At 45.3% G+C, this 56,852-nt stretch overlaps 3 protein-coding genes across 7 annotated transcripts; 2 read left to right on the plus strand and 1 right to left on the minus strand.

Moving 5' to 3' along the window:
* Positions 1-19,914: 19,914 nt before the first annotated feature.
* SRPK1 (SRSF protein kinase 1) lies at positions 19,915-46,886 on the plus strand. 3 transcript variants are annotated; one of them, XM_074893495.1, is made up of 16 exons: positions 19,915-19,992; positions 20,102-20,162; positions 31,658-31,776; positions 33,513-33,621; positions 34,044-34,131; positions 34,351-34,438; positions 35,917-36,023; positions 36,686-36,851; positions 37,548-37,573; positions 38,058-38,271; positions 38,548-38,976; positions 40,385-40,485; positions 41,374-41,481; positions 42,870-42,939; positions 43,396-43,488; positions 44,381-46,886. In XM_074893495.1, exons 1-16 carry the CDS (start codon positions 19,980-19,982, stop codon positions 44,563-44,565), a joined length of 1,977 nt encoding a protein of 658 aa, XP_074749596.1. In that variant the 5' UTR covers positions 19,915-19,979; the 3' UTR covers positions 44,566-46,886. The 3 variants fall into 3 exon arrangements, with proteins under 3 accessions (XP_074749596.1, XP_074749595.1, XP_074749597.1); XM_074893494.1 differs by lacking the exon at positions 19,915-19,992 and adding an exon at positions 28,036-28,311 and having other exon boundaries at positions 31,643-31,776; XM_074893496.1 differs by lacking the exons at positions 19,915-19,992; positions 20,102-20,162 and adding an exon at positions 28,054-28,311.
* Positions 46,887-47,716: 830 nt separating this feature from the next.
* On the minus strand, positions 47,717-51,641 carry LHFPL5 (LHFPL tetraspan subfamily member 5). The gene is made up of 3 exons (XM_074893522.1): positions 51,207-51,641; positions 48,533-48,769; positions 47,717-48,318 (listed from the first exon to the last, which is right to left on the minus strand). Exons 1-3 carry the CDS (start codon positions 51,616-51,618, stop codon positions 48,302-48,304), a joined length of 666 nt encoding a protein of 221 aa, XP_074749623.1. The 5' UTR covers positions 51,619-51,641; the 3' UTR covers positions 47,717-48,301.
* CLPS (colipase) lies at positions 50,734-54,794 on the plus strand. 3 transcript variants are annotated; one of them, XM_074893526.1, is made up of 3 exons: positions 50,734-50,926; positions 54,314-54,436; positions 54,520-54,794. In XM_074893526.1, the coding sequence occupies exons 1-3, from the start codon at positions 50,882-50,884 to the stop codon at positions 54,655-54,657; spliced, it is 306 nt and encodes a 101-aa protein (XP_074749627.1). In that variant the 5' UTR covers positions 50,734-50,881; the 3' UTR covers positions 54,658-54,794. The 3 variants fall into 3 exon arrangements, with proteins under 3 accessions (XP_074749627.1, XP_074749626.1, XP_074749624.1); XM_074893525.1 differs by lacking the exon at positions 50,734-50,926 and adding an exon at positions 51,858-53,744; XM_074893523.1 differs by lacking the exon at positions 50,734-50,926 and having other exon boundaries at positions 53,875-54,436.
* Positions 54,795-56,852: the final 2,058 nt, after the last annotated feature.

Genomic DNA, 56,852 nt, shown 5'->3' on the forward strand with positions numbered 1-56,852 from the left:
TTTCCCCCCCCCCCAGATGTAGTGTGTGTTTGTTTTTCTTCTAGATCAGAATAGGAGGAATCAAAATACCATCTCCTATTTGTCTGCGGTGTTAATGAGGTCAAGTAATTGATGCATTCAGCGCTCTGGGCTCGGGCGCTGACAGGCTATCATGTGAATGGCACACAGAGTATTTGTGATTCATCTGAATGGAATGCAAAGGCACGGGGGGGTGCCTGTGTAGGATTCATGTTATGTGCCAGCTGGATCTGCAGCAGGCTAACCATCGCCTGTGCGTGGTACGTGGTGCCTGCAGAGAGCTGACCGGAGCAGTGTGGCTTCGCTGCCTGCAGAGCATGAGGCTGTGCAAAAGCGCTGCAGAGATGCAGACTGTAAAAGGCATTGCGTATAGCTCAGCTATCTGATTCTTTTCAGCTTCTCCTGGGGAGGTTTGGAAAGATCATAATCAAGATGTTCCCTGTCCTGAACTGGCTGTTTTCATATCAGTTCAGAGAATGGATCTTGAGGGATCTACATGCAGGCCTAAGTGTTGGGATGTTTCAGATTCCTCAAGGTAGGCAGAGAGAAAAAAACACTCCAGCTTCCTTTTGTATATCATGGTTTTCATCATCTTTCTCCTGTGTGTGTTTCTGTTCTTTCTAATGTCATCAGGTTATGCGAGATCTTTAACCTTGGAAGTTCCTTAAATCATTAACCTATTTATTTGCATATTTGCAGGAGAACTTCTTTTCTATAATAAGATGTTACATGGTATAATTTCAAGGACAGGACACTACTCAAAATGTAAACTAATATCAGCATTTTCCTATATTGCAAACAAAATAACAGGGGCTTTAAAATCCACCTTGCAAAATCAGGTCTGTTAGATACTCACATGCATAGCCACCCTGCTAATAGGTTGCCTAAATGAAGAGTAGTTCTGGTTTGTTGTCTAATTTCCAGTTAGCAAGGGCCTGTTGTTGTAAAAGAGCATTGGCTTTTGGCCTGGCTTTATCAGGTCCTGAACGGGGATTTTCATAAAGGTTGTCAGGTTTTCATCAGCAAAATTTTACTTAAAAATAGTAATCAAAGATAGAGAGCCTTCCCAGTCTGCTTGATTTTAGGAACATTTTTGCTTTCCAGGGCTTTTAGGAGTTTGGCTGACCAGGTTACCTCTGCCAAATATCAATGGCTTCCTTTCTGCGTTCTGCTGCTCGATAACATATGTTATATTTGGGACTTCACATCATATCTCAATTGGTGAGGTTTATTTTGTACTGTGAAATGTTTCTGCAGGATTTAGAGATTATTCAGTGCTGCTTCAAAAAACTGGCAAGATGTCCTACCTATTTCATCTAATAGGCAGATATTACTTAGGTGAGAATCCAGACCCCCAGGTTCTCAGTTCATTGTTGTTCCACTTCTGCTGCTGATCCATGGTGAGAATTTCACCAAGTCAGTCAAGTTTCAGGTGCTTTGAACCCCCCGAGGATGGGAGCCAGCACGGCTCCTGTGTGACAGACACCAGTGCAAAGGAGAGGCTGGAGTGTCATGGAGGCGTCTCCTACGTAAAGGACCAGTGCAAGCTGCTTCACATTCACCTCCAGGATCTTACTGTGAATTATGATTTGGCTCCTGGTCTTCTCCATGGTCTTCTCCATGCAGTTTCCATGACTGAACTGGTGATGGGTTTATGTTCTTAATGTGTTCAGCAGCTGCCTTATTAAAATGCTGTTTACGTGTGAGAAGGCCCTTCACATTATCATAATGAGTGGGTATGTGGAGCTCTGGCCTCTTAGGTAAATTGGCAGTTCTTTCCCTGACTGTGTTTTTCAGCCTTTCTGGCAGCTCATTGCAATGCATCCATTTTTTGTGCTTTACATTAAAATCTTTTTGTTGTGCATCTGCTGAACTGAAGACTTCACTCGTAAAATAGTAGGAATATGAAATTTTCAGACAAGACTTTGAAAACTTTAGGTACTTACTCAGAAACAGTGAAAATGAATTATATATGTGGATTGTTAATATGAATGAAAATAGACTGTCTCATACTGCACAGACTGATGGTGGGGGGAAGAGATGGATGTGTGGTTTTAAGATACGACTTTGTTGCAACATCTCATGCAGTTTCATTTTCTGTTCTCTGTTCTGTTGGTTCCAGGCTCATTCAGCATCCTAAATATGGTGGTGATAGACATTCTGAAGACTCTTACTTTGAACCAAACATTTTCCACTAATGGTTCACTGGACAGTTTCTCAGACCCTACACTTAGGAAAGGGTACACAGGGGCCTTGACGCTTACCGCCTCAATAACATTTTTGACTGGCATCATTCAGGTAGAAGATGAATCTATTTTACATTCTTAATGATGTATCCTGACATGCATTCTTCATACAAGTGTAAGAATTGGTACTGCTTACATACTCTTACCGCAAATACTAAGCTCAGCACATTTGAATACGTGTTGTGCAAAGTGGGACATGAAGGTCTGTCTCTTCCTCTCATACTGTCTGAAAAAGATATGACAGGTGAAGATTCATGTGTCTATGATTAATATGTGTAAAGTAAATTATTTACACTGACCAGTTCTGCAATATGTTGACCCTTAGGTGGTCCTGCATAACTGCACACACTTGATGTAAAGTGCTCCTGTTTTGGTTTGGCAGTGTCTTACTTAATTGTGCATAATGAAAATAGCATGTTCCAATAACTATCCATCATGTATGGCAGTGAAGAATCATGCTCTTCAAATATGGAAACAAAAAGGACAGGGTTAGACATGGATAATTTTATCACATCTCACTTCTTGTTTGTTCCATACAGTTGCTGCTGAGGTTGCTTTTGCCTGGGGTTTGTAACAACATACATGCCGAAGGCTCCTCAGTGCTCACCTCACCGCAGCAGCATTGCATGTCGTTGGATCACAGTTTAGCTTTATCTTTGACGTCATGCTTGACTTCCATAAGGGACCCCTGGGCATTTTCTATGTGAGTAAATTCATTGTTAGTCAAAGAAATGCATGCTTTTTGGAGGGGAAAGAAAAGAGCAGCTTCAGAAATTGAAGGCAATTTCAATCTAAGTCAGTTGCTAAGGGATATTTGTGCAAGTCTCAGCTGTGGTTTACTTCACCTTCCTGTTGTCTTGAACAATGTATGGAGCTTATTGTCTGACATTCAAGAAGAAAAGTCTGTGTGCATATTTTTAATTACTTATGTAGTGCTATACTATATTTTCAGCATGCCTACAATTGTAGCGGAGCAAAGGTTAAAGGAAAAGGTACTTTTCTCCTCAATAGATCATCGTGGGCAAGCTGTTGGGTACACAGGATCTTTATCATACCTGACAAAGAAGCAGCAGACTCCAAGCTAAAGACAAGTTAAAGCTAATTCATCCTAATTTACTTTAGTAATGTCAATCAGACAACTTGAGGAAAAGGTAGTGTAGAAGAGAGAAGAATGACAGCACTAGATCTGAGCTATTCGTGGCAGTGATTTCTCTGCAGATACCAATAGACGAGAGAGATTTTTCAAATACTGTTTTTCTCTTAGCATCCCTCTTCTTCTAACTGAAGATACCACCATAGCAGAAAGGTTGAGTTCAAGTGTCAGGGCAACCTATGTCAGTCTCCTGGAATACAGAAATAGTTGTAGTATCTGACTCTGATCCTTTCTGATGATTTTTTTTTTTTTTTTTTTCCAGAATCTATTTCGTTTCCTCCTGGTTCTCCCAGAGGCTAATGCCACCAGCATATTGCAATTTTTGCTTGGCATGGCCGTACTACGAGTCAATACATCTATCATGATAACTTATAAACATAGTCCTAATGCATTTCCTATGGAACTTCTCTTGGTAAGTGATCTCCAAAATGCCATCGCGATAATTGAGCTAACAGAGAGTATAATATACTTTATTTCAAAAAACATGTAACGTATTACTTCAAGATGCTGTTATATTTACACACTGAATCTGTGGTTAAGTCCTTTAAATATTCCTGCAAGATTAACTGTCTTCAGATGTATTGTATACAGTTTCAGGAACAAATGCTGTATAATCTCTGGTATTGCTTCTTGTTTTCTTTCCCAGATTATCACAGTCATCATTATTTCTAATTACATTCATCATCATGCTGAATCAGTAGTGCTGTGGTCAGTAAGATTCCTCAGAGGTTAGTTTTCTATGCTGTTTTTGAGGTTGTACTTTTGAGATACGAAAGAGATGTTTCAGCCTGTTCTTGGAATCTGGCATGGGCTGACTTTTACTGGGAAGTACAGCTAGAAGAATAACTCTTCAAGAATTTTAATTACATCACCATTTCTGAGAATATACAGAATTCAAACTGCAGTTTTCTGTGTTAGATTCAGGTTTTATTAGCACACAGAGGAAGGAATTTGGATTTTTTTTGTGAGGTGGATTGAGAGCATCTCCAGTGGGGTGCTGGATGCCTCTGATGATGATCCTGGGTTCAGAGTTACTGTGGACAGAGCTCAGAACAGGCCTAAACTTATCTGCTCTCTCCTGTAGATTTGTGCCTCCTACACTGCCAGATTTATCAAACCTGAGCAAGATCATACTGTATGCCTTCTCCCTTGCTATTGTAAGCTATTCTTGGTTTTGCTGGGGAGAGATATGCTTCACTTCACAACTACAGTATTGCCAGCAATCAGGTGAGAACAAAACTACAATACTTCCTAGGCCAAGAAGCAAGCTAAACTCAACTTGCAAAGCCACTACCTACCTGCCAGTGGTAGAAACGCAAGGACAGAGTGAATATGCCACGTGATGGTTTTGTAGCAACTTGTTACCCTTTCCTATTGCAAGTGTATGTTATAAGGCAATAACGTGAAGGCCAAAACACGGCCTTCTTTGACCAGGAGGCCTTTGTATATTCCCAGTGATTGGGATGAACCGCACACACACAGCGTGCTGCAACTGATCGCTGAGGACCATTGCTGTCATGAATCCATGAGACTATAAAAGCATGATAAATGAAGAGCTGAATTTGTAAATGGCCAGAGCAGCTGTAGTTCTTTTCTGTATGTGGCTACTATCCCAGTGTATGGATTCTCTGCCCAGAGCGATTGCTCTGAGAGGCTTTTAAGCTAAAACTGTGTTAGTAAGTAAAACTGTGCTAGAGTTAGTAAGCATTAGGTGTTTTGTACTACCCCATGTTTAGCTTGTTGTGATGGCTTTGGATCTTTACTGGAATGGAACTGAGCCAGTAAGGAAGCTGCCTCTGGGGATACAGTATAAAGTGAATGTCTTTTCCACTCAGCTTTTGTCGAGGTGTACTCTGGCTGTGTACTCAGATTTGCCACGTGTTAGCTTGAAAGTTAGTGCTTCTTAGCTTTGAGGTTCTAAGTGGATTTCTTTGAAGGAAGGTTCATGAGATCCTCAGATGTGAAAACTGTATGCCTTTTAAGAGAGCTCATTTAACCACCAGAGACCTTGCTTTCCAGGAGGTTTCCTGACCTTAGCAATACAGATGAGCAACCAGCAAGTGTGAGCAAAAGGAAAGGAATCCCTGCTACGCTACTTCTATGAAGGTAAGTCATTCGTTTGGGGTTTGCTTCCTCCTGTTTCTGTTTTACAGGAGCCAGTAACTGTGGGGCTATGCAATACTGGCAGCTCATTTTTCAAAAGCTTTGTTGTCAGCTGTGCTATTTCTGGAACTGTCATTCAAGAGAAGACAGGTGGAAGAACACAGGTGAGCTGGGCTGGATTTTTTTTAAGCTTCCAAACTCTCATCTAAAATCACTGTATACTGAGTATAGGCTGACATCTAATCTGAACAATTTGTGAAATATAAAGTTACATACCCAGGCAACATGAATTCAGATCCCCTCTCTGTGGATGTTATACTACGTACTACACTTACAGCACGTGATATGCCACGAAGGAAGCCAGGATCCTGTGGGGAGAATAGGATATGTTGTTCATGCAGTTTAAAATTATTTTAGTGAATATACTGAAAAGCCAAATGGAAAATTGTTCATGCGCCCTTAATTCTGCCACTTCTTCCTAACTCTTGAGTACTTGACATCATGATCTTTTTTTTTTTCCAGGGGGCAAAGAGGGTGTAATATGTAATAATAGTATGTAAGAATGTTTTTATAATACCTCTTGACTGAATGTCTGTATATGCTTTACTGCAGTGTAGAAATAATTTTGTTTAATAAAGAGTGTATTTCGAAGTCTGACTTGCAAGAGAAGTATCTTATTACTCAGGTGAAATTATCAAACCCAAATCATTTGTTGCATTGTTCTGTTGTGCCTAAGAATAGTCCATTTAGGCCAAATTTATATCTACAGAAAACTCTTCCATCTTGAGTATACTAGAATTTGTACCATGAGTTGCAGCATACCTGTGGCCTTTGTTAATTGTCCCCTGGTTATTTTTCCCAGTCAGTGGTGTTACATGGGCCACAGCTACTTGTTTAGAGAGGACGAGGGAGTAGATGATTCTCTCGGGCCTCTCTAATAAAGTGTTTCTGTTCAGTTAGCAGCAGCGATTGGAGCTGGTGATTGCACTGAAACTAGGATGCTTTTTCCAGATGATACCTAATGTAAGTGAACTTGAAGTAGTTATGGCAGCAGCCTACTTACTTCCTAAGCATAAAATGAAGATTTTTTTCTCAGCATAATATCTGGATTTTTCTGGGACAGTTAGGGATTATATCATGCTCTAGAGTTAATTGTTTTCAGGCATGGACCAAACCAAAACAATGACTTTAAGCTCTCCTAAATTCAGCAGGCTAACAGGTAATGAATATTGCATCTCTCTCCCATGTCTCACTGAGCAGTACAAGCTAAAATTCATTGGCTAAAACTGGATTGAAATTTCACTGACAGCCTCTATAATTTAAACAGCTTGGTCTTTGAGGTTTATTTTAAAACCATATGGACCCCTAAACTGCCTTCTGTGGATTTTGCATTGCCAGTGCAATAAACATAAACATTTTGTTATCATAGATTATTCAGAGTACTCAGTTTTCCACTTTTCCCTTAATTTTTTATCTAGACTTTTTTTTTTTTTCTGTAAGTTTTCTTAGGGAACCACTGACAGAGCATTACTTCCTGATTTTTTTCCTGGCCTCTTTGTAAGATGGGAGAATTAATCCCTTTCCCAAAACTAGCTGACAAAACAGAATTTAACCATCTACTTCCTTTCAGTCTCCTTTTCTTTGCTAAGAGGCTATTTCAACAAATGGTGTCAAAGAACTTCCTAAATCTGGCAACGAACTACCCATGCTAATTGAAACCATTCTTTGAAACAGCAGCTCTTAATTCTGTAGATGGTGTTGGCCTTTCTCCTAGTGCTGCAGGAGGCACAGGCATTCACTGAAGAACACTGTAATGGAAACTACACATAACAGTTCGAGAGGAAGTCCAGTTGTATTGGCAGAAGTGATTGTGAAATCAAACAAGAAGCGACATGCTAGTTTCATGTTGGTTTGCAGATCAGAGGAGAACCGTTATACGTAGCTATAAAAATTATGGAAATAAAGGTATTATAAGATTTTCATTTCAAGCAGTTTGTCTGTGATGGATATCTGTTCCTTAGCATGTTTGTGGTTGCAAACAAAAAATAACAAAATAATAGATGCTGGTTTTCTGATTTGCACAGGGTATACTGGCTGCTATTGTGGTATTTAACATGATCCCTTTTCTTGAAAAATTTCTGGACATCCTCATCCTGTGGAGACGGGGTAAGTATCATTTTGTAAGTGACAAAAAAAAAAACATCTAGGATTTGGAATGTTTCTTAAAGGGAGAAATGTTTTGAGAGGGCAAGGCAAAGCAGTGGCCATTCCCTAGGAAAGTGATCCTTTGAAATAGCCGCTGAAACAAGTGTATTGAAATCTCTTTAAATCAATTTTCAATTAGTTCTAATTATTGCTGTTGCTTCCCACATCCCTTAAGAAGGAAATTGTCTAGCTGCCAGCTAGGGCCACATTCTCATGTCAACTCTTGTGCAGGATTTCTCATAAAGACCCCCAATATGATATGGTTTCTCTTGATAATTGAAGGCCTGTTAAAAAGTCTGGAGATTTGAACTGTGATTTGTGATCCTTGTTTGTGGCTACGTCCAGGACTGGGTTGGTCTAGATGTGCCAGGAAAGCTTTTCACGTATTACCATTTCTAGCCTTTTATATTGTCTGCAGTTTACAAATGCTGGGGCTGAGTTGGAGGTCATTTTGCATCTTTTTATGGCTCATGTTCTCTCTGTCTCTCGTTCAAAGGTTATTTGGCTTGCAGCTTTTGCTGCAGTGAATTGTTGGTTTAGTGATCGCCATGGGATTTACGTTCTTCATAATCACCATTAGGTCACACAGGTACTTGTAAATTTTAAAACAAAATACAAGTTTTTCTTAGAGTTGATGCTTTAGAGATAGTTATATGTACAACAATTAAATAGGTGTTTCATGTGTGTAAGCACTTCAGTCAGGTCATTCTGGAGTCTCTCTAATGCTATCCCAAACCAGTAATCCCTTCGAGTTTATGGGCTCTGCATTGGTCCCTTCTGCAGGTGTACCATGCTACTGAAGACGGCTTATTATGGAGTAGGCATCAGCCAGGAGAGGTGATCTGTGTACACACACTTCCATAGGGATGAAATGAGATATTGTGCCTTTATTTCAAATACATTCCTCAGTCTTCACTGCCATTTACCAAGTTGCTTTATCTTCTCCGTAAACTCCGTTCGTGATAGGGGAGGGAGGTTACGTCAGGCACACATTACTCAGTTTATTAGCAGCTAATCCAAACAGGAAAATCATTCATAAATACAAGCCATACCTCATGAGATTTACCATAATAGGGAGGTGCTTGTCTGAGTAGACTGTAGCCTGGAAAGAGGTAGGAAATAACTCAGTTGCTGTAAATATCGAACCACTTGTGATCTGATCCAGAGTGGCTCTGAAAGAATGAATACCTTCAGGAAGAATTTCAGTTGCTGTCCAAAACTCACAGCATTACTTCTGCTCAGAGTTAAGTTCTTGGGTTTGCCTTGGGACTTCATGAGCATTGTGAAAGGGCATTTCTGCAGCCACTTCTCCATTAAGTATCCCTGTTGTCCGTACTACCTTCAGGATATATAACTGCTTATCAGTTTCCTACCAGTGAGAGCATTATGCTGACAACATTCAAAAAAGCATGGGAAGTTATCTGCAAAGAGATTGCTTTGAATAGAGTGTCTTGACAAAAATTTTCCATACACCAGGGCCCACTGCCTTCCAGTTCTCCAGCAACAAGCCAGCCAGTCCCATGTTTATTCCACCCATGCCCTGAACTGACCAGAACCTGTCCCAAAACCATCCAGCACCATTAGCAAAGCCCAGTACCCAAACCAAGATATTCTCTTTCAAGGCAAAACCCTGCATTAATGGTGCTACACGAGCTCTGGATCAGACCTCACCTCTGAGCAGCCAGCTTTAAGCACAAGTCACCGCTGCCTCCGCCAGACTGTGTAGATGTATCTTTGAGGAGGGCTGTGGGGAGACAGAGAGGGAACGTGCTTTCCAGCATAATAACAATCATCCAAGTGTTCCAGAGCTAGAAATGGGACATTATCCATTCTTGAGGACACCACTGTAGCTGAAGGTTGTGCTTGTGTACTGCTCCCCTACTCAAAGAACCCTAATTATGAGTGAATAGCTTTTTGTACTCGCACCCTGTAAGTTACAGTTGGTGTATCCAGTGAAGAGGAGAGAAATGGAGATCAAGCTTTTGGGAACAAATGGTTTTTCTCTGTTCTCTGTGAAAACCTAATAAACATCTTGTTTCAGAATGAAGATGGTGGTGCTGGGACAGATTCCAAACATGAATATTTATAGAAGTTTATCCGTCTACAGAGCCCTAAGAGGAAACAAAAAACAAATGTTCCATCTCTTTCTGTAATCCAGCTCCTTCCCTTAAATGCCTGGGGGGACCATTCAGACTCAGTTCATTTGATTCAAAACTTTGAAAACTGAAGAATGCTAAAGTATCTGTGGTGAGGCGATTCGGATACCTGGCTCAGCCTGCCCGGGCCCTGTGGAGCTCCTTGTGTCAATCTGTGCGATTGTGTCGAACGGTGGAAGCTGCACTGCTGGCACTTCCAGAGCTGTTTGGCGTTTTTTGCTGACCTGCTTTTCTCAGTCTGGTTTTGTCCACTCTACCTATGTTTTCACAATAACAACTGTGCATGTGCTAGACTGACTCATAGGTTCTCCCAATGATGGGAAAATAGGTAGGGCACGGGCCTTTTTAACACATTATTTTCAAGTCCTGCACCAGTTAGTGCAGTAGCAGAAAGCTTTACCTTTGCCACATGGGTACCTTCCCAGTGCTACGCTGATGGATTGGAAAAAAATGGAATAATATAAGGACAAGGTTAGTAAGACAAAGGTATAGTGTATGTTTCCTGTAATAAGCATCGAAAATAATTTCCCTTACTTTACATTAGAGCAGCCAGCTGCCATCTGTGATAGATGTGCTGGAGGTATGTTTTTAATTGCAAGAGAAGCAGATTAGATTATGGTAATTAGGTCCATGCTGCCAATGCCCCTACCAGTATGCAGTGTAGTCAACAATGTGACCAGAGAAACTCTGTCCTTAGGGTAAGACCTTGCAGACTAAATATAGACAGTCAGGAGGGGAAAAATAGCTCCTGCTAGGTACAGCCCTCACAGATACAACTTTTGTTTTACAGGCAAGGGAGATTGAAAGTATCAAAATCTTCCAGTGCTGTTCTTCCATCTCTTCCGCAAACATGAATCACTTCAAAACCTATTTGCTATGCAAGGTAAATGCCACTTTCTCAGTCAGCCGAAGTTTCTAAGAGCCCTGCATTGGGGAGATAAAACCCTTAATAAAACTGCCTTTCTGTTTCAGATGGGCATGAAAGCAGTGCCTCTAGATGAAAGTGAAATGAAGGCTTTAATTTCACTTAGTCTGTCTGACACTGCAGTGGAAGGAAAAGATCTTAAACGCCCTTGTGTCTGTGATCCACCTCCACCGCCACCACCTAGGGTCAGCTTTAAAAGTATATTTATCTAGGCTGTTTGTTTGAGGTGCCTGGTTTTATGTTACTGAGGACAATGTTCTTAACTTGCCACACTGAAAAGGCTGTAAATGTTTATATAAAGGATATATATATATATATATTTGCTGTTTGAAAATAGGCAAACATTGCCACTGTATTTCTTTACGCATGCTTTATGTGATAGAGCAACAGTAGCTCAGCTTACTGGGTGAATTAACCAGCAGTTGAAGTATTCAACATACTCTCTCCTCAGTTGAAAGAATGATTTTTGTCAGGTTCTTTGGTAGGGATTTTCTTCTTTTTCCCCACTGAAGTGAGAGAATTCCCTTGCTTATGAGGAATTTGTTCCTGCCAATACTGCCAAATGCAAGTACAAAATACCTCAAAGGCAACTACGATTATCATGATTAGAGAGTTTCTCTTCTTCACTATAATTGGCCGCTGTGCATCTTCTAGAATCATTCTTGTTCCTTTTTATCTGAATTTTCTGAATTGTCTTAGACAATGTATGAAGGGAACTTCAGGGAATGGACTGTCTTCAGAAGTGTTTTGTAAAAGCCCTTGTATGAGAAACAGGTTGACAGTGGTTTGGAAAACGTATGTGGCACCGAGGTGCTTAGGGAGTTGAAGTGATAGACAATGCAACGTTATCTTCTAAAGTACAAAAATGCAGAGAGTGACTTTACCTTTCTTGTGTTATAAAAATTAAAGAACACATTGGGAACTATTGTGAAAGAAAAATTGATTAAATTGGTCCTTTCTGTGACCAGCTGCCATACAAGAATGTAGATGAATCAAAGTTCTGCAGAACTCAGCCAGTAAGGGTCAGCTTAGTGCTGCTGAGAGAGGCAATGGCCATAGACAATTTTTTTTTTTTCTTCTTTTCTTTCCTGAAAGGTAGAAGTAACAAATCGGATTCCAGTATCACAGGCCATGTCCAGGTGTGGAAGAGTGAGGTACCACTGTACTATCTGGTGGCTGAAGGCACTCTGCTAACCACATCTGAGACTTGCCTAAGTCACTTGCTGCTTTGCATGCTCTTGTGGGTTCGTGCTATATTTAGTGTTATTTCACATATGTTTTTTACGACGAGAGAAAAAATATCATCTGATTTACAGTACTGTCTTACTTGCAGCAAAAATATTTTCCACCTCCTGGGCCCAATTCTTCCATCCGCTGATGCATTCTCCATTTTCCATCTTAGATACCATCTACAGAGGAGAGCAGAACATCACACAGACAGCGATTCCTCGTCATCTTCAGTTAATTTGGTACATTGGTCAAAGCGTGGAGACAAGCTCAGCTCTGGGATGCTCTGGGCGGGAGCAGCCGATGCACAGTGTGCATCCCCAGGCTTTAACACGGGACTTACGACTGAGAAGAACAAGGACAAAGGGAAAAGAGCTTGCCTTTCACCAGGCTCTGCAACAGATAATTCCTCGGTACAGATAGATCAGGAGGAACAGCTGATGCATTTGCCATCTCCAGTTCACACCGTTATTTTAGTCTTCAGCATGGTGCAATTAGGGGATTTGGTAGGTTCAGTGTAACTGCAACAGGTAAGTAACCTAACTGCACATAAATGTGAAACCTGAAGTTTACCCAATGGCTTATGTTTCTTGTTAGCCAAAAATGCCTTGCTACGTAACAACACTCACATCTTTCCGTTGACTAAGGGAGCTATCGAGTTTCAGAAATTAATAAATTCCGATAAAACCACTTTTTTTAAAAAACAAAAGCCCCACTATCCACACAAAAGACATGCAAAAACCTGCCATCCATTGTCACCAGTTCTAGAGTCATGTAAACTAAAAGCACATTTATAAAAGATCTATTTTTTTTCCATTTTGGCTGGTTTTTTTTTTTCTTCTAGCTGGACACTTTAAAAAAATGCTCTTCTTTAAAAGTGTCGGATGTAAAACTCCCCGCAGTCTTCTAGAGTGATTTTGCTGTTATTGCTGACTGCCTAATTAGCCTTTCCTTTGAAGTATGCCTTGAACTTTTAAATCTCCAAGTGGGGATCCTAGCCAATGGAGACATAAATTTAGCAAAAATAAATTTCATGTAGCTGTGCTGCTTGGAAAGATACAGTTCCAGATGGATTCTTAGTCAGCTCCCACAAACTCTATAGCTCAACTTCAAAAGATTTTTGTTTAATAACAGGTTAGACTAACACCTATTGGGAGTAATTGTGGACTGAGCTGTTGTCCCTGAAATCCTTGAAGATTTATTCGCCACCCACTGAATGACCTTCCCATTGGGAAAGGGGGATAAAGTCAAAGTTTCTCCACATTCTTTCCAACCCCGTATTCTGAAATTCTGTGATTCTCTGAAATAATGAGTTTCGTTGCCTTTTTAAAAAAAAAATTAACTACTTTGAGATATTTTTGTTACAAAGGGTTAGGCATTGAGAAAATGGTGAGAATCTATCACCTTTAAAATCTGATTCCTTTAACACTAAGTTGATATTCTGAAAATGTTGGGCATGAAAATTGAGACAACCAGAATTACAGGTCACGCTTGAAAATAGGGGTTCCTATTCTCGTTTACACGTGGGCATGGCATCTGCATATGGAGAGATGTTTCAAGTTAGTCTGTTCCTGTGAGAACTTTTTGTTTTAAGTGAAGAGATAGCACTGTGTGCTGCGTCGTGAACTGCAGGAGGGCCAGCACGGGGTCTGGCCGTGACCTGCCCTGGCTCTGGAGTCAGCATTCATTAACATCCCGGACATCTTGGCTGTTCAGTGCTGAACTAGAAAACAGGATCAGAGATAGTGGAATAAGGGTTTTCTTCAGAGATAAAACCCTGCAAGGGAGGGTTTGTTTCCCTATTTATGTTTTACCTCCTAGTTCACTTGTTTAATGCAGAATTGCTCTAATTCCTGCATGGAATTAATTCTTTGCACAGATCATTCATGTTTCCCAATCCTGGCATTACAGCCCTCACAGCTGGCTGTCACTGTGAGTATAGTATTTGTTTACTAATATTGACTTATCTCCAAGGATAAGTTTTAAACTTAGAGTGTTTTAGCAGTAGTACTTGGTGTGATTTTGCTGCTTTATTTATTTTCCCCCATTTTTTTATAGCCGCTGTGATAGCAGACTTTGAGAAGAATGATTTCTTTGACAGCTGGGTCACCAAAGAAAGGTTCTTTCTAACTCTTCATGATGCTGTGCTGGCTGCTTTGGGCAAACATCAAAGCCCAGATGAGCTAGAACCTGCTGCGCAAGGGTCTGAAGAATCACTAGCTGAACAGCACAAGGTAGAACATTTAGCTTTAGAACATTTAAGCCCTCACGTTGTTAAATTATCCTGTCGGTAACTTAAACCTTGTCATGTGGCTGAGGAAATAGGGCAGAGCAGATGCTCTTTTGAATTCTCCAGTTTTTCACAGGTACTTGCCTTTTTTGCAATGGATCCATAATCCAATTTGTTTCTTTGAGTCCTGTGTTCCTGTTTGGGGAAAGGCATCTTTGTGTGCAGGCTGGAAAGGCATCCAGCTGAGTTTTGCGGCAGGGAATGACTTAGTTGCATTTTAAATTGTTTCCATTTCTCCGACAGAGCAAGGACCCTGCCAGGGCAGAGCAAAAGCTCCAAGTTTTTTATTTCCAGAGGTCACTGCACCAGGTCTCTTGGGGCTGATGGGGGAAATGAAGGACAGTGCTAGCTTGATTGCCTGAAGTTTATGCACATGCTCTTTCTGTCAGTACTCTGCAATAATTTTTAAGCTCACTGGCTGTCGCAGCCAAGTTTGAATAGGGCAGACGGTTGCAAGTTCCAGGAAAAGCCCTTGTTCTGAGTAGAAGATTCCAGTACTTGCCCCACCTAGGGAAAGAGCCCAGCCTTGACTAATCATCCTGTGCATATCGCTGGGCTGGGGTCCTATAGCTGAAGGAGGTGAGAATGAAGGCAAAAACCTATGCAAATCTGTAGGTAAACAGGGTTCTGCTGCTCATGGAACAACTTGTTTAACTCTCTTATCTTGACATTGTACAGAATAGTCTGATGCAAGGGTATTGACCTTCTGGACTCTCTCCTCCCCATAGAAAAAAACTTCAAAGAATGAAGGTCACAGTTTATATTCACCAATCTCCCTTTAATGGACGTGGCGGGGAGGGTTGGGAGCAGCTGCTGGGCAGGAGGTGATGATGATTCCCCACTTCGAGATGAGTGTGCAGGGCTGGGTGTGCAGACGGGACCCACGGCAGCTCGGTGACGTCGGCTTTGGCGGTCCCTGCTAGCTCCTTTCCTCGGGGATTTGGACTGTCCCGTGCTCCCACGCCAGCATGGCCCTCTCGCTGCTCACATGGTGTTGCCTTGGCACGGGAACTGCTCTTGACCGGCTCAACAGATCGGCCACCCTCGGCTTACAGTAATTTTGTGTACATTTCAGGAAAGAAGTTTGCTCTTGAAGAAGAAGAAAGATTTTTTTTCTCTGCAAAGAACTCTGACAACGAGCTTCTGCATGAAGAGCCAATATCAGATATCTCATGCTCAGCCCAGAATAAAGCAGAGCCAAGCTCTCTCCAGCAGTACGATACTCCACCCCTTCAATCGGATATTCAGGACCCAGGCTGGGGGAAGAGATGGAAGTATACCAGCAATCCCTGAATTACAACTGTTGGGGAACTGGGATTTCAGTAGAGAGGAGAAAGGTACAGTTAAGAACAGTTCTGGTGATTTTTATCAGCCTTCGATCCTCTTTTTATGTTTTCTGTTCCTGAGTTGTAAAATAGACAGCCTGCCTAATGCTTCCAGTAATTCTGTTGTTCTAAACAAAAAGCAATATTTATGTTACTGCTTTCAAGCATTTTCAAATAGATATGATACCCAGCAATGCCAAAAGCACAGAAATGTCAATGTATAAGATAATTCCTAGTTTTGTAGATAATTCTAGCAAATTATTTGTGCTTGTTTTCCGAAATTCTGTAGAAGTTTAATGTCCTGATTTAGCGTTTCTTATATATTTATTGCTTGCTAGTAAGTAAAATTAATCTGCCATATTTCAACAGATTACATGCAGGCAGTTTCATTATTTTCAGATGTATTTAGAATGATGTGAAGCTTTAAATAAAACATTTTGTTATTACTCTTCAACACTTTGATGAAGTTGATATTGTCTGCACTAATATAACATGGTCTATTATTTCTTCCTCAGTCCCCTTCTAATCCACCAGAACTAAATCCCAGTAAACAATATAATATTTTTTTCAGGTTTTTATAGTCCTTTACTGAAATAGTGAAGAATGGAGGAATGTATTCACTGTGTTCTGAAAAGCCAGGAAAATTGTAGACTTAGATACAGTTAGCACTTGAGAAAACAATCAACTTAGTTATATTTTCTTTAGATCAGCCGTAGAGTTTGATGCGATAACATCAGTACAGAGGTGTGAGCTGGGATTCCACTGAAAGGAGAAACATTTAACTACACCAGCAATACACATCACAAGGCTTCACCATGCCGTCGTCTGGAGGATTATCCCATGGCACAAACTGCCGAGTGTGCAGAGCTGCAGGTGAATTAATTTCCGATGGGTGGCCAGCACTGTGTATATACACCATTCAGACCCCATTTTAGGGCGAAGCTTGGATTTAAATGATGGATCCTTTGTGTATAGATCCTGTGCTCTGGGCTAAATTTGTTAACATGTGAACAGCTCTAACTTTTGCTGCTGGGCATCGTGTGGTTTCTGGATGTGCAGTAACAGCAAAGTGGCTCCTCTGAATTCTGCTGCTCCTGGCTGCTAAATTTTAGCAATAATATGATGGCTAATAGAAATATTAATATTAAACTATCTGTAATGTATTCCAGTGATTTCTTCTACTCTTTTTTTCATTTCTTCCCTTTACATTTTTACTGATTCCAAGCAGTTTCTAGAGGGAAGTCACAGTACTGCATTCGTAAACTGCAGTGGTAAAGGATTTTAGTGAGCATTACTGCATAGAGTTGCTTACTGTAGAGGAAACTGAGTCCTGGAACCCTCATACCTTTTGGATTGAAGGACAGGAAAAACTGAAAGCTCAAATGGTATTGAGTAATTCTCAAACCACATATGCTTCCCTGCATTGTTTTGGACAGTGGCTTCATGCCAAGCTCCTCTCAGCTCTGTTCAAAACAGAGTAACACAAAACCCATGAAAAGCATAGCTCTAATTTCCAGATTCTGTTGGCTCTCCTACGGCAGCCTTGATTTAAGATGAAATGGCATTCCTAGCTGTTGGCACCATCAGAAGTCTCCATTGCAAACTTAGGGTTTTTTTTGGCTTGTTCAGCAAAGTTCCAAATCTTTCCTTCCTACCCCCATGACTTGCAGAGTTGAGCACCAGGGGACAACTCAGACGTCAGTATGTTAGCGTTCAAATTATGGGTATTCGTGTTGCAAAACAAATATCTTGCTGAGAGGAAGTCCAGACAATCCTGATCTTTTTCCCTTATAGCTGTGCAGTGCCATAACTCTGCTCCCGTGTACGTACACAAGGCTTCTGTGTTCAGCCAAGCACAGAGCCCTGGACCTGGGCTGTGAAGTGACAAAGCACGTACTTTATGGCCAAGGACTCCACCTATACCTCTAAAAAGCCACAGAAGTCAGAGTTCAAAGGCCTGTCTGTAATCATGTGTTTGCAGGCAGCTTGACGTTCTCACCTGACCTAGTTGTAACAACTACAGTTGTTTTGTGCACACAGCAACTTTTTCATGTCCTTCCCAGCTAGTGTGATGCCACAATGTTTTCCTAGCAGGGCATGCTGCAGAAACCCAGCCAGCCCTCCCTCTGCACTGAATTAGAGGATACAGATCCCCCGACATGCACATTATCATCGCAGATGTTGCAAAGTGTATATAACCACCTCTAACCCTGTTGTCAGTTTATTAACTCTGGTGCATAAATGGCTGTAGAAGACATAAAGCAGCTGAGGAACCTCGGGAGTCGTGCAGAGCTTGGCAGAAGCAGTTCTTGGGGCAGTGCACTGCGGTGTGTCACGCCGCGCAGGAAGCTATGAGGAAGGACCAGATAAACCAGTTACATGTGGGCATAGTTCGGGGGCATTTATTCTGCTTTAAAAATTAGTGCCAGCCTGGTTGTGGAAAAATTAATGTATCTTGGCTTAGGCCTGGCTCAGCAACCTTTTGAGGGTGCTACCCCAGACTGTGTTTTTCTATCCTAAATTTGGAGAGGCGTGGAAGAAACTTGGCAAGAGTGAGGCTGCTCAGTAATATCTTGCTTCTGTAGGAACCTCTGCATGAGGCTCCTCGTTCAGACTGTGGTGGCAGCTACTGTTCGAGGGAACGTGACACCCGACTCCACACTTGCTTTGCTGTGTGGCTTTCCAAATCCGGCCACGTGTCATCTTTGATGTCCTCACGTGAAGAAACCCAGCCTAGGCCAGTGGAAGTGTGAAACAGAGCGGTGGTCACGGCAGGTGTGAGCACACACCTTGCTAGAGCCAACTGTTAGACTAGATATTAGGAAGTATTTATCTCCAGAAGGGGCTGTTGGGCGTTGGAATGGGCTGCCCAGGGCAGGGGGGGAGTCCCCATCCCTGGAGGGGTTGAAGAGTCGGGTTGACCCAGCGCTGAGGGATCTGGTGGAGTTGGGAACGGTCAGGGTGAGGTTCATGGTTGGACTGGAGGATCTTCAAGGTCCTTTCCAACCTGGATGATTCTGGGATTCTGATTCCGTGATTTTGTAACTGCACGAGTCATTTTTTTGCAAACACAGCACAACAGATCCTGCTGAAGGAACAGGCTGCCTGTAAATTGAGATGGTAGTAGCTTCTGTGTTCTGTTTGTATTGTGACTTCTTTGAGGTGGGAGGTTGCTGTGCAACGCTAGCGGGGGGACTCCATCGTGCTTGAGATCTTTCAGCTCAACGTTACCTTGAACGCAGTTGTGCAAAGGCTGAAATCTGCCCCTCTCTGTTGCATTATCATCACAAAATCTTGTGCTGGTTTCTCAGAACTCTTTGCAGAACAGACAGATGTACTAAACATCTCATGCTTGTAGTGAGTAATAGAGCAACAACTACAAATTATGAAAAGGGTTCTTCCGCCTTCCGAAATTGCACAAACGCGTACCTGCCTTTCCATGAAAATATAATCTGCTCCCAAAGCGTGCTCTCGGCCACGCTTTAAAATGCCATGTCCTAGAAATGAAAAGCAGAGCAGACAGGGCTCGAGCTCCGGTCGCAGCTGAGGGCCGTGACTCCCTCTGCCGGCTTCCCGGCAGGAGCAGGGGGGGTGACGATCCCCCGTAAAAACCTGACAGAATATTTAATGTGCTTGGAACAGCGCTCCGAGAAGTTTTGAGGAATCAAACAGCATTAAGCAAAGCTGCAGATAGAACTGGTGACAGTTCTGAGTATACAGCCACCTCAAAACACAGGTACTGTTCGGTGCTCACAGTGAAATGCCACAATGGCCCAGCAGCTGAAAAGTTTTTTTTTTTTCATGGCAATTATTAAATAATTTAAGAATCTCTAACAGGCACTTCACTCCGCTCAAGGCGTGCGATTTACGAATCTTTTCCGTGCAAAGCTTGACACACTGAGGAGAAGCGGCGTGTTCCGGCCTGCCGACACCCCGAGCCTTCCCCCGGTGGCGGCCGGCCGGCGGCAGCGTTTCGAGCCACGGAACTCGTGAGGTGAAAAATCTGCGGCGTCACCTCACCTCTATTATTCTCCGGGCCTGAGGGACAGCGCGGGGGGGGGGGGATACACACGCGTCCCCGAGCGGCCCTCACGACGCCGCTCCCGCCGCCCGCCATTCCGCGGCGGGCGGGCGGGGGGCGTGGCCAGGCGCGCGGGGGGGCGTGGCTTCCCCCCTCCCAGCTCGAGCGGCTCCTCCCGCCAGAGCGAGGCCGGGGCCGCGCGGTGGCGCGCGAAGGCGCCGGCCCTGCGCATGCGCGGCCCGGCGTGGCGCAGGGGGAGGGCGCAGCGCGCAGGCGCGCGGGGGACGCGGGGCTACCGGCTCTGGCGGCCATGGAGCGGAAAGGTGAGCGCCGCGCGGCCCCCGCACCCCCCGGGGCGGTGCCCCCCCCCTCCCCTTCTCTCCTCCCCCGGGCCCGCCGCCCCTCACGCCTCTCTCCCCTTCTCCCTCTCAGTGCTGGCGCTGCAGGCCCGAAAGAAGCGGACTAAAGCCAAGAAGGACAAGGCCCAGAGGAAGTAAGTGCGGCCCCCGGCTCCCCTCAGGCGGCAGCTCCCGCCGCCCCGCCGCTGCCTCCCGCCGGTACCGCCGCCTCTTTGTTACCCGCGGCCTTCCCCGCGGGGAAGCGGCGGCCGGGCGCTCCCGGGGCGGTGGAGCGCGCAGAGCCCTCGGGCTAGACGGGTTTTTAACGCGAGGTTAATTGAAGGCACGTTTCGCGGCATATAGGCAGACAGCCGGCGCGGCTGGTGGCCCGGGGCGGCGGGTTTTGCCTCCCTGCATTCCGCCGGGGCTGGGTTTCCCCCCGGGCTTCACGGTTCCTCGCCGTCCCCTGCCGTGGTTCCAGGGACGGGCTGTGGACGGGGGAGCGGAGCCGCCTCGGTGTGGACGGAGCCTCCGTTCCCTGCGTCCGCCCCGAAACCGGGTGATGGAGTCGGTCGCGCTCTGTCCTTGCAGGCTTCTTCCCTCGGCCCCGGGCTGGGGGATGCTGGCGTCCCCTCGCCTCTCTGGAACCTCCAGAGCTGGCTTTAGGAGCCAGCTTAACTCTCTTACCACCCCCCCGGTTATTTTTATTGTTTTTTAAATCTTGCCCTAAGAACGCTGTGATGTGTTGTTTACTTCTTTCTCTAACTTTGATGCTCTCGTGTGGCTTCTCTCCTACCACAGGAATTTCACAAGTCTTTATATGTGGTGAACTTTTGGATGCAGATATAAAAATTAAAAGATCTCGAGTAAATACTAAACAATGGCTCCCACCAGACTGCGTTAAGTACTGCATTCAGTGCTGCTCGTGGATTCCTTTCTAGTGAAAGGTGATGCAAATCCTAGAGGCGGTTCTGTGTGCTCAGTAAAATGCTGCTTATTTGTGTAAAGTCTGTAGTACCTCAGGAGGTTTTATACTCACTGGTGCCTAGGAACCAAAGGTATTTAGTAAGTAAGACTTGGAGGGGGGAGGGGGGAGTTGGAGTGGCTTTTCTTCAGACCTAGAGTAATGCTTTCTTAGTCACTTCCTCACGCAAATCATAGGGCCTTGAAAATAATTTTCGGGTTGTCTCCAGCAAAGATTCAGTTGTTTTGAAATGGGGCTTCTGAGGGGCGAGAAGCGTTAACTAAACTCTTTGGGAGATGTGCATTATGTTTCTGCGCCGTTTTGTACATGTTCCTGGTATTTCTTCGAAGCATTAGGACAGTTTTTGAAGAGCTCTCCTCTTTCTATAGTATTACCAACTAATTTCTCAATGAATAATCTGTTGTTTAATTCTATACCTGTTATATTCTTTTTTTTCTTGTTCACCTGCAGACAAACAATGCTGACTCTGCCAATAGAGTCCACAGTTGCAGTTGGAAAGACTGATTGCTGTGTAAATTCTGAGGTTGCTGAATGGTAACTTTCAGTGCTGGCATGTTGTTTTTTAAAAATCCTTTTTAACCATGTAGCCAGAAGAGGTTAACTACACTGCTGGTTAGCTGTTGATTTTGCTACTAACCTGGATTTGAGTGGAGAACCATACTATTGGTAAAAGGCTGCGTTTATCGTCTTAAACTACACACTTCAACTGTGTTTTCTGGTACCATAGGTTTATTAGATCCTGCCTCAGAAATTAAAGAAACTTGCATGTCCTTTATGCTTTACATTGTACGACAAGAAGAATGCAGTGTCAGCCTCTAACTTTAGGGGCAGTTCCATGACATTTATGCTATTTAAATACAAAGCTTCTTTAGTTAAATCTTCTAAAATAAGCTTAACTGAGTTGTTGCAAGACTTTTGCCATAAAATCTAAACTCGAAACCACATGGAAAGTCCTTTTAACATCTGATGTTCCATGGTAGTTGGTTAGATCACACACATGTAATTTTTTCTACATGAAGGGCAGTAAAAAGCATGAAACAACTGATTTTAAAAGGTTAAGGTTGGTAAGTATTAGGAATTATCTTATTATGGGTAAGTATAAAAATGCAGAGAATGTTCTGAAGGGATTTAAAGCAATTCAAAGTATCTTTAACTTTAGATATGAACTACACCTGCTTTAAGTTTCCCTATCAACCCAATCTGGTTAAAAACAGGTAAAAAAAACACTTGAAAAGGTTAAAATACTGAAAATGGACTGTGTGTAGTACAAAACTAGAAAGTTACCACTTTTTTTCATCATTCAGTAGTTAAAATTGCTGCTATTTAGGTTTAGACAAGACAACCTAAACTGGTTATTTACAGAAAACCCTTGTAAATACTAATTATGGTTCCCTAGATAAGATTTGTTTTTATGGGAAGGTCAACCAAATTATTCATTTTCTGCAAATTCAGGATGTTTGTTTTGCTTCTCATCCTTCCTGTCTTAAAAGCTTTGTTTGATACCAATGAAGGAGTGAGTGTGTTTATCCTAACATACTCTTCTGCAGAAAGAGAGCAGGCAGAGTTTCTTGGTAATACAAAGGGGAGGTACCTGTGTCTTCCCACTCCAGCAAAACTACCCTAAATTCTTTGGTAATCTGGAAGAGTCATTAAACCAGCTGCCTCAAATCTTTACTTAGGAAGCTTTTACTTGCCCAGCCTGCTCACTGGTCCCTTGTCTGTCATTGTGGAGTTGGAAGAATATCATGGCTGGGTACCTTTGCCCAGCTCCCGCTTGTGTGAGAATTGAGGAGGAGGAGGAGGACAGGGAGAGTGACAGCTGAATGCCTTGGAGGGACAAAAAGCAAGCCCAGATACAGGAGATCCTGAGCTCTAATGTTGACTGTCATTGCGTTGCTTTGTGGCCTTGAGTGAAGCATTGATTTCAGTTTCTTATCTCGGTCTTTTCCATAAAAAAAGGCAAGGAATTTAGAATTAACAATGCTTTAATCTAAATTATTTTTAGGAAACGAGAGGCAAGCTTCTACTTGGCCTTTTCCTTAATATTAAGAATGTCAGGAAATACGCATGTCAAAGCTTTAGTTGCTAATAAAACATAGAGAGTTTGGTACGTAGGCTACTGCAGTGTGTGTTGCTGCCAAAAGATAGCTTTGCTGAAAGCTATCTGGGAAGTACGTGATGTATTAATTTTATCATTTCACGAGGTGTGAAAATCTCAGGCACTAACAGTCGGTTGATTCCCAAAGGCACTCAAAAAAGCCTGTCTTTAAAAAAGGAGCTTGTAGACTTACAGGCTTTTTTCTTACTAAAACTTTAATAACTTACAGCTGTCTGAAGAGTTTACAGTCTATCTGCTGAGGTGTATTCAGGTAGTTATTTTTGCCCAATTGTCAAAAATGCAGATTTTGGCAGTTGTTTGAAGCAGTTACTAATATCTTTGGAGTTCAGCACCAGTACACAGATGCGTTAGGCACAATGTTTGCCCCGGTCCTTAGGAAGGTGGGGGAGCTGTGCTTTCCTGGGAACAGCTCTTGTGCTCGTTTTCCTCGTGTGACTTCTAGGGAACTGAAAACAGAATTCCTGTGTTCTAGTGTTTGATGAGCTGCGTTGGACGGGGATGTCCATGAATGCAGCAGGAGGAAGGAGCGATGGGTGTCCCAACAGTTCAGCTGTTCATCTGCCACAAGGTGGCTGCTTCTTGCTTTGCAGGTCCCACGTGTGCACTTGTAATGCCTCGGTGCAGTAAGGCAGTGTCTGGTCAGGAAGCAGTGTGGGCTGACAGGAGATCACCAGCTTATGTAAAGACCCCAAGTGCTGGTTGGAGGGGAATGTTGCTTTGAGTTAGCTCTTTTGTGGACGGAGCACCCGTTCCTGGCTGCAGCGGTGCTGGAGCATGCCATCTGCGTGCTCTCATTTGAAAGAGATTAATCTCCTGTGCTGTAAGACTGTTCTACTATGCGAATGAAAGCCCCATACCTGAGGAAGATCTGGTATTTACTTCAGAACTATGCTTCTATCTGGAAATACAAGCTTCTATTTGAACTAAAATACAAGCATAGATGTACTTTCCCGATGGCTCTGTAATTTGTAATGGAATCAGGCACTTGTGACTGTTAGACCATAACTGCTAGTAAAATACTGTGGCTTTTTTCTATGTTGTATGTTGCAAACCCTTAGAAGCTCAGACTGTTCTCTTTGTCCTAGGAGAAGAATACTCTTTAGGTTACTACTGAGATTAAGACCTGGAGTTTAAAAACTAGTCTAAAAAACCCGTCCAGATTCAAAGCAGTTAGATAAGAAACTGAACAACTAGTTCTCTGTTATAGCTCATTTTCTGTGAAATGAAGAAAATAAGTGTGTTACTAGAACTGGGCTACAGGTCTGTATGATTTGTAGATGATGAGTATCTCCTTGGCAGGCCTGGATGATAATACTGTTTCACCAAGTCCTTCAGCAGTGTGTTTTATGTTTCAGGAAAAGTTGGCCTATGCGTGCACGAAACCAGCAGTTCTGTGTAAGGGGTGTTGAACCGATTGTGCCTCAAAGCAGAACATTTTATTACCGTAAGCATGAATAACTACAGAGGTAGTGGCAGCCATACAGTTACAGTATGCAGCTTGTTCTGAAAAATGTACATGATCTGAAGTACTTTCTTCTAATTCTGCATGCACCGGTGAATTTATTTAATCCTTTCTTACAGGCTTTACTGAAAGAGATTTTTTCACAGGATTTTTCAATAGTTCCTCTGGCTCCCTCTATTCCTGGAGGGAGGGCAGTGGCAGAGTTGGTACAGTACCGCTGTTTTGATTCCTCTCCCTCTTCCCAAATGCATACAATATTCAGTATTTTGAAGAAACTGGTTTACAGTTATCTGTAATTTTTCTGGCCAGACTCTTGTCATGCAGTGAAGCCTCACTTCTTTCTTCCTCCGCAATAGAATTGCTATGAAGAGAGACAAGGAAGTTGGTAATTTTTCCATCTGTGCAGTCTGCAGAGCAGAAAATTCTTAGTAGAGTCTCATACTTTCCAGTTTGTTACTGCGTGTCTTGCTTGTGTCACTTTCCTGCTGTCTTTGAGGAGCCCTGGAGTTCCAACAGCCCTCTTAGGTTCTTCCTTCCTTATTCAGAATTTTGCCTGAGATCAGGATCTTGGATTATGTTTTCCTCACTTGTTTTACATAATTAATACCAGGGCTACATTTTTCCTAAGTATTTTGAACATAAGTTTAAGGTAGATTCAGAATGCCTCACCCACAGGATTTTTTCATTCAAATACAGAAGTGATTATCAGACTGTGACAGGACACAACTGAAGATCCTGCTGGTTTCCATGGAAGCTCCTTGGTTTGGAATAGCTGGAATAGCAGACGGTTCTACAAACAGCTTGTGAAGTGCTTGTGTGGGGGAGTGGGTATGGGGAGCAAGAAACTTGATTGCCTCTTATTTGTGCATTAGTATCATTCTCGTGTGAAACTCATTATTGCTTATCTTCAAACCAAACTCCCACAGATCCACTAAACAAAAGTATGTCTTGCTGCCTCTGAGTGCCGTTCTTTCAAAACTAAATGTTAGACCATCTGCAGTCCTCTTAAGCTGTTGATGATGGTACTCCTGGGATGGCTGCCCCACTGACAGAAAATACCGGTTCTTTATTCAGAAAAACAGGAATGCGAGAGTGAATGAATTGCAATTATAACGAAATAATGTGGATTATAGATTTGTAGGTCCCCCACAATCTATGATTTATAATTCCCCCAAATACTTAAAAATTTCTTGAGCAGAAGGGTAAAGTGCATACAAGCAGGAAAATACTTTTATCATTTTAGACCTGAATTCATACTGAAAGTTTGAGCCTAAACAGTTACAATATTTATCGAACACTGGCTTTGCCAGCAGATCTGCATGTAAGCATGTTGGAGGCTGGCACCTCCGACTAGATGTGCCTTAACATGATCTTGAAATTACAGGCACACTCCAGCATAGTAATGAGATGCAGTCTGGCAGGCATACTTCCCTTAAAGAGACATTGTCTTGGTGCACGGATGTGAAAATGGGAGAGAAACTTTTAAAACCTGGCTTTTCAACATGCCATATAGAGCTTTTTGGGTTTTTTTTTCCTCTTCCCCAAATGAAAACAAGGAATCCGTAACAGCACTTGAAGCGAGATGTTGCTGCAGTGGGTGTACTGCCCTGGAAATCGTTGGCTGGCTGGTGAAGGTGGAAGGTAATGCTTCCTTCAGCAAGAGTCCCAGGGTGTGTTATAGCACTCTTACCTGTCTCCTGCAGTATGAGCTGGATTCATCATTAGTCTTATGTTCACTGAATTGAATTCTATTTGGGGATGTTTCATGTGTGTCATTTGAGCTTACAAATAAGGAATGACAGTGTTTATAAAGATTGTGCTGCAGGCGGCTTAAAAATCATTTAGCAAAGTAATTGTCTTTGGTTTCCTACAGACAGGCATCATCTCTGCAGATGGCAAGGGAATGGCAAGCTGAGGTGAGGAGTAAGGAGAGTGTCTTTTGTTAGTGCATATATAAGGTGTGACAAAAGTGATTTGGATTAAATGTATGCTGCCTTCCTTGCTTGAAGGTGGAAGGGGTCTGCTTTTGATCTGAGGAGGTGGATAGGTAGCATGAACGGTATTTCTGCTGGTTTGGGGACAAAGAAAAATACTGATTTCCTGTACAAAACAGAGTTTTGAAGAAGTCGCTCTTAATACTCCCAAATAGGTGAACCAAACACCTCTCCCAGCGTTTTATGTAAGTTATCAGGGTGGAGAGAACAAGTTCTGAGTTTTGACTGTGAAGTTGCATGTGGAGACTTGGCTGGTGTGATGGCTTGACTGGTAATTTATAGGGAACAGTGAAGGAGCCCGTGCTGGTGCCACTCCGCAGCACCAAGAACGCTGCCTTTTTCGTTGGGCTGTCTGTGCTAACAGGCATGACTCTGCTCTCCCATCTTCTCGTCCTCCTGAGGCTGTTGGATCTACCTCACTGCAAATCTGTAAGAACACACATTGTGCGATCGAGGCTTCTTAATCATTTTTTACCTTATTTTTAATGTGCGGACCAGAGAAGTGAGATTCTATGGGAAACTGGCAAGAGAACACAAGTGTTTTTTCCAAACCCTTTGAACACCTTTTGTAAGGAGTGAGTGACTGAAATGTTAGTTCCTAGGAATAACTCTTACTGTCCCTGCTAAGCCTTGCAGAGGTGTGCAGAGTTGTCAGGTGATACATTCAGTGAACATGGAGCAAAATCTTGTCTACAGTGGAAAAATTTGCATGTTGTTAGCACGTCTTCAAATACAAAGAGGTTTGGCAATGCTGAACTGTTAAAGGATGTTCAAACTTCAGTGAGCTTTTAAGGTGAAAATATTTTAGGTATACACTCAGATGAATCCAATTCTTCTTTAAACCTCTTCATTGAAAACTGCAGAGCCAGCTTCAGAGTGTCTGTCGCTAATAAACACTCCTCTGTAGCAGAGAAAATCTCTTAAATTATTACTGGTATGTCACGTTGTTGCTGACTTGTTTCCCCTATCGCTTACATAAACCAGCAGGATAAACAGGCACAGGAAATGGCTGGTAATTCTACATCGTTGGAGGGCGATGTTAAGTGCCTGCTGCTGTGAAAAATACTCAGTTCACCTTTTTAAAGAAGATTTGACTCCTTCTCCTACTTTTTTTTGCTACTTTTAAGCATAAAGGATAAGTTTTTCTTGTAACTCTGGATGGGGAGGTTTGGAATTACTTCAGAAAATTCATTTTTACTTTGAACACCCTTTCTCTCCTGTGTGATTGTGCTGGCGTTTCTGTATCAAAAGGGTTGGCCTGTTGGCAATTACCATGATCCTTGTCTTCATCCGAGCTTTGAATCCAGTGGACTATTGAATAGGCAAATAAAACCGGCTTGTTCAGGAAGATGAAACAGAGTATCTGACTGAATTTCTAATTTCATTAGAGGGAAGACTGAGGCAGGTAAACATCAAGAGAGGAGATGAATCTCTTTATGCTCAACCCCTAACATGACTGAATTTGCAGGAAGATCAGCTGAGAGCAACCCCCAGCCTTGCTGCAAGGCCCTTTACCTGCAATGCAGTGCTGTGCAGCTGCAGCTAGGTGGTGGAGGCAAATCCCTCTTCTCCCTCACTCTTGCACAAAGCTTTGCTGCGTTCGAGAACAACCAGCCCCTCCGCCTGCTGTTGATGTCCCCCTGCTTCCTGAACAGTGTGGCATCTGATTTTTAATGGCTCTTTCGAAAACCATTGGGCTGTCTTCAGGAATATCTTTATCAATGGGAGGCCGTGCTTCATGCAGGTAGGTTACCCTCTTTTTCTTTTAGTCTCATGAATTCGCAGTTCTTCAGGCATTCCTGAGAGAATAAGGACTTTGGGGAGGGTCTCTACATATGGATTCACACGAATTCCATAAAAGATCTAACATTTTGCCTTAGCATTGCTGTTCCATATTGTTTTCCTGAAGTAAAATATTGCTATCTTGTTGTAGAGAAACCCTGCAAATCCAGTTAATTCTGATGATTAATTAGCACATTGAGAGAGCAAAAGTAAAAGGTGATCAAGGTGTTCTTAAGTAGAACAGAGATAGCTGCAAAAAAGAAGTAACCTAGAACACTTGATTTTTAACATGTGAGCCATTAACCATTTTTTTAAGAGCTCTTTATACATTTTATCTGCTTTTGCAATATTGCAGACAGCTGTTTCGGCTGTCATCTTTAAATACTGAGTATGGATTTTTCTGCTGTCTTTAGCAGCCTTTTGTGCCTTTTAGAGTACTGTCTGAGTGAAGCAGACAGATGAGGGTTGTGGTTTTGTGTATCGGGGTTTTTTTGGTATTAATACATATTCTGCACTGATTAAGTCTCTCTTAATCCATATCTGCAGTTGACATGGTCACTTCAGGGTAAGAAGGTGGTGGGATGTAATAGCATCTGATGAATTTTCTCAGGAAGGCAAAGGAATGAGATGTGTTTTGGAGGTGATTTCATAAAGGAAATAGCACTGTAGAAATGTATATCACCTGAATATGGCTCACTATAACATTAGTTGGTATAATAGAGTCTAATATAGATGTGAAATGCTTTTGGATCCCCAGGACAGACTCAGATGCAGACTCCAGGGTGTGTCGTGTACGAGGCTGTCAGCATGATTCGTCAGCCCCTTAGGAGGGGCGCAGAAAGCTTCCAAGAGAATGGGGTTTAGTGCTTCCAGTAACTTCTTCCTTGATGCATGAAATTACTATTATTGAAAAGCATTGGGACTGCAGAATGGCACGATGTTTCTGTCTGCATCAGTGGTTCTTAAGATGAGTTTTCTTTTGAATTGGTCTAATCCCCTACATCTTGCGCAGTTATAAAAGTGGGAATCTTGAAACAGCATTGGGGAGAATTAGTCTGTACTACTTAGGCCATGGGTGTGGCCACTGGATTTAAATTCTCCTTTCTATCCCATTCTGTGTTCTGGTTCCTCTGTAGGATTTGTTATATATGAGCATCCAGACTCCCTTTCAACCATTCTGTCCACGGCCCTTTCTTGCCTTTGCTACCTGCTCCTAATTTGGGGATAGTCTGTGACTTTATTCATAGCTCTGTTGTCCCCAAAGGAATGCAGCAGTTTTAAAGTAGCTTTTGGACCTTCAAGACTTCACCCCCCACAGTTTCCTTCTTCCTACGCTGGACTTGTAATTCTGTGGCTCGTGGAGCAAAGTCTAAATAAAATATCTTGGGGCTGGATCAAGCTATGGGGTTGTTAATAAATGTCTCATTAGCCTGGCAGCAGTGGAATGGACTGTCTGGCAGTCTTGTTTTATGGTTGAGGACCACAAATCTGTCTTGCTTATCTGTTCCTGAATTAAAAAATCAGCAGGACTTACTAGCTCTGACAACAGACTGGAAAGTAAATGTTGAGTGGTTTGGTTGTGCCTGGGATGACCTTTGTAGCTCCTCTTTGCTTTAATGAACTTCAGTTCCGGATTGTAAATGGCTACAAGTTTAGTCATGATCAAATTGGAACAGGTGACTTCTTCCTTTTCCTGCTCCATAGATTATTTAAGATGGCCATAATTTTAATATATTCAACGTATGAAGTCTCAGCAGAGTGCATGCGGAGTAGGTAAATGCTGAACATTCTTTCTGCTGTGTAACTACTCAAAATTGAAATATTAAACTTGTCCCATGGATTAAGATTAGTCAGTACAGCCATGATATGATGCACAGGACTCCAACTCGGTTATAAGCTATAAAAACTGCCCCCGTGTATTAGCATAGCCACTGGCATAACCAGTGACTGTCTCAGCAGTTACTCCTTCTTTGAGCAAAATGGGTTGAATTTGAACTAGGGTGGTGGAAGGGGTCAGTTATATCTGCTGCTTCACTGGAACAATAGTTTCAGTCCAAGAAACTTCCACTAATTCACGCTGACAGGGAAGTTCATTGTAAAGAATGTTATCTCGTGCTTCTATGTCATTGCTGTAAAGAAATTTATTGCCCACCTCTTTGGACAACTCCAGGTTTTTTTAACATCTCATACTGCTAAGAAGAGAAAGCTTAATGTTGATATCCTGCAGTACTTTGCCATTAAATCTTGCCAGTGCAGACGGGCTATAGGCACTGTTCTCATTATAAATGCTTGCTTTGTACAAAAGGGTGTTGAAGATTAAACTTTGTAGACAATTAACCCTGTAATGCTTTGTAAAGTAAATAACTCACGTGTTTCAGTATTACCGTTTCGTGAGCTGTTTGGCTGGAAGCAGTTGGGGTGCAGGGGAGACAGCAACATGTCAAACACAGCTTAAATGCGTGAGAGCAGTGAGATGGCCTTTGCCAACATGATCTTCACAAGCAGGAACGTAGAGTAGCACATTTGGTGAAAAGTTAAATGCACAAAATAACGCTTTCATCTATGAATGTGGGAGTGAAAAAAAAAAATACCACCTTGGTGCCTGATCTCAATCCCTCTGCAATCACAAGCTCTCAGAGGGATTTACAGAACATCTGCTCTGTGTGCTCCCACTCTCCGTAGTTCAGACAACTGTAATAAACTTTAGACCTTCAGTGAAGAGACAAACTAGAAATGCAGCTTACCACATGAGAACAGGAGAAATCAAGGGCAATATTAGGGATTTTAGAGCTCTAAAGTGTTAGAAGCAGAAGGATTGTTAAATGTTCATTTGATCTCAAAGGTGAAAGGGACAAAGGGCACAAGTTCTAAAACACTGGTTTAATTTTCTTTTTCAAAGGAGGAAGAAATAATTGATGTTAGTCTTTAAAATAACATTCATCAACATTTAAATCTTTGTGTTTTGTGTGAGGTAACATCTTAAAATACAAATTTGCTTTAGGAAAGTCCTCAGTGAATGAAAGACTTGGTGGGATCACTAAGCTTTTAATTCGCTATCTTGTCTGATCTTTTCTTTGTTCTGCTATAAAAGTGAATCTAGGGCATTAAGTTGTGTTTCTCACTAGTATATGAAAAATTGTTTCTATTTACTTTTATGCTAGCTTAGGAGTAAAAGCATTTAAATGTGCAAATAGTTTTTGTGAAGGCTGAATATTGCATCTCCTCCATTATCAGCAATCCCTCGTGTGAAAGGAAAGCTGCTGAATGAAGAGTAACGTGCGTGAGACATGCAGTGTGTTCTCTTTCAGACCCGACACTCAGCATCGGGGCCCTGCTGCTCATTCGGAGAATGATCTTCCAGAGCAAGAGGAAGAAATCCTGGGATCAGATGACGATGAACAAGAGGATCCAAATGATTACTGTAAAGGTGAGAACTTGCCTGTTCAAGGTGCAGGATTTTCAATGTAATCAAGAAATTCCCTTGACTTCTTATCTACTACAGAGAATGAAAATAGACTCCCCCTTACTTTTTGAAACTACATGATGATAATGTTTTTCAAGCTAACCTGAAATGGAGAAATTATTCTCCAAGGTTCCCCTGTTATCAGTCAAGATTTGAGTTGGAGAGCTGGTTTTAATGCATGAGTTTAAAGCTGGTAGCTTTTCCTCTGTCCCAGAGGGGTTTCAGAATTGGTACAAGCAAGTAGGCATTCAATTTCTCTTTGATTTTTATCAGAAAAAGGACACTTTCAAATCCTTCAAATCAGTTTCAAATTCTTCATTGTTTTCTTTTGAAGATCATCATCTTAATATCCATTCTTCAGATAACTTTGTGTCTGCAAATACAGTCTTCCACTGTTTCTCTGAGTAGAAACTAAATACAGAGCAAATGGAGGTGCCGCAGTATATAATTCAATATCAAAAGGGTCAGGCTGGCTTTTAACATAGCAAATACTTTAAAAAAGACACAACACTGGTCATACAGATTTAACTGATGAGTTAGTTGAAGCTTGAATGTGTGCCCCCACCTCCAAGTGCTTCATAAGACTATTTCTGTGATACTATTTATTGTGTATATTGAATAAGACAGAGGGAGAAGCATGTAACGAATGCCATGTATGTGTATTAAAAAATGCAAAGTAGAAATAGCACAGGGAACTTGAATTGCAATGTTTCTTACACTTCAGTGCTTTACTTCAAAGCATTTATGTTACTTTAGCATGCTACCCAAATATTTGTGGGATTTTGTTTGTTGTAAAGCAAGTGGAAAGAAGAAAGCCCTTGTGTGAATTAGCAGTTGCTGCAGATGTCACTGTTGTAACAGAAATCTTTAAGTGAAGAAAAGGAGCTTCTGCTGCTTGAGCTAATGAAGTAATGGATGTCAATTCTAGCTTGTTTGTGAACCACTCAGGAGAGATGAATCTTCCTGGCAAAGCATGCATTTCATGGCTGGTATTTGCTGACCACAATTGGATAGTAACCGCCTGGAATCTAGGGTGTAATTCCAGGTTCTGGCAAAAACTTATGCCTCAACAATCACAGTTTCTTCTCTTCGTTCTGTTTTCTGCCAGTTCCCTTGTGTCTTTGTCTGACCTTTCAGGTCTTTGCTTCCATCATGGAATCCTCCTGCATGGTCAGCAGAGGTACTTGGGGTACGGGGAGGAGACTTCCCTATTTTCAGTGATGATGTTAAATGGCAGTTGCAAGGGAAACTCTGTTGGGATCTTGGGTGCAGTGCTCTTCCATGTTATGGGGACAGAGCCTGCAAAAGCAATGCTGATATTTACCTGTAAGATTCTGTTACTGAACATCATAAGCTGTTTTTTCCAAAGGTGATCAGCCTAGCAGACTTCAGATGCTTTCACTGAGGAAATAATCTTTTGTGATGATGCAGTGATGACCTACATTGAAAAGGAGGAAAAGTCATTCTAGTTCAATTATATAAAAACTTTTCAGTCAACTGGAGGGCTGTTCACAGCTCTTCCTTTAACATACTGTATGTTTGTTCTGGCAAGATCCAATTAGGGAAACATTTGCATTTGTTTATATGATTAAAAATTTAAACACATCAAATCTGCCTCAAGTTGTGATGCTTGTTCCACATACCTGCTCTTCAGTACTTGCATGACGTCTTGATACATCAGCTTCCCCCTGTTTTTCTAGGTGGTTATCACCTTGTGAAAATAGGAGATCTCTTTAATGGACGATACCACGTGATTCGGAAGCTTGGATGGGGCCACTTCTCCACTGTGTGGCTAGCTTGGGACATCCAGTAAGTCTGTTCTCGCTAGCGTTTCTGGCGGGAATGCACAGCATTGCACGAGCATGATCGGAAAACATCTTGTTACTTTTAGATAAAAACACAAAATGTAGCTGTTCACATCCTAACACAGAAGTTTCTTTTGATATTTGCATGCAAGTGTGTGGGAGGGAGTTAGCAGGACAAACTATATATGTGGAAAGAGTGCTCTTGTCTTCAGCAGTCTCTGACCTATTTCTCATTTTCTGAGAAATGACTTAACATGGATGTTTTATAAAAGAGACCCAAAGACAATCTTCATGAGTGCTTAAACCGTATTTTTCCATGATGCCTTAAATAAGTAGCTCTCTTATCTGCAAAAGAATTAGGAAAATCCTGGAGAATAAGTTCTTTGAGTGTTAACAGTCTCCAATTTACTTACCATGTGTGCGTAGAGGGAGGAGATTTGTGGCAATGAAGGTGGTGAAGAGTGCAGAGCACTACACGGAAACAGCCCTGGATGAAATCAAGTTGCTAAAATCGGTGAGTACCTGAGAGCGGGGTTAAATCTTTTTATTTCTTTTTTTTTTCAAACTCATTTTGGGGATTCACATTAGTCACGTTCTTGATATCTCTGGATCGTTTAGCTGCAAAGAATTTGGATAGGAACCTAACAGTAGTGGAGTAGTTCTGACTTCAAAACATATTCTTGCTTGGTAATTACCTCAGGAAGCATAAAATGAATCCTGTTTTTCTCTGCAGGTCCGCAACAGTGATCCAAATGATCCAAGTAAAGAGAGAGTTGTTCAGCTATTAGATGACTTCAAGATTTCAGGAGTTAATGGTTCTCGTATCCTTTTATGGAATAAAGGCAAAGAATTGCATAGAAAGGTGGGAGTTTGCTGGGTGGCGGTTATGTTGGTGCTGGTGAGTGATGCCCAGACATCCCTTTCACTGCCCAAGGAAACCTGCTGTAGAATAATCTGCCTCAAAACTGCTTGCTAAGCTCAGTCCAGAATGATCATTCAGCCTGGCATAATGTGTAAGCTGTGGAGACAGCGCTGCTTAGTCATGCTTTTAACAGGAGAGATGAGGTGGCTGTGTCTGATTTGTGAATCAGAACTGACTGGCTTATTGTCCGAGGAACCTTTGGGGTAAGAGAGCCCATCCGTCTCAAACCCTCAGTTCTGCAAGCAGCCTGGTAATAACCCCTTATTTAAGTAAAACAGTACAAAATGTTAAGATCATTAATTAAAAATAGCAAACACATGCAGTCTATAACTTGATAATAAGGTTGTTTTCTAGTTATGGAAACATCTTACCTTGGACTTTATCAACATTGTCAGGATGTTTAAAGTGCATTGCTTTAAAAATCCCCTGTCGTTCTGTGAACAGCCTTCTAATAGGCAGTGATTTGCGACAAGTCCTAATAACACACCCTTAAAATTTGAAAGCAGGACTTCTGTGCATGTTTCTGCTTTGCAGTACCTTGAACTTTATTTTGGTGAGAATTACTAGGCTGCTTGATAGGATCAAGCTGTAGGTTATAAATGTTCTAACACTTTTAGAAAACAGTAGCCCCATAATGTGTTTCCTCTAACTTTTTTTCTGGTACCTAGCACTGAGTAAATGTTGATCTCATCTTGTATTTCTTTCTCTCTTGCAAAACACATGTGTGCTTTCTGCTAGTGTGGAAGACAAGCACCCTAATAAACTCCGAACTCCTGAAGCAAAGGCACAATACTGAATATGTCACTAGAGGGGCTGTAGCTGTTGAGATCTTTATAGACAAAAAGCAAATAATGTAAATATTGTTGAAGTCCAGGCTTGTCAAAAGTTTGTTTTGCTGCTAAAGAGGCAAGGAAGGGCGGAGAAAGTAACTTAATTGTTGTGAAGATGACTTATGAAATGGAAATTTTATTATCTTTTCAGGTAATGATGGTACAGAGAGATCTGGCATCAAGTTTTGCCTGGGGCAAGAGCCTAGGCTGTTCCAAAACATACATTGTTGGCTTGCAGCTGTCTCAATACTAGCACAAAATACTAACACACACTTGCTTGTGTAACTGGCTTCCACTCAAAGCAGGAGATTTCTACTGCTGCATTAGGAGCATTGTCCTAATGAACTCCATCCCTCTGTATTTTAGGTTTTACCTAACGACACTGATGTGTGGGATAAGATGGTGCTGTTGAGGAAGGCAGCTTCTCTATGCTGTGTCAGAAGGATGAGCGTTCTTTAATATAAAACATTTAACTGGTGTGGATTTCTTCTGATCCTTAGAACTCCTTGGGTCAGGATGTCCATCTTTTTCCTTGACGAAGTTCCAGATATCTGTATGGTGTTTGAAGTTCTAGGGCATCATCTCCTGAAGTGGATCATCAAGTCAAATTATCAGGGGCTTCCACTCCCTTGTGTCAAAAAGATCATCAAACAGGTAAGTTGCAGTTCTGACTGCACTGCTCCCCTCAACCCAGTGAGAAATCTTTCACTAATGTTTCTCAGATCCCAGAAAACAAAAGTTAAAAATCAGTGGTACATCTCTCATGCAACAAAATCATTCTGGGGTTAATATTTCCTTTCTCTATTGCAAAAACCTTCTGCTACAGATACTTATTTTCTGATGCTTAAACCATGATGGGAGGACGGCTTTGCTTTCAACTTCTTACCCTGGTTATTCCTCTTAAGTGCAAGTATTTTTTTTAAAACCGTCACAGTAAGTACAGTGCTTAATGATGGGAAGAGCAAGAGAAACCTGTTCTTCCTACTGGATGGTTGCCTAAGAAGAAACATCCTTCTACATGTGAGGTGGAGGGGAGGAGGAAAGCGTGATTTTATTGGTAGAGTATTAAGATTAGATTTTCAGCTGTGGTAGGTTGTGAGGGTAAAGAGTATTTAAAAGTCATAACTAAAATCTGTATCCGAATCTATATTTTTCTGGAACTGAGTAGTAACCACTGATCATGTTAGCTCTAATCTATTCTCAAACACAGAAGTCCTTCAGGTTCATTGGTCGCACTAGGCAATTTTTTATTTTCACTTCAATTTGCTCATTCTTTGCTTTTTTTAATGATCGATTTCCTTCTCTCCTGTCTGCAGGTTCTTCAGGGTCTGGATTACTTGCACACAAAATGTCGAATCATTCATACAGATATTAAACCTGAGAACATTCTTCTGTGTGTTAATGACCAGTATATCCGTAGGCTGGCTGCAGAAGCAACAGAGTGGCAGAGATCTGGGGCTCCCCCACCATCTGGCTCTGCAGGTGCTTTTTTCCTGAAAATTGGTGCTATTTCCCTGCAGATCATGGCTAATCTCATGAGGGAAAACTTCCTGAGTACAGTGGAACAATAATGCAAGTAACTTCTGAAAGGCCAGCTGTAAATTGTGAAGTTAGTCATCAGTTGTAACTCGGAGATGATCAGGAAGGCAGTCGTTTGTATAAGAGAAATGGAGGGAGGATACATGCGTGTATTTTCTCATTCTGGTGTGTAGTGTTCCTCCTCAGAATATCCATCTGTACCAGTGTGTAGTTTTCAAGAATTAACTGCAGTGTGTGTTGGAAGGCTTCTCTGTCATAATCTTACAACACCACCGTTTGACTGAGCCCATCCTAGCTTAGCTTAGGGGAGCTCCCATAACTTTGGTATTTTAATGTTTTAATTTGCATTGTCTTTTCCGTAAGATGCAGTAAATGAAGCTGCCTGACAGGAAGTTTAAGTCTTTGATATCAGTCAAGCAAGTCTTCTATCTGGAATTTTAATTATGCATTTACTCATTTTAATGTTTTTCTCATTTTTTTTATTCTTGCTGTAGCTTTGTAGGGAAATAAGCCTTCAAAATAACATTTGCTGGTATCTTTAAAATGTTGTTACCAAACCACATAGGAAAAGCTTAACTTAAGAATGCAGTTGCAGTTTTTGAATTTAAACTAATTTACTGATCTTCCTTTCCCTTTCAGTGAGCACTGCACCACAGCCAAAACCAGTAAGTGTAATAGCTTTCGTGTGTAAGTATCCATCTACTTACAGTATCTACTGCATTGTTTCATAATTCAGTCAGCATTAAGGGGAAAAACAACCTTATATCAGAAGGAAAAGCGTAATTTGTGTTTGTCGTAGGCATCAGGTTCAATGCTGTCTCGGAGATGTAAGTAGTATTAGCTCATATATCACCAGGACGAGTAGACTTCTTGGTGATATCAAGGTCTGTTGTGAAGGTGACTGTGGAGTCTGAGATCCCTCATTTGGAGAATACTCCAGGTTTTTCAGGTCAGGCCAGAAATGCACTGATAAGAGCCATAGACAACTGCTCCAGAAACCTTAATACCTGCTTTTTATTTGGGCAGAGAACTGTCTCCAGAGTCTTCATCCCAGACTGCTTTCTCAGCTCTAAAATAAATTAAAACTTGACACATTTTAGATTTATTGAAACATGAAATGCTAAGTCCAATTTCTCTGCTTCTGTGTAGGCTGACAAAATGTCAAAGAATAAGAAAAAGAAGTTGAAAAAGAAGCAGAAACGGCAGGCTGAGTTGTTAGAGAAGCGAATGCAAGAGATAGAGGAAATGGAGAAGGAAGCAAGCCCTGGGCAGACGCAGCCTGAAGAGGAGGAAGAAGCTCAGAGCCCTCTGGACATGCTCATAAAAGTTAGTCCGCCAGAGGAAATTGTCATCAAAAAGACAGGTATGGACCTAAAGTATTGCTAAAGTAGCAGTGTTGTCCTTTCACTCGTGCTGGCATGAGTAGAGTGAGCACCTTCAGTAGAGGTGGCCATTGTCATTTACCCTGTCCGCATTGCATTCTACCCATCCAGAGAGGCTAGGAAGTTTCCTGTTACAAACTGAATTAATTATTGTGCTCGTTTTGAGCACTACCTACTTCTGAGGGGTCCCTGGAACAGCGTCAGCTATTACTTGGTTTAGACATAATCTGCTATCTTCTCCTTTTCCACTCTTCCAGCTGAAGTCATTGTGCAGGAGCAATCTATTCTCATGGAAAGCAGCGTGGAAAAATGTGTAACAGAAATGAACTGCAATGGAGTCATACAAATGACGGACTTCCCAGACTCCAGCAATGAAGGGTCTGTGCGACTCGAGGATGACCTTCATAATGCCAATGACTGTGGCAGTCACCCTCACACGCAGAAGAAGGAGAACTTCCATAGTTGTAATTACAGTCAGCGTAACGGTGACTCGGAGAACAGGCCTCAAGAAGCAATGTCGGACTCGTTCGTGCCCTTAGTTTCAGAAGATTCCATGGTGTGTCAGCCTACATCCAACGAAGAGCGATCGTTCAGTGAGCAGGAGATTAACCATTTGCAAGAAAGCATCCGGACAGAGATACCTTCAGAGGATGAGAATGAGAATAACAGCCCGTCAGACAACAAAGGTATAAGAGGAACCCTGTGAGAAAGGGCTCCTTGGTGTGGGAGAGTTGTGTTGTGACACTTCATCAGAGTATTGATAAACCTTCATTTTGTAGGCTGAAGTGATCAGAACTACCTGTTTGAGACTTTTCCTGCCAGGAGTAATTAACCTGACAGTCCTACTCTGAGACATTTGCTGCTTGTAGCTTCCTGTTGTAGTTGTACCTTAATTTTGGCTACTGAATGCATAAGTATTCCCATATGTACCTATATGTTTGTTTTTCAGTATAGGAACATTCCCTCCTTTATCAGGTGTTGCTTATGTGATTATTACAGTTAGAAATGTAAGTCTACAAACTGTCACTGGCTGCTAAATTATGGGATAAGTACTGTTCAGTGTGTTCTGATAGTTTTGTTCTTAACATGGAGCACAGGTAATTCCTCTCAGTTACTTGAGATGAGTAAATGTTTTCCCAGAACTGGAAATACAGCCTGACTGAAACAAAGCTTATACAGCGTAGGAATAAAAACCTCTTTAATGCTTTTGTTTAAAACTGTAAGCCTTGTAGGTTCAGGAGAGCATAAGGCACAGTAGTTTACAGCAGTCTACACCCATTCCAGGTGCGTGTGTGTTAAAGGCTTGAAGCAATTGATAAAATCATCCTCCTTTGCATCTTTGAGTCAAGGTCAGGTGAAGTATGTCTGCTTGGAGGAGGAGGGAGAAACTAACATTTGTACTTTCTAAAAAAAAAAAAAATCTGTAGCATTTTCTTGGCAGAGTACTGCTGGAAAGTTATGTGGATGAAAAGTAGCAATTGAAATTTAAAGATCGTGAAACTTGAACTGCGTCTAGTTGGATGCCCCTGCTCAATTACTAGGTGTATTTTGCTTCTCATAGCTCTCTTCCAAATACCTTTAGAGCTACAGCTGGATATAACTTAGTGACTTAATATTTTTGCTCTCCACTGTGTCACTGAGCTAAAGTATATATTGGGAAAACCTCTTGTAAGGGTCTGTTGCAGCAGTGAGTGATGGATATGTCAAAAAGATGCTATAGTATGTGGACTCTACTTCAAAGATTTGGGAAGACTTCAGGGTTGAGAGGCTTGTTTTGTTTCTGGCAATGCCCTCATTTAAAAAGCCTGAGCCTGCCTAGATAAAGACTTGGCTTTTTAAGGCTGTGCTGGGGACAGTCACTGTTGCATGTGCTTACTTGTCCTTCTGCTTCGTAACACCAGTCAGGTCTTAGTGGTGGTACTCTTGTTCATAGAGCAGACTGATGCTGATTTTTATCCCTAGGCTGTGGGGAGGGAAAAGTTCTGATCCGTAAGCAAAACCCTTCCTGGGTAGGGAGAGGGCGATAGGATTTGGGTGACAGATGGTGACACTGTCCATGTAGCTTTAATCAGCTGCTGTACATGTTGCCTCTAGGAAAATCAACTGCTGGGAATTTCCTCCTTAATCCTCTTGAGCCCAAGAATGCAGATAAGCTCAAAGTGAAGATAGCTGACCTAGGAAATGCCTGCTGGGTGGTAAGTTTAAAATCTTTTCACATTGACTGTTTAAACCTGCTAATTCATTCACAGTATGCCAAGAAGGAAAAGAATCTGTAAAATAGAATCTGTCTTAGACCTGCTTGTGGAAGTAGTGACAGTTTGAAACTATGTTGGGGGAAAAAAGAGGGGGGAGCAGGGACACAAAGAAAGAAGTGGTCTTCTAACATAGGATTTCAGGCCGTGTCTGGATGCCTCACTGGTCGTTAGGGTACTTCTAATGGAGAAATCTGCGTATGTGAAACTTCTGAAGGAGTCTGTAGCTCTCCCGGAGAATGAGAAGGTTGCAGACAAGTGCTCTGATGTGCCAGTTCTGCAGTTTATTAGCTTGTCAAACCATTTCAGTGGACTCATGAGCACATGAAAGACTCATAGTTTTATTCTTTGATGGTTGTGCTGTGCTGCTTTTTAAATCTTTGACATTTCAAATAGAAGAAATGTCTATTTTACTTGGCTTCTTAAATGGCAAAATGCTTCAGATCTTATGGGAGAGATGAGTCTCAGATTCAGAATTGCTTGCAGTGTCTGCCAAGGTGGTGTCTTACATTGGTGTTGCTTATCTGCTTTGAGGTAGTTGAATCATGGCCTGTGGCATCAGATAGGAGAGGGTGCACCTTCTGAACAGCCTTCCCTTACTCTGTTTTTGTGGGTTGCTTTCCTCTAAATTGCTGGACTGTTTTACTTGAAGAGTGTCTTATGTTAAGCATTTAATCAGTACTTGTAGGAATACAAGGAAATACTTAATGAAGATGTAAAATTCAGATGAAATGTCATGGAATTGAGCTTTGATGTGCTCTGACGTTCCAGGTTGTTGATTCCCCTGTTTTAAACAGTTTCTAACTGTTCAGTAAAACATTTCTTCTTTAGCACAAGCACTTCACTGAAGACATCCAGACAAGACAGTACCGATCCTTGGAGGTGTTGATAGGGTCGGGGTACAACACCCCTGCTGACATCTGGAGCACGGCGTGCATGGTGAGTGGGCTCAGCGGGGGTTTGGACTCCTTCCACCGAGCGTTCTGGGAAAGTCGCGTGTGCTGTGCGCTCCAGACTGCTGAGTCACTAGCCAAGCCTGGCAAAAAGCCCTCACAGGTGTTCAGCCAACTTCCAGACTGGCTGAATACCGTGTTTCCATACCAAAGTTGTCTCATTTATTTATTTTGCCACGTGTGGCTTTCATTTTGAAAGTTAGGGTTGCTGTACAGCACCAGCAGGTCTCAAATATAACTGTACTTTGACATCATGCTTTGTGGAAAAACAAGACAATTATGCTGCAATTGTGAAGACAAAATCTTTATATAAAAAGAGCCTTTCCACTGCATCCAGCACTGTTTCACAGACGTCTTCAGTATAAATTCATATTTTAATTATCTGCATCCTCTGTGTGTTTGGAATCATTTTATAATCTGAGTAATGCCGAGACCAGGCTGAAGCTGTTCCTGTAATAGCTGGCAAGTGTAGAATATGGTGATTTGGAGAAAAAAAAACACAACAAAAAAACAACAAAAAAAAAAAAACCCAACCAAAACAACCAACCAAACAGCAGTCTAGTCACTTACTGCATGTGCTTCTTTGGTGTCTCTGTCCTATGTTATCTACAAATCTTTTTCTAAAAAAAACACGTCTTAGGTTTTATTTTTTAAATTAAGAAAATAGTCAAGCAATTTTTGCTGTCTTGGAAAACAAGCTGTGAATTTTTTTTTTTTGAATGTGGTAAAAGAAAATGTGGTAGGGTCACGTTGTCTCTGCAGAATGTGAGGTCAAAATTATGCAGTGGTTACTCCGAGTGCCTAGTACAGTAGTTAGACTGCAGCAGTCCGTTAAGAAAACTGAGAATACAGAAGGCCAGGGGTACTGTTCTGAGTAGAAGTGAATACGTAAAGGGTAAATGTGTCGTGGAATTTGGTGAGTTGAAATGAAATGCAAACGTTTTTCTCATTTAAAGCATGTTTTCATATCTACAGATGAATGTTCAGCGATTAACTGTTTGAAAAAGGTCTTTTTCCTATTTGAAATTTGGAGGGAGGGGAGAATCTTTGTAAAAAAATCTCGAGTTTGGATGTGACATTTTGCAAAATGCTGTGGAGGCGGAAGAGAGGCTAAGCCTCGATTTTGTACAGCTTCACACACAAGCATGCTGCATTATGCTCTGATCCAGAATTCACCATAGATATGTTTTTTAATGCAGTCATTAAAGTGCGGCAAAGTAACTGCACATTGTGAGATGGTAATGGTGTACTAGAGTTCTACAGGTTGTTCTTTCCACGCTTTGCTGCTGGCCCCCAGAGATACAGGCAGGATTAACCTGCAGTACATCCAACGGGGTGTGAAGTGCAATAAAATGATTTAACGTTTCTGTTTAGGCCTTCGAGTTGGCAACAGGAGACTATCTGTTCGAGCCTCATTCTGGGGAAGATTACTCACGGGATGAAGGTGTGTTTGTCCAAGTCTTGCCTTTTTAAAATAGAATGTGAAATACAGTGGATGCTTCTTCAGAATGAGCCTTCTCTTACGAGTTAGCAGTGCAAAGGCTCGTTCTGAAAAGATTGTTTACCCAAATGAGTGGGGTTAGGGGACAACTGTGCTCAAGCCTCTGCAGTAAACCACCGTGCACGAAAGTCCATGTTCTTGTTCTGCTGTTTTCCATTCCTCTTACCACTGGATTCTCTCTCTTGCTTCTCAAACTGTTCATGCCTCAAGTGGCCCTTACCTTTTCCCCCCTTGCCCCTTGACTCTGTTCTTGCTCAGTGTTACCTGATTTCAGATGGATCTCAAAGTGATTTTTAAGGGAGATAATGTCTTTGTCCTTATAGCCCAGAGAAGGAAACTGGGGCATAGAGGTGTCTTGTGTGGATGTGTCTCACTGTCTTTTCTTTTGAAAAAATGCAGATCACATTGCATTGATCATAGAACTTCTGGGGAAAATACCTCGCAAGCTCATTTTGGCAGGAAAATATTCCAAGGAGTTTTTCACCAAAAAAGGTAAAAGGAAACAAAGCAAATGTCACTTATCCCCTCATCCTCTGCCCCAAATACACAAGAGTGCCTTGCTGGAAATACCAGTTAACAACAGATGCTAGAAAAGATGCCTTTTTAAGTCTTTCCTTTGTTTTATGAAAGGCTTTCTCAGTAAAACTGCAGCTCAATATAAGGCATTCTTGTGTAACGGCTAAAAGTATCCTACATCCTAGTACTTGACATCTTGGCACAGATCAAATGCAGCAGTACTGTAGAAAAACAGGCTTCATTTGACTTTATTTAGCTGATCTTTGTCAACTAGAGGTGTTGACTCACCTTTGAAGTCTTCTCTAGACAACTTTGTTCCATTTCTAGCATGCCAATCACCTAAATAGTGCCTTGCACCCTGAGCCATGTTGTTCAGGACACATTATACCGTTATAAAGCCCTAAGCACCCCAGAAATGTATTGAGTCTGAAGACGTTCTTGACCTAGTTTAATACTTTTTTAAAACAAACTCTTTTTTGTTAGTAGTGTATCGCTTCCTCAAACAGTGCTGCATGTATTGCATCTATTCCAAAGTCAACAGCACAGTGTTTATCTGTCATGTCAGCTGGTATAATTGGTGATTTAATGAAGTTAAGCAGTATTTGCTGATATTGGATCAGAAATGGCAGGAGGGAAAAAGAAGCCTTCAAGGAAGTACATTTCTAGAACAGTCTTCAAAAGCAGATAGAAAAAGGGTTTTAGTGTAACTTGTTTCTTCCTTCAGCGTGCCCTGCCGTTTTAAACTCCCTGTGCCCAACTATTCAGGGCAGTTTCTGAATTCACTCTGTCTTGTGTAGCAGTTCGGCCTATTTTATTCAGCTGCTTTGCTCCCACGACTTGCACTTAACCTGTCTGTCTTGGTTTTCAGGTGATTTGAAGCACATCACCAAACTGAAGCCCTGGGGCCTTTTTGAAGTCTTGGTGGAAAAATACGAGTGGTCCCAAGATGAGGCAGCTGCATTCACAGACTTCTTATTACCCATGTTGGAGCTGATCCCAGAGAAACGAGCTACAGCAGCAGAGTGTCTCAGGCACCCCTGGCTTAACTCGTAGAGGCTTCAGCCCAATGCCACAGCACTACTCTGGTTTACAGCATAGCGTTCATGCACCCAGCTGCCCCTTCCCAGAGCCATTTTTTTCCCTTGTTCATTTTCAGTGTGAAGTTCTTCCTTCAAGGCTTCCAAGATTTTAGATAAATCTAACCTGTTCTGCTGAGTTTGCTTGTGTGACTCAATGGGGACTCTCCTCAGCCAGTGGGCATCATCTGTTTTGCCTTGATTGGGCTTCGCCAAAGACTAATTGACTAGAATATGAAGTTTTTCCTGAGTTCCCTCACTGTTATGCACTGTGTGTTACAGAAGTGAGCTCACCTGTGCTCAGGTATGCTCCCTAAGCTAAATTTCAACTCTCCTTTCTTCATGAGGGGGATGTGAAGATCCAAACGCCTCCTTATCTCGCTGACTCAGGAGTTGATTTCCCGCTGTTGATGCAGTAGTTAGCAATGGGGTGAGAAGTACCAGATGGCACCAGAGTGGTGTTAGTTCCTTGTAGAGCAAAGACCTCCAAAGCCTCCATGGTTTTCTAGGTGTCTACTGTATTCTTTGCTTTCCAGTCACATAACTTTTCTTTAGTTCTAGCTGCTTAAATCTTTTTGAGAAGAGCTATTTAAACCTAGGTTTTAGTATCCTTTATTTCTTCCTCCAAAGTGCCCTGCCCCTTTTTCCTTCCCTGTGCCCAGATAGTCAGAATAGTTTCTGAAGTCAGTGACATTTTTCTACTCTAATGCCTGTGCCTGTGACTAAAAGGTGACAAGTGAAATAAGCAAAAGCTGGAACTGGCTCAACGCACAATCTTCAGCGTACAGATGGGTGCGCCCCTTGGCTGCAGAGAGGTAGCCTTGTTGCAGGCAACTCTTCTAACATTTTAATGAGCTGCGAGTTTTTTGGGTTTTATCCCTTACTGGCACTTTTTTTTTTGCCTTGCTTGAGGCGGTTGCTGTATCTGTGAGAAACTGGCTTTCACTGATGCAGCCTTACTTTGGCTTTTAATTTTTGACCATTCACTTTTTCCCAGGAAAAGGGTGTCAGTGTCTGTACCACAGCCACGCTATAGCCCTTGACTTTCAAAATCAACACTTGAAGGCCTGGTGTAAAGATTTCTTTTAACTTGCTTCAGGTGCTGGCCTTCAGAAATAACTTCCCAGGATGGGACTGCCTTTTATTTTCTAGGCCATTAGCACAAGGAGAGCTAGTAAAAGTGGAAGAGAACTGACTTTTCCATGTAGATACTGGATTAGAAGCTGTTTGTAGAGTTACCCCAAGTAAAAATGTTTGGTGGGGTTTCTATATAAACTTCTCGGAGCGGGTTGGATATAATGAGTAAATTGATTAATTTTAATTCAAAGTTAAATCACTGTGGCATTTGATAGTTTTATGATGACGTCTTCTAGACTTGCCCATCCTGTTACAAATTCAGTGCATTCTACTCTACTCTAAAGCAAGATTTGGCAGCGTTGAGACTTCAGAGGCACTTCCTTACCCTGGACCAAACAGGCCTTTGGATTCGTGGTGGCTCTCAGAGTGTAGGAGTTGCTGCAGGAGCGTGCTGGAGGCCACGCAGATGCCAGCCGAGACGATTCCGTTGCCAAAGCTGCCGAGACCACTGTTACGTGTCACTTCTGTGTGTGTGTTTGGAAATCCTGGTTCGCAAGGATCATTCATTCATAAACCTTGGTGTCATTTAATCCACTTGAACAGAGTTTCTCCAGTCCAGTGCCTGATTGGGCTTATTAATGCAAATCATGCTGCATGTTCTTTTAGGGGTAGGTCAGGTTCTCTATGCATATAATCTAAAATTAAAGGAAGGTAACATACCAAAAGAGTTTTAAACTGCTGATTTGACTTTTTTTTTTCCCTTTCATCTGGAGTTTTCCAGTTGCATGTCACTTCCATATCTGTTACAGAAGGACTGGGTTCCAAAATACTGTCTACGTACTGTGAAGATACATTGGCAGGGCAAACAATTTCTGTTGTCTTGAAAGCTCACCCGGTCCTGTGCACCAAGACTGGCTGATTAAAGAACTTTTCTTAGAAGGGGTCTGCCCGCTTCGACTCCGAGGGCTCCTTCCTGTCCTTCCCTTCCCTCTGCCACCCCTGACTGGAGGAGGAGGTTTTTTTACCGTGATAGCCAAGGCTAGAGCCAGCTTGTGAGTTGAAGACCCGCAGAAGCAGCTGTCAGGGTTCAGTCTTGTACCGTGTGCTCGTTCACTTGGGGTTTGTTAAACTTCCAAATTGCCGTAAAGTGCTCACACTAAAGGATTTGTACTTGCTGTGTCAGTCTAAAACCTGAAGGAAAATACATTTTTATTCTTTCTACTTGGGTGCTTTGTCTTTTTTTTTTCCTTGTGAAAGCCCTACAATAAACAGATTATTTAATAACTGAGCCCTATTCCTCCTATGTTCCCTCTGTTCTCTCTGAGCTAGCGGCCTGTGGATTGAATTTTCTTGGCTAGTGAGCACTTAGTTTTGATTCCCAGAATGAGACGCAGGGAGATGCTGCAGGTGAAGATTTTGTTGCTGGTATTGTGATCTGTTTTAAAAGGGCTCAACAGCAGAGCAACTCTGCTGGAATTTTTCCATTCTAAAATATGTTTTTCTCCAAGGCTCTGCTGTCTTCCCTAGCTAAGAGTCTTAACGCTTTTTTTAGAGGGAGGCATAAAGCTGGAAGGTGCTTGTTAGAGCTGAATTCAGTTGACTGCTGCAGGAACCAACAAATTACAGCAAGTAGAAACTAAAATCATCGCCCAGGCTAATTTTGGGTTCTAACCAGGTAAGAGCTGGACAGGACGACGTGCTGCTTCGTCTTCCACAGAAGCAGGCTGGGCCGAAGGCTGCGGCAGGTGGGTGTTGGATGTGGTGGGAAATGATGGCTAAATGGGAAGAATTGGGTGGTGCAGCCAGTTGATGCTGACTGGCACCATCTGCTGCAGTTCGCAGGTATTGTTACAGGCCGCCTGCACCCAACAGATTATTTTTTTTTTTTCCCTAGAAAAGTGCCCTTTTTAAACAGTTGTGTTTCATTATTGTTGCCCAGAGTGGGAAGCTGATTCATGGCTTTGCTAGGAATTAGCTGTGTTGTATTTTTCAAGGACAACCTGGGACATGGCAGATGGTTTCCCCGGCTGCAAGGAGACCAGCACAAAATCCAAAACACTGGTTTTTTTATTCAGAAGTAATTTTCTTGAAAGAAGGTGTACAAACCCCCAGAAGAAGCAAATCTCCATCCCTCCCCTTTTCCCCAGGTTTGCTGATGAACTCAAAAAAAAAAAAAAAAAAAAACCACAACAACCTGTGTCCAGTTTGGGCTCTTCTCACCAAATAAACTCCACAAGAGCTGTGAGCTGATAGTGGCCCCATAAGTGAAAAGAAAAAAGTTGTAGAAAATCCACAGAGGTTGGTAAGTTTAAAGCTCCTGGAAAAGTCACTTTAAAGAAAAGGGCTGATGGAAGAAGAGCTCTAGGTGTCCCTGGGAACAGAAAGAACAGGTCAGCTCTTGCCAAATAGTGTATGACTTCAACTTTTTTGTCACTTTGCAAGGATTTATGATTTCTTGGTTTGAGGAGGCAAAGCAAAGACTATTTCCCATTTAACCACAAATAAAACCAATGCAACCAGAGCACCAAAATTATACAGTTGTCAATCCTCTAGTAATCAAAACACAAGAGCAACATTCTGTGTGCTGGGAAAAACCATGAAAAATCACTGTGGGCATCACGTGGTGGTCAGCTCTGTCAGTCGTTCTCCTCTTCTGTAAAACAAAAGATAATTAGAGTGTTAATGGGGTGTAGGAATAACAACAACAGTGCAGGTATGTTGTCACCTGCAGTGTGATGACCACAACAGCTCTTCTGCTTCCCCCACCGGAGCAACCCACCATCCTCCCACCTAACAGCAGACGGCTGAGGTGTGGAAACGCTCCACGGCAGGACGGGGGCTCAGAGCTCAGCCCTGGCTGCCTTTACCTTTATCTTCCACTTTAAAATCGGACGGGAGGAGGTTGTCCTGCCGGTTCCCCAACACAAAGGCCAGGAAGGAGAGTATGAGCGCGTCGAGGATGCCGATGATGCAGAGGATGTACGCCCAGCGCACGGTGCAGGCGCCCAGTGTGTATTTGTCCGTCTTGTCCCCACACATGCGCTTCACCTCGCTCGAGTCCCAGCCGTCGGGGTAGATCAGGCACCCGATCATCAGCCCGGTAGCTGTGGGGAGAGGGAGATGTTACAGCCACCTCCCGAGCTGCTCCTGCACGGTTTGGGGGTCGGTGGAGGGGCACAGCGTGGCTGCATCCGGCCACAAACACAATGCTACAACCGTAAAATGCTATGGACTGGCTAACGAGGCTTAAAAGTGCCCTGTGGTTGCCCATCCCGCGTGGGTTCTGCTTCATTCGTGCTGCTGCAGCTGGGGAGGAGCAGGACAGGGCACGCTGCTCCCATCAAGGCCGTGCTGCTGCAGCAGCATCTCCCATCGCTGCGTTGCCCAGGCAACATCTCTGCTCTCCTGCCTCCGCACACGTCCCTGGCTGTGTCGCTCCAAAGAAATATTTTCTCTGAACAAAACCAGGATGGATTTATTCTGTGCGAGGTGGCGAACCTTGTTACTGCCTCGCACATGGCTGGATTTCAGCTAAGGTAGAACTGCCGTCAGCAGCAGCTTTGCAGGCGGATTAATTCTGCTTGTTCAGCTGCCGTGGTTCCAGCCCGGCCCTGAGCCACCGGCTCGTCCTGCGGCTGCTCTCATCGCCCGACCCCGGTGCACACACGACCTCGACGGCCGCTCCCGCCCGGCCCCGGGGCCCTTGGCACGTCGCCCTTGTGGCTTTGCCATGGGAGTTGCAACAAACCCGGCGTGAGCTGCCGAAGGGCTGTCTTCTGCCAAGAGGCTCATGTCCCAAAATCTCAGAAGTGCTTTTTTTTTTTCCCCACGTGCTGAGAGAAATTGTATTTGCTGGACGAGAGTGACTGGGTTCAGTAGGGAGAAGAGCCGAGCTCATCTGCAAGGCTTTGGGATGTGATTAATGGAGGCTCTTTGCATCCTCCCCTGTTACCTTGGTGTAGAGCAGGGAAATAACTGGTCCTTTGTATCTTTTTGTGCAGGTGTGAGTATGTCCTGGGCTCCTCATGCCAGAAACAACCTCATGGTAGGAGCTCTGGATGAGCAGCCATTTGTCCCTGCCCTGCAGCAGCGAGATGCTCCCTGCCCTGTACTGGTGCCTTTTCTCTGTCACTGGGTGCTCAGTAATCCAGAAAACACTTGGCGTGGTTCCCTCACCCTTTGCTGATGTTTTTTTTTCCCTTGGTTTGGGGACAGGAGAGCGGCAAGGCCAGCGGGCAGCTTCCTAGGTCTGTAGAGAGCATTTCTCTTCATTAAGAAGCAGCTGGTTTCTCCTGTATTTAATTACTCTTCCCTGGAGCTAACAGAGAGGAGGGGCACAGAGAAAGGGGGGAGGCTAGAAAGGAATCGATTCTCCTGTGAAAACGCACCCTGGGTGTGGAGCAAAGGCCAGAAAATGGATCCTCTTGTTGCCTGCCCTCTTTCTAAAACAACTCCCAGAAATGCGGCAGCACCTGCAGTGCCTGGTGGCAGCTCAAAAGCTCCTGAGAGTCAGTCTGGGACAGAGAAACTGGGCTGGCGGGGATGATTTGGGCTCGTCTGTGCAGCCACAGCCGCCTGCACTAGGTTTCTCTCCACCATACAGCACAAAAACGTATGTAAAAGCCCCAAATGCAACAGCAAAGCCTTTCCTTGCTCCGGCTCCCGGGGAGGCTGAGCTTCCCCAAGCCTCTTATCTAAATCTTGGCTTGAGCTCACTTCTTTAGCCAGGAACTGGAGCAACCCCGATGCTGTTCTCCCGTGGGGTGTCGGCTGGGGTGTCCCTGCGTGGGAGCACCCAGGGGCGGTGGGAGCTGCAGCCAGTCCCAGCATGAATGATTCAGGAGCAGCAAAGGGCTGGGTTGGGTTTCAGCAGGGCTGCGAAGGCAGGAGCTGGGTTACCGGGTGTCTTGGGTGTCTCGCTGCGTTGGGGGAGGGATGGGGAGGGCTGGAGATCTGCAGGCGTGAGCGGAAAAGCAGGAAAATGTGGGTGATGGTACTAAGTCTTACAGTCAGTCCCCTCCTCCTGTTCCACCTCCCCACTACATCATCCCCTGAGCTCAGGGAGTTACCAAAATAACCCAGCAAATGTTATCACCGTCTCCTTGCTTAATTCCCACGGGATCCCCAAGGCAGCAGGGAGCCCCGCGGCATGTGGGACTCTCAGACTGATGCTCTGAAGCCATGACCCCGCTGCACTCTGGGGCTGAGCAGGAGCGATGGCGCTGGGCGATGGCCAGAGGAAACCCCCCCCACACCCCCAGGTAAGCGGGGACGGGCCGTGGCTGGGCCGTTGGTGCCGCGTGGTTTTGCAGCAGCAGCACACGGTGGGGGGAGCATTGCTCACATGCAGTGAGTTTGCTGGGTCTCAGCTGCTCTGACAGGCTTTATGTACTGCAAACTCCCTGCTGGTAACCAGTAAGGGGGAGTAAATGGGGCGTAGAGGTTATGCTGGTGTCTAGTCCCCCCCAGCAAAGTCGAGGTGGGGGCAGAAAGGGAAAAGCAGCTCTGGCCCCCCCATGCATCGCCCCCCACCCCGCTCACCTGCCGCCAGCTGCATCCAGGCACAGACTTTATAGACGGTGGCTGCGTTGCAGAAGAAGAAGAGGCTGAAGCAGAGGATGGAGCCGATGATGAGGAAGGTGGAGATGCCTACGAAGAACATGGCGGTTTTGAAGGCGCTGGAGGGGATGGTGCCGAAGTCCAGGGGGCTGCCCTTGCAGATGAGCTCGCCCGTGAGCGCGTTGCCGATGCAGTAGGAGAAGAGGCCGAAGTAACCGGCCTGCGGCGTGTCGATGCTGTCGCCGATCCAGTACGGCTGGATGAAGGTCACGACCATCAGGATGGAGAAGCAGAGGGTGAAGAGGGCCCAGAGCACCCCCATGGCCCGCGCGTTCCGCACGTAGTTGGTGTGGTAGATCCGTGCCGCCTCCTGCGCCGGCAGCAGCTTGGGCATGGCGGGGCTACCGGGATGGCTACCGGTATGGCTACCGGCAAGGCCACCGGTACGGCTACCGGCACCGCCCCGCCCCGGCCGAGAGCGGCGGCGGGAGGCTCCGGCGGCGGCTGGACCGCCCCGGGGGGCGGCGGCGCGACCCCCCCGCCCCGAGCTGGGGTGGGCTCGGGAGGAGCCGGGCGGGAGCGGCTCGGGATGGGACCCCGGGATGAGCCCGGTGGCCCCGGGATGTGCCTTTAGGATGAGCCCTTAGGATGGGTCCTGCACCCCCAGGATGCGCCCCTAGGGTGTGCCCTGTGTCCCCGGGATGCGCCCTGTGTCCCCGGGATGTGCCCCGGACCCCCGGGATGTGCCCTGTGTCCCCGGGATGAGCCCCGGATCCCCTGGGATGAGCCTCGAACACCCGGGATGTGCCCTGTGCCCCTGGGATGAGCCTCGTACCCCCCGCGATGCACCCTGTGACCCCGGGATACGCCCCCGGGATGAGCCCTGGACCCCCGGGATGTGCCCCATATCCCTGGGATGCTCCCTCGGGATGTGCCCTGGGCCTGTGGGATGAGCCCTGTGTCCCCAACGTGCACCCCAGGATCCCCCCGGGATGCACCCCGTGCCCCTGGGCAGTGCTCTGGGGTGGACCCTGTGCACTCTCGGGGTGCACTCTGTGCACCATTGTGTCCCCATAATGTGCTGTGTGCCCCGGGATGGGCCGTGCACCCCCAGGATGTGTCCCAGGATGCATGTTGGGGTGCCCCCAGCGTGTGCCCCAGGGGCTGTACCATGACCCCCAGGATGTCCCCCAAATGCTTCACCCCCTCAGCTGCTCCCTTCTGCCCTCCCAGCTGGTGTCATCAGGGTCTTCCCCCACTGGAGGGGGGTACATGGGGTGCTGTATTGGGGTGGGGGGCTGTGAGACCCTGGTTCCCATCCCATCACCTCCAGGGCTGGCTGGGGCTGCAGACAGGGAGGGGACTGTCCCCACAGCCCCGCTGCAGAGAGGGAAATGGCTCATCCTGCTGCCAGGACACGTCAGCACCTGCGGCAGGGCCAGAGCCCTGCCTGGCCCCTGCGTCCTGCTGCCAGGGGAGCGTGGGCAGCCCCGGAGCCTGCCCTGATGGCCTGCGGGCACTTGTGGCCACCTTGGGACCTTTCTCCAGGAGCCACATCTGCCCCCCATCCCGAGGGACCTCAGGGGCTCCGCTCCCACCGTGGGGCCTGGACGCCACGTGCCAGGGTGACGGTCACCCAGCGCCAGCCTCAGCGTCACCCCCGCGGCCACTGAAGGCCGGGGCTGCCCAGGGGGTTAATCATTGCCGAGAGCAGCTGGGCCAAGGCGGGCGCGAAAAGCTGTGCCGTTCCCAGGGCTGTTTTCCTTTCATCAGCCACGTCCCCCAAGCACTGAAACACAGAGCAAATATCTGGCAGGGCATGGGGCAGTGGTGGCCCGTGGGATGGGGACATCGGTGGGCTCCGGAGCACCGAGTGAGGCCGGCGGGATGCTGGCAGGGGGTGGGCTTGCTCCTGCCACACTTTGGGCTTCCTTGAGCGGGTTTCTTGGCATCTGTGATCATAATGTTCCAGTGATGGAGGATCTGGGGTGGGCACTTTCCCACGGAGCGGAGCTGCCGTGGCGCCAGCTCTCTCTCTGCCCACGAACCCATCAGCAGCACCCAACAAGGAGGGTCTCGGAGAGCCCCAGCCCCACGGCTCCCTACAGCCAGGGTGGAGGAAAGGAGGAAGGAGGACTGGAAACCCCCCGGGGGAAGCGTGGGAGTGCCGTTCCTTCGCGTTCGCTTTGGCCAAAGGAGCTGCCACAGGGCAGGTTGGCATCACCGGTGTGGGACGGTCACCTGGGGACAGGCAAGACGTCCCTGTGGTGGCACCACCTGGCAGCATGGGCATCGCTGCTTCCCGTCGTGGCGCTGCCCCAATGCCACGGGTTGGGGTGTGATAGGAGCAGCCACATCAGCTGATGGAGGTGTTGGCTATAAAGCACCTGCTGGCCCCGTGGCGGAGGCACGAGCGAGCCCACCATGGCCAACGCGCTTCCCCCCTGCCTGCTCCTGGCCCTGCTGCTCCTGCCCCTGGCCCTGCCTGCGCCGCACGAGCGAGGGCTCATCTTCAACTTGGTAAGAGGGACACTAATCCCGTCCTTGCCACAGCTGGGGGATGCACCGGGGGGGGGTTTGGAGGGGTCTGTGGTGCTTTAGTCACTGGCAGCAGCTACGTGGGGGAGCCCCGGGGTAATGGCTGCAGCTGCCGAGAGCAAAATTTATTGTGGCTGGGGAAACTGAGGCAGGTGGGGATGGTGTGCTGGGTTTTCCCGGGTTGTGAGGGATCTCAGAGCCCGGGAAAGCAGCTGTGTAAAGGGACAGGGAAGCTGCAAGTGGATGGGATTGAAGTTCTCTGCTGCTTGCACCAGTGAGAACCCTCTCCCTGGGGGGCTCACAGGGAATGGGGAGGGGGGACACTTTCCCAGTGGTGTCTCAGCCCCGTTCCCTAGAGCCAGGCAGAAAACAGCACTTCAGCGGGTGGTATTTTGGGCCAGACCAAGGAAATGCTGCAGGGTGGGAGGCTCAGGCATGCTGAGGCAGAGCTGGTGTGCGACACCCACCCAAAACCCCCAGGCCCCCCGGGGGGGGGTTTAAGGTGGGGGACAGAGAGGGACCTGGTGCTCAGGCCGTGCCTCGCGGTGCAGGACACGGGGGAGCTGTGTCTGCAGAGCGCCCAGTGCAAGAGCGGCTGCTGCCACCGGGGCAGCGGCCTGAGCCTGGCCCGATGCGCGCCCAAGGCGGCCGAGTTCCAGGCGTGCTCCCCAAAGGTACGTGCTCCTCTGCTCCCGGGGGGGTGGGACAGGGATGGGGGCACGTCCCCCGCGCTGCACTGCGCCTTGGTTCCCCGTAGAGCATCTATGGGGTCTACTACAAGTGCCCCTGCGAGAGCGGCTTGACCTGCGACGCTGATAAAACCATCGTGGGCTCCATCACCAACAGCGACTTTGGCATCTGCCAAGACCCCCGGAGCTCCAACGGGTCGCGGTGAAGGAAGAGACCCCCCGGTGCCCCCCCCATGCTGCCTCTGCCACTCTGCTTTTTCCCTTCCCCAGGGATGCTCGGACCTGCCCGCACTGCCCCAGCTGGGGGGGGGGGGGGGGTCGAGTAAAGAGCATCTTCTGCCGAGCTGCAAGCCGGCGTTTTCACTCGACGCGTCCCTCTGGCCCAGGACAGGGGCAGCAGGGCCAGAAGGTCCTGAGAAAAGCTGCAGGGACACGATGGCTTTACCTATACGTGCACATCGTATGGAATTGTGTAATCATCTGGGCCAGCAGTGAGCCATGGGGTGAGCTCGGGGGGGGCATTAGCGAAGGGGGTGCAGGGGAGTGGAAGAAGCAGCAGCGCCGGGAGCTGAGGGAGCCACTCGGGTTGTGCCAGACTCAGTTTATTTGCTGCCGCTGCTGCTCTGCTTGGAAACGTCCCCTAGAAAAGGTTTGTCACCGGAGAAGAGGGACTTGAAGGCAGTGTCGAAGCTGGGGGTGCTCGGGGTGCTCGGTGGCCGTGTCTGCCTCCGCCGTGCCACACCACGGGCTCTGGATGACCCTGCACCTCCTTGGGGGGGGGCAGACATGGCCAGGAGGTGGTTGCCCGGGTGCGAGTCCTCCCCAAAAAGGACTTTGTAAGGCAGCGGTTGTGTGTGCGCCGTGGGGGCCCCTCGTGCAGCACCCCCAGCTTCTCCAGCTGCGAGATGTGCAGGAGCTCTGGGAATTCGGGATGGGCCTGGGGGGAGGAGATGGTGGGAGCCGCCCTGGCTGGCAGCGAGAGGGCAAATCCCCTTTACTCTGCCCCTGCAGAGCTGTGCCCTGGGCAGGGTGGGCTGGGGCGGGGGGGGGGATGCACAGCTCAGACCAGCAGTTTGGGCATGGGGAGGGGGCACAGATGTGCTCTGAGGGGGGTGACGAAGAGGAGGCACCTGCCTGGGGGGGCAGCAGGAGGCGAGGGGGTCACTGGCAGGGGGGTTCATGGCTTCTCTGGAACCTTCACCCCGGGGGTTTCTATCCCTGGGGCAGAACGAGCACCAGGCACCCGCAGCGCCGCTCCCCATCGCCCTGAGGAGCCGGGCACCCCAGGGTGGCTCTGCACCAGGTGGGGGGGCTGTGGGGGGGCCGGGGGCCATACCTGGCAGCTGAGGATGTCCTGCAGGAAACTTTCTTTCCAGGACAAGGGTGACCAGCAGCTGGAGCAGCTGCACCTACAGAAACACCAGGGACATGGCTGGGAGGGTGGCACGGCTGGGGGGGGGTCCCCAGCATGACGGGGGATGACATGGGGGCAGCATGGGGACAGGGCAGGGCATGTTCCAGGGACCTGCTGGCCCTTTCCAGCCTGGCTCAGCGGAGCTGCAAGAGGGGGAAACGCTGATCTGGGGTTTAGTTTTAAACGTGGCCTTTGAGGGTCTCGTGGTGGTGGTCCTGGCAGGAGGCCACTGGGTCCGTGTCCTCATGGGTGCAGGATGAGGCCTGGAGGAAGGGGGAGCTGGGGATGGGGGTGGGGACAGCAGCCCCTCCTGCGGCAGACAGGCACCCCTGGGGCAGAGCCAGGGGACAGGGGACACGGGGGTTCTCCCTGGCCTCGCCATCTGCGTGGGGTCCTCAGCCCCACGTGCTGTTCCACACCACCCCGGAGAGACTGGCATCACCCAGGACACATACTGGGGATACTGGGAGCCCTGCCTGCCGGGGCCAGCCTCACCTGGGGCTTTGCATCCTTGGCACGGGCAGGATGTGGCCAGCGCCCGGGGCTCCGGCCGAGCCAGGACCAGCAGAGGGCAGCCGCAGCGTGCCCACGGCCTGGGACCCCCCACCCTGGGGACACCCCCCGCCCCCCCCCAGCCTAGCAGGGACCCCCCCAACCCCAGGAGCAGCTCAGAGCCTCGAGGGGCCCTGCAATGCACCCAGCCCCACAGCCCTGACACCCCTTGAGCCCTGCTTTGGGGGTCACCCCCTCCCTGGAGGAGGGGGGGATATGGCGGGGGGGGGGGGGGCAGCAGCCTGGGCCAACTCCTGGTGTACATGGTGAGGATTTTGGGGTGTCCCCATTTTTGGGGTGTCTCTATTAGCAGGAGGAGGATGGGGGCACCGGAGAGGTGGGAAGGGGGTGGCTGTGCTGGTGGGGGACACACGCATGAACGGGTGTGTGTGTCCCCCCCCCATCTCGGCCCTATATTTACTGGTGAAGCGGCGG

Source organism: Strix uralensis, chromosome 24, assembly GCF_047716275.1.
Source record: "Strix uralensis isolate ZFMK-TIS-50842 chromosome 24, bStrUra1, whole genome shotgun sequence".
Lineage (NCBI taxonomy): Eukaryota > Metazoa > Chordata > Aves > Strigiformes > Strigidae > Strix > Strix uralensis.

What these genes read in the sequence shown, in the direction of transcription:
- SRPK1 (XM_074893494.1), top strand. Translation starts at nt 28,241, where the DNA reads ATGGCTCTTTCGAAAACCATTGGGCTGTCTTCAGGAATATCTTTATCA. An exon ending in TCAAAAAGATCATCAAACAG is followed by an intron (nt 36,024 to 36,685) that starts GTAAGTTGCAGT and finishes TCCTGTCTGCAG; the next exon opens with GTTCTTCAGGGTCTGGATTA. An exon ending in AGATTACTCACGGGATGAAG is followed by an intron (nt 42,940 to 43,395) that starts GTGTGTTTGTCC and finishes GAAAAAATGCAG; the next exon opens with ATCACATTGCATTGATCATA.
- LHFPL5 (XM_074893522.1), bottom strand. Translation starts at nt 51,618, where the DNA reads ATGCCCAAGCTGCTGCCGGCGCAGGAGGCGGCACGGATCTACCACACC. An exon ending in CTGGATGCAGCTGGCGGCAG is followed by an intron (nt 48,770 to 51,206) that starts GTGAGCGGGGTG and finishes CTCTCCCCACAG; the next exon opens with CTACCGGGCTGATGATCGGG.
- CLPS (XM_074893523.1), top strand. Translation starts at nt 54,173, where the DNA reads ATGCTGCAGGGTGGGAGGCTCAGGCATGCTGAGGCAGAGCTGGTGTGC. An exon ending in TCCAGGCGTGCTCCCCAAAG is followed by an intron (nt 54,437 to 54,519) that starts GTACGTGCTCCT and finishes GGTTCCCCGTAG; the next exon opens with AGCATCTATGGGGTCTACTA.